The following is a 60,636-nucleotide window of genomic DNA, read 5'->3' on the forward strand; positions in this document are numbered from 1 at the left end:
TAAGGAAATAGGACGATAGTTATTTAGATCGGTAGAATCCTTTCCGGGCTTTAGGATGGGGACAATAATAGCGTTTTGCCATGAGGCAGGAAAATTCCCGGAAATCCAAATGGTATTAAAAATTCCAAGAAGCACCCTCAAGGAAGATTCTGGAAGGTGTCGTAAAAGCTGATAGTGGATATCATCTGGCCCTGGAGCTGAGTCATGGGCCTTGAAAGGGATGCGGATAGTTCATGTAGAGAAAATGTAGCATTGCAGGATTCTTCATTTGAGGATGTAAAATCAAGAGGACTTGCTTCGGTCCGTTCCTTGTTACGCTTGAACTGAGGCAAGTAATTATCTGAAGACGAATGGTGCGCAAAAGAAGCGCCCAACCTATCGGCTATGTCAAGTTTTTCTGTCAAAGAATTATTCCCGTCTTTAAGATGATTGACAGTGACATTGGATCCCTTGCCTTTGATGCGTTGGATCATATTCCAGACTTTTGACATAGGGGTACGATGATTAATGTTAGAAACATAACGTTTCCAAGAGTCACGTTTGGACTGTTTGATAGTCCTATGGGCTTTAGCTCGAGTACGCCTAACATCGTCTAAATTACCGGGAGATGGTCTACATCGGTACACGCGCTCAGCACGTTTCCTGAAACGCCTAGCTCGTTTACAGTCCTCCGTGAGCCACGGTTTCTTAATACGGGGAACAGCACAAGATTTCGGGATACATTTGGAGGCTACATCGATTAGCTGATCCGAGAATAACTGGATAGGATCAACTGCATCAAGAAAAAGGTCGCTAGTAAGTGTTTCACCACACAGAACAGCAAAGCGGGGCCAGTCTGCTTTATCATAATTAAAGCGTGGAAGGGAGGAAGATACCGGCTCCTCAAGGGTAAGTATGGTGGGGAAGTGGTCGCTTCCGCACAGATCATCATGGACGCTCCAGCTGAATTCCCATCTTAGCCCTCCATCAGCCAGAGCTAAATCAAGGACCAAATAAATGCCCTTTGCAGGATGAAGGTAAATATGTGTGCCATCATTTAAGACGCATAGAGAGTTATTAGATATAAAATCCTCCAATACAGAGCCCTTCTGGTTACGTTTAGAGTCACCCCAGAGAACACTATGGGCATTAAAGTCACCCAAAAGAAGACACGGTTTAGGTAATTGATCATATAAATTTTGCAGCTCTTGTTGGTGAAGAGTAGAAGAAGGTGGTATATAAATAGAACAGATTGTTAATACTATACCCAGTGTGATACGCACCGCCACCGCCTGCAAATCGGTGTTCAGTGCCATTCTACTGTGTATTACACAATACCTAATCAAAAGAGAAGAACCCCCTGATGCCTTCTCATTCGTAGACGTGGCAACAGCGTGATGAGATACATAACCTCGACATTGATAACTAGGATCAGTCATCAGAGTTTCCTGCAAGCTAAAAGCTATAGGATTGAGGTCTTGAGCTAACATCTGGAGCTCTGCGAGGTTACACCTCAATCCTCTACAGTTCCACTGTAAGATCTTTCTAGTAGCCATTATTAATATTTATTTATTCTTTTTCTTTTTTCTGGACTTCTTATACATCGCTGCTCTACGCTCAGCAAAATCCTCCTGTGACAACGTTATCAACTTCCTCTGCTTTTTAACCTTGTCAACTTTAGAGTCTCGTCGCAATGTGCGATAATACGACCCCAGGGATGTTGAGACAGGTACCAAGACCTCACCCTTGCCATTGGTATAGGCAGGCAAGTCTTCGGGTGCATCCATTTCCGAAAGAGATTCCTCCATATTGGATTCTCCACCAGCCCTAGACATATCAGATTGCTGAGAGCTTCCCTGAGGATCAAGGCAATCTGCTATATCTCTAGTGTCTAACTGTGACATTGTAGACGGGTCAGGGCTGAACGTACTACCCCATAAGGACGGGCTCTTACCAAGTGCACCTTTGGAGGTCGTCACCCACTGGATTGCGTCTCCTTAATGCAGGATGGCGTAGTATTCGAAATTTCTGACGATCTAGGGCGTGAGGAGGAATTCGAGATTTGATTCATACCGACAACCCACTCCGGGCTATTTGACGTCTGAGATGCCTCGCAAAGGCTCTGGGGTCCACCTACTACTGGCGATTCGCTTAACTTCCTGACCTTATTTGTAGCATCAATGCGCTTATTTCGAATCTTTTTGCTGGAGGACATGGAGTTAGTGACAACTTGCCACTCTCCAGCTTCCTCGTTGTCAGCAGCAGAGTTATCCAAAGTCCCTTTATTTTGTTGACGGGAAGGAACAGACTCGCCAGAAACCCCAATTTCCATATCATTCCCATGTCCCTCACTATAATTACCATCATCATCTCCTCGACCTTCATTCTCATCTTTATTGTCACCTTCAACTTCAATAAACATTACTATCTTTATCATCATCATCATTATCATTGCAATCGTTATCGTCATTATCGCCATTGTCATTTTCATCGCTCAGCGGGCAGTCCTTTTGAAAGTGGCCTGCCTGTTTACACTTGAGGCATTTATCCTTTAAAGGACAGTCGGCCTTGAAATGTTCTGCGCTATCACAGATGTGACAGGCAAGGACCTGACCTCTGTACCACAAAGGAATTTTAAAATTCCACACCGAAATTGATTGTGGAATGATCTTGGTCACACCACTCATGTAAATACGGCGCATACCATTCTCAGTGACCTATCAAAAAGTAATGTTCCCGGCTGACGTGATGGACCGTGCCATACCGGGACATCAAACCTCGAATAGTGTCATCGAGCACCTCGATCGGACATCGAGATCTAACCAGGAGCCTTTGCTCCTCCACATCATATATGGACAATCTACCCCGTTGAATGATAAGCCGCTAGTCAACAGCTGTTCTTTCCACAGTTTGCGTAGCCACTGTAACATTCCAGACATCTCTAGAGACATTGATTAGTCCCTTTAGGACATTAGGCCCACTTCCCACTAACTCCTTTAGCCGATTGTATACTTCAACCGGTTGTACACCTCCCTGTATTACAAGCTTAAGGCTTAAGGGTCTATTTACTCGCCTGCCCACAACATTGTGGGCCAGGGCGAGAACTACTACCTAAAGAGAGGACCCACAACTATGCGTTGGAACAGTTTGGATGCTGAGTGCAAAATAGATACGATATTACAAAGTAGAAATGCACTAAACTATGTACAAGGCTATTTACAGAGAGGCTAGTGAATACGTCCTGCCTCTAAGAGCGACAGAAACGTAATATCGCTCCACCTTCAGACTGGGTGACCACTAAACAAAAGCTGAGAGCACAAAGGCTAGTTCCACGGCCAGCCAGGGACTAACTCTATTTACCGTGAGGGTCTAATGACTACGCTTATAACTGAATATGGCAAGGGCGGGCGAGTAGAAAAAATTTTTGCCATTTTGCAAGATTTGAGTCAAGGGCTCCTCCTGATGTCAGATATCAACAAATTTGTTTTTGACCATATCTTGGTCAACACAGCTCAGCAATAAAACGCTCCAAATAATCGTTATCAAAGAGTGAATATATACAACATATGTTTAAACCACAAGAAATTAATAATTTAATTATGTTCTAAAGACAATGGTGTGGACTAAAACATGTACATGTATAGAGGGTTTGCGTGACCTACTTCTGGTAGCCATATTGGAGTACTGTGGCTGTAGCAGCCCACGTTAACAGGACTCCAGTATGGCTACCTGGCTATTGTTCTGCCAAAATGATGATGTCACATGTAACCCTCCATATCAGTTTGTATTTCTCATATAGCTTATACATGGCATGTAGGCCCATATGAGAAAATATATAAATTATCATGTAAAACAACACTCGTTTTGATGCAGGGTACCACACCCATGCCTTCGAGGAAAAAAATTGTACTTTATATCATTGAACAGCTAAAGATCCGTAAACGACATAAATTGTAAACTTTGGATAATTAATTTGAGACTTTTAATCGTCAGAAATGTCCAAAATGTGTGTAGGGTTCCCTAGAGGGGTGCACAAGGCTTGTTTTGTGTCATTGTCTGTGTGATTAGGTACTAAATCTAGGAAGTTCTGCACACCCATGCCAATATCTGGCAAGGTAATGCCAGGTAATTAGAATGGATTTAATTAGTGTATAGTCTTGATATCTGTATAAGGCCTACTCTATGTGTTACTGAGGAGTATTTTGATGGGTTGGTTGCTGTGCTGTGTAAAATGGGGACAGTGATATGGTCAAATACAGACATACACATTTTCTGACAAATGCCACATCAGGACACCCTTAATAATTCTACCTTTGTATACATGTACATGTAGCCAGTAAAATTATCAACATGATTATGTTACTATAATGTCATAAATTACTCTAAATGCCACTTTGTATGATGTCATATATATATATATGTATATATATATTTCATGATTGTACCTCACCGTAGCCCATCTAGATAAACTCAAGTGTGCTACTTTAGAATTCTGACAATCATCATCAGTGTGTTAATACTGGCCAGTCTTCATGGCAAGGCGTTTTTTTTTTAATCTTGTGAGGTGGCTTCACTAGCACCAAATGTTTGAAATATGTTTGAATATAAACCTGCAGATATTTGACATGAAGAAACCCCATACATCGTTACACTGGTGAAGTAATTCCACTAAATAACTATCTACTTACATTTTTAAAAAATTTTGTGAAACCTTTCAGAAATTTTTATAACTTAGATGTAACGGCCTGGTGTAGTCATCTAAATGCATATAGCCCTGTAGCTGCTGTAAAGGCATGGGAGAAGGTTGGGTGAGTGTTGTGATGTATTGTGGAAGGAGAATTTAAATGCACCACAAAGGCACTGGCTAGATCATTTGTGGAAGGAGAATTTAAATACACCACAAAGGCACTGGCTAGATCATTTGTGGAAGGAGAATTTAAATACACCACAAAGGCACTGGCTAGATCATTTGTGGAAGGAGAATTTAAATACACCACAAAGGCACTGGCTAGATCATTTGTGGAAGGAGAATTTAAATACACCACAAAGGCACTGGCTAGATCGTTTTTAGGTTCATATTATGTTTTTATGAATTTATATTCAGTATTAAATGTTTGCACACTTCCTATAAAAGCTGTGTTATGCCAGCATGAGAATTTCAACTTGTACTTGTATATCATTTCATGAGAAGGCATGCTTTAGGTGTGTTGTAGTGTACCAGGTGCTGAATTACCATTGCCTTTTTAGGTCAGTCTTACCCAAGGGTCAGTATTTTACCCTACATTTAACTACAAGCGGGGATGAGAAGATGAAATTTTAGTAGGACAAGACGTACAATGCAAACTAGAGCAGGTAGATACATGTCAGTACAATGTTACACTGCTCTTAAGCTTCAGATAGAACCTAGCATATTTTATCTACAAGTTTTCTATTTAACTTGCTCTAATTTCCTTTTAGAGCCACAGCAGAGAGTACTCCAGCCAGCATGAAGTTTGTGCAGTTTGAACCACTGACTGGAAGCAGGAAGGGCAATGTGTGCCTTGGAGTTGAGTTGTCCAGGGGTTCCGATATCGCTGATTTATCGTCAGGGGACAAGACACTGCCAAACAACATGTGCGAGTTTTTGGAACAGGGAGAGACAACAGTGGAAAAGGCCAGAAGGTATACTGTATAGATCAACAGTGGTACAGAAGGTATACTGTATAGATCAACAGTGGGTCAGAAGGTATACTGTATAGATCAACAGTGGGCCAGAAGATATACTATATAGATCAACAGTGGGCCAGAAGGTATACTTTGTAGATCTGCACTAACCACCATAATTCTTCAACCTTTTCAACCACCTCTGCAACCAATATTTATAAACATTCGGAGAGAATTATCGAGTGTTGAGAAATAATCTGCACAGTTTTATGAAACTTGCATCTTTAGTGACACAAACAAAGTTTAGGGTCATTTTCATAATAATTGTATGTAGAAATTCCATTCAAAAAAGTGCTTTAGAGTTTGAAAAGGTTGAAGATTTACAGTAAGGGTTGGCACCATTCCCCTAGTCTAGGCGACATCAGAAAATGAAACCAAAACATTTACATATGATCAAATGATTTATTTCATTTGCGTTATATATCACATACCAGATCATTGTGCTAATTGGAGTGAAAGAGGTTCGTGATTGAAATCAGTGGCTTCACTAATTGATGGTTTCTAAAATATTAGTATATTGACCAACATTAAATTATTATCCAGCTTTATTTGACTCCTTAATGCAAAGATGTCTCCTAGAAGAATGAATCTTTCTGAAATATTGAAACATCAATTAAGGCATCTTAATTTATTCTGAGCTCGTGTACTTCATGAATTTTTTTTATCTTTCACACCTCCTGACTTTCCATTTTAGCCCACAAACAGAAATTATGACCAATCACCAAGTATTAGTGGAAGAACTTGTATATGTGAGGGGCTATATATCCGAAGATCCCCCAAAGCAACATCCCCTCCCCCCAGTACTCACCCCCTGTGATCCCCACCTATACACACACACACATACACAACCCTCCACATTTTTCTAGAGAGCAGCCATTTTTTCATAGAAATGTCACTGGACCCTGGTCTGTTCTTAGCTTATCTCCCACAACACCCTCCTCACCACCCCTCTCTCCCCGCTCTTCGAATAACCATCAGTTTGGAAATGGATCTTCTGCCTGTACATGCACCCTATCAAACTGTGTCACGCATTGTACTGTTGTGTATCAGTATCATATTGAAATCCAAACAGATTGTGCTTATGTAATGTGGCCATGATACAGGGACAAGAGTCATGAAGTAACTTGAGTGCGGTAGATAAAAATAATCTAGGCCCAATCATAATCAGAAAGGGCCCCAATCTTAAGATGTATTGGACTTTTGATGGGATTTTTCTTTCAAGGTTAACCTTTTTATAATCCCATCATTAGCCAGAATTGAAAAAAAAAATGTTCCCTACTCTCCTAACCATATTTCTTTCCGTTAGGACTGTGCTACCACAGTGCCACTCTCTCCCCCTTCCCCCAATTTATGATACAATTATTTTGAAAATGATGCTAAAAGTGATTTGTTTGTGTCATAAAAGATGCAGGCCTCATAAAACTGTGCAGATTATTTCTCTACATCTCACAATTGTCTCAGCTTTTCTTCAAAATATTGGTTGTAGAGGCAGTTGAAAAGGTTGATGAATTAGGGTGTGCAAAATTCTGTGAACATTAACAGCCTAATTGTGTATAGGTTGGGAGAAATGCTTTATTAATATCATTGTTAATCTTGTCATGTTAAAGGAGAAGAAAACCTAAAACAATCACACTATAGGCTGAAAAGAGCATATTTTTTCTATCTGATAGTGCCTGCTGCATAATTGCATAAAACGGCTGGCATAAATCGCTGAGTTCATCGCGTCCTCCATCTTTAACACCCTGTAATTTATGCTGAGGGTGTGTTACCTGTCGTGTTAACTTGGAACCTACGTCCAGCTTTCCGGTTTCGCGATCGTCAAGCAGAAAACTAACTGTACTGTTCGCTACCTTCTGGGAAGAAGCGTTGTTCCGGAAATGTGCGAACTGCACTTCGGCGGTTTCTGACGGCAATTCTCCTCCTTACACAAAAGACGTCAGGACTAGTTCTAAGGCAAAATGGGTCACCCATAGCGGATTTTGGCGCTGACTTTATGTATAATTTTTAAGTTGAGGTACACATTAGAATTTTTTATGGCATGCACCTGCGAGGAAATGCATACTGTTTTCAATGGTATTTGTTTGATATTTAAATTTTCTTCTCTTTTAGGTGATGATTCATTTTGCATGTTAAGTGGTAACTCATTTGGTATGTTATTAAAGTGATAACTCATTTGGCATGTTATTAAAATGGTAATTCATTTGGCAGACTACAGAACTTTGTGTTCTGCTGTTTAACAGTTTAATCAGCAGTGGTGACTGCCCGATCCTGAAAGCTGATAGCTTTCGACTTCTGGCTCCGATAACGCATCCAGACAAAGTACTGTGTGTAGGGATGAACTGTGTTGATCACTGTGAGGAGATTGGGGCAGTCCTTCCCACTGAACCGGTCATCTTTAACAAGTTCCCCAGCACTATCATAGGCCCTGGTGATGACCTGATACATCCTGATGTGACAAAGGTAACATTGAATTGTAAAGCCCATACTAGATAGGAAATCTGTATACCACATGTGGAAAAGTCCATCAGTAACCAGTCAAGGGTCGGTGGTTAAGGCTGGTCACTCCATTTTCTCCACCCATAAAGCTGCCTATCATCACAGTTAAGTGAAAAATTCTAGAATATGGGTTAAGCAACACTTAAATAAGTAAGTAATTTGTAGATATGAACACTTGAACTGAAGTTAGAGAATGCACATGCGTGATCGAGAATATTGACTGATAAGTTTCAAGTAATACACAAGTAGTGTAACGAAAGCTTCATTTCATTATTTCAGCATTTTATTATGGTAAATAAAATGCTGAAATATTGCGTCAATATGATTTTTTTTTTGGATTGGTGTTTTACGCCGTACTCAAGAATATTTCACTTATACGACGGCGGCCAGCATTATGGCGGGCGGAAACCGGGCAGAGCCCGGGAGAAACCCACGACCATCCGCAGGTTGCTGATAGACCTTCTCACATTCGGCCGGAGAGGAAGCCAGCATGAGCTAGACTTGAACTCACAGCGACTGCATTGGTGAGAGACTCCTGGGTCATTACGCTGCGCGAGCGTTCTAACCAACTGAGCGTCAATATGAAGCACACTACTTATGTAACACGTACAGGTGCAGGTAACATTTCCTCACTGTAGTTTTGACATGAACTGTGTAACACATACAGGTGCAGGTAACATTTCCTCACTGTAGTTTTGACATGAACTGTGTAACACGTACAGGTGCAGGTAACATTTCCTCACTGTAGTTTTGACATGTTATGAACTGTGTAACACATACAGGTGCAGGTAATATTTCCTCACTGTAGTTTTGACATGTTATGAACTGTGTAACACATACAGGTGCAGGTAGCATTTCCTCACTGTAGTTTTGACATGTTATGAACTGTGTAACACGTACATGTGCAGGTAATATTTCCTCACTGTAGTTTTGACATGAACTGTGTAACACATACAGGTGCAGGTAACATTTCCTCACTGTAGTTTTGACATGAACTGTGTAACACATACAGGTGCAGGTAACATTTCCTCACTGTAGTTTTTGACATGTTATGAACTGTGTAACACATACAGGTGCAGGTAACATTTCCTCACTGTAGTTTTGACATGAACTGTGTAACACATACAGGTGCAGGTAACATTTCCTCATTGTAGTTTTTGACATGTTATGAACTGTGTAACACATACAGGTGCAGGTAACATTTCCTCACTGTAGTTTTTGACATGTTATGAACTGTGTAACACATACAGGTGCAGGTAACATTTCCTCACTGTAGTTTTGACATGAACTGTGTAACACATACAGGTGCAGGTAACATTTCCTCACTGTAGTTTTTGACATGTTATGAACTGTGTAACACATACAGGTGCAGGTAACATTTCCTCACTGTAGTTTTTGACATGTTATGAACTGTGTAACACATACAGGTGCAGGTAACATTTCCTCACTGTAGTTTTGACATGTTATGAACTTTGTAACACATACAGGTGCAGGTAACATTTCCTCACTGTAGTTTTTGACATGTTATGAACTGTGTAACACATACAGGTGCAGGTAACATTTCCTCACTGTAGTTTTGACATGTTATGAACTGTGTAACACATACAGGTGCAGGTAACATTTCCTCACTGTAGTTTTGACATGTTATGAACTGTGTAACACATACAGGTGCAGGTAACATTTCCTCACTGTAGTTTTGACATGTTATGAACTGTGTAACACGTACAGGTGCAGGTAACATTTCCTCACTGTAGTTTTGACATGTTATGAACTGTGTAACACGTACAGGTGCAGGTAACATTTCCTCACTGTAGTTTTGACATGTTATGAACTGTGTAACACGTACAGGTGCAGGTAACATTTCCTCACTGTAGTTTTGACATGTTATGAACTGTGTAACACGTACAGGTGCAGGTAACATTTCCTCACTGTAGTTTTGACATGTTATGAACTGTGTAACACGTACAGGTGCAGGTAACATTTCCTCACTGTAGTTTTGACATGTTATGAACTGTGTAACACATACAGGTGCAGGTAACATTTCCTCACTGTAGTTTTGACATGTTATGAACTGTGTAACACATACAGGTGCAGGTAACATTTCCTCACTGTAGTTTTGACATGTTATGAACTGTGTAACACATACAGGTGCAGGTAACATTTCCTCACTGTAGTTTTGACATGTTATGAACTGTGTAACACATACAGGTGCAGGTAACATTTCCTCACTGTAGTTTTGACATGTTATGAACTGTGTAACACGTACAGGTGCAGGTAACATTTCCTCACTGTAGTTTTGACATGAACTGTGTAACAGATACAGGTGCAGGTAACATTTCCTCACTGTAGTTTTGACATGTTATGAACTGTGTAACACATACAGGTGCAGGTAACATTTCCTCACTGTAGTTTTGACATGTTATGAACTGTGTAACACATACAGGTGCAGGTAACATTTCCTCACTGTAGTTATGACATGTTATGAACTGTGTAACACATACAGGTGCAGGTAACATTTCCTCACTGTAGTTTTGACATGTTATGAACTGTGTAACACATACAGGTGCAGGTAACATTTCCTCACTGTAGTTTTGACATGTTATGAACTGTGTAACACATACAGGTGCAGGTAACATTTCCTCACTGTAGTTTTGACATGTTATGAACTGTGTAACACATACAGGTGCAGGTAACATTTCCTCACTGTAGTTATGACATGTTATGAACTGTGTAACACATACAGGTGCAGGTAACATTTCCTCACTGTAGTTTTGACATGTTATGAACTGTGTAACACATACAGGTGCAGGTAACATTTCCTCACTGTAGTTTTGACATGTTATGAACTGTGTAACACATACAGGTGCAGGTAACATTTCCTCACTGTAGTTTTGACATGTTATGAACTGTGTAACACATACAGGTGCAGGTAACATTTCCTCACTGTAGTTTTGACATGTTATGAACTGTGTAACACATACAGGTGCAGGTAACATTTCCTCACTGTAGTTTTGACATGTTATGAACTGTGTAACACATACAGGTGCAGGTAACATTTCCTCACTGTAGTTTTGACATGTTATGAACTGTGTAACACATACAGGTGCAGGTAACATTTCCTCACTGTAGTTTTGACATGTTATGAACTGTGTAACACATACAGGTGCAGGTAACATTTCCTCACTGTAGTTTTGACATGTTATGAACTGTGTAACACATACAGGTGCAGGTAACATTTCCTCACTGTAGTTTTTGACATGTTATGAACTGTGTAACACATACAGGTGCAGGTAACATTTCCTCACTGTAGTTTTTGACATGTTATGAACTGTGTAACACATACAGGTGCAGGTAACATTTCCTCACTGTAGTTTTGACATGTTATGAACTGTGTAACACATACAGGTGCAGGTAATATTTCCTCACTGTAGTTTTGACATGTTATGAACTGTGTAACACATACAGGTGCAGGTAACATTTCCTCACTGTAGTTTTGACATGTTATGAACTGTGTAACACGTACATGTGCAGGTAATATTTCCTCACTGTAGTTTTGACATGAACTGTGTAACACATACAGGTGCAGGTAACATTTCCTCACTGTAGTTTTGACATGAACTGTGTAACACATACAGGTGCAGGTAACATTTCCTCACTGTAGTTTTTGACATGTTATGAACTGTGTAACACGTACAGGTGCAGGTAACATTTCCTCACTGTAGTTTTGACATGAACTGTGTAACACATACAGGTGCAGGTAACATTTCCTCATTGTAGTTTTTGACATGTTATGAACTGTGTAACACATACAGGTGCAGGTAACATTTCCTCACTGTAGTTTTTGACATGTTATGAACTGTGTAACACATACAGGTGCAGGTAACATTTCCTCACTGTAGTTTTGACATGAACTGTGTAACACATACAGGTGCAGGTAACATTTCCTCACTGTAGTTTTTGACATGTTATGAACTGTGTAACACATACAGGTGCAGGTAACATTTCCTCACTGTAGTTTTTGACATGTTATGAACTGTGTAACACATACAGGTGCAGGTAACATTTCCTCACTGTAGTTTTGACATGTTATGAACTGTGTAACACGCACAGGTGCAGGTAACATTTCCTCACTGTAGTTTTGACATGTTATGAACTGTGTAACACGTACAGGTGCAGGTAACATTTCCTCACTGTAGTTTTGACATGTTATGAACTGTGTAACACGTACAGGTGCAGGTAACATTTCCTCACTGTAGTTTTGACATGTTATGAACTTTGTAACACATACAGGTGCAGGTAACATTTCCTCACTGTAGTTTTTGACATGTTATGAACTGTGTAACACATACAGGTGCAGGTAACATTTCCTCACTGTAGTTTTGACATGTTATGAACTGTGTAACACATACAGGTGCAGGTAACATTTCCTCACTGTAGTTTTGACATGTTATGAGCTGTGTAACACGTACAGGTGCAGGTAACATTTCCTCACTGTAGTTTTGACATGTTATGAACTGTGTAACACGTACAGGTGCAGGTAACATTTCCTCACTGTAGTTATGACATGTTATGAACTGTGTAACACGTACAGGTGCAGGTAACATTTCCTCACTGTAGTTTTGACATGTTATGAACTGTGTAACACATACAGGTGCAGGTAACATTTCCTCACTGTAGTTTTGACATGTTATGAACTGTGTAACACGTACAGGTGCAGGTAACATTTCCTCACTGTAGTTTTGACATGTTATGAACTGTGTAACACATACAGGTGCAGGTAACATTTCCTCACTGTAGTTTTGACATTTTATAAAGTGTGTAACACATACAGGTGCAGGTAACATTTCCTCACTGTAGTTTTAAAATGTTATGAACTGTGCAACACGTACAGGTGCAGGTAACATTTCCTCACTGTAGCTATGACATGTCACCATTTAAATGTACATATTAATATTAATAGCTAATTAAATGGTAGTTTTATCCTGCCCATACTGATTTAATTTTTACTGACAGCCTTTATATCTGTTTTACCAGGTCTTGGCAATACAAAGTTGCTAATGTTACCTTCTGTTACATTCATTGCCTATATAATTTAATAGGCATAATGACACAAAATTAAAAACTATGAAATTTAAATGAGTTTCACCACATACTTCTTTTGTGACCTCACTTTAAAGTTGAATTGGAGGCCTCCGTGGCCAAGGTGTGGTTAGCATGCCAGTGGAGCACCATGACCCGGAAGCCTCCCACCAGTCTGGTCCCTGTGAGTTCATCCATCCCATGCTGGCTTCTTCACCAACACCACTGGGAATTTCTGCCAGCAACCTGCACATGTTTGTGGGTTTCTCCTGGGCTCTGCCCAGTTTCCTCTCACCACAGTGCTTGCTGCTGTCATATAATTGAGCAGCTTTTTACTGCCCCTTCTATCATTTATATGTAATTATTTTTACAGGAACTGGACTGGGAAGTGGAACTTACAATAGTGATTGGAAAGAAAGGAAAAAATATCTTAGTAAGTGTATAGCTTTTTATGAACTGTACATGTGACACTTTTAACTGACATATGGTCTCAACATTTAAACAGAAGGTGATTAATACTTGTGTCTTTATTAATGTAGCTTACTTGACTACTTTTTTACATACGTATAAAAGAGGAAAAATATGTGTGATTTATTACAGTATGTAAGTAGGGAGTAATTCATCAGTTCTCCAGGAGGTAAGTCACGTGATATATTTATTTGACCGGTGTTTTACGATGTACTCAAGAATATTTCACATGTACGACAGCAGTGGTCAGTCAGGCGAGGTACATGTATGGGGTTCATCCCCGTCTTGGACAGAGAATTTGTTCATTTGCCCTGCTCTCACTGTTCCGATGTAGAGCCTCGATGACAGGAAGGGGTCAACAATTCTCGCATGACCATTTGTGCTGTCCAAATGTTCTTTCAACAGCACTTTGTCTTCCTCTTAAGTGGTATGCAAATCTGTATGTCACAGGTGGAGAAGTTTGTCAGTAACTTGTCAACTGTCAGGGGTTTACACCAGGCACTCATGTTTTCTCCTGCGGTAAAAGTGACCACCTTCATACTTGTGAAAAATGGTCCTACGAGGGACCTGCAGGGTTTCTTTACATTTGCACTTTATAGAGATCAGATTTGTTAATCACCGCAGAATGAGGCCATCCTTTCAAAATTCCATGTTAAGTGCAATGCCATAGCTCATATTGGTTTCAGGAATCAGATGCGATGAGTCACATATTTGGTTACACAGTCACTCATGTTGGTTTCAGGAATCAGATTCGATGAGTCTTGTATTTGATTACACAGTCGCTCATATTGGTTTCAGGAATCAGATGCGATGAGACACATATTTGGTTACACAGTCACTCATGTTGGTTTCAGGAATCAGATTCGATGAGTCTTGTATTTGATTACACAGTGGCTCATGTTGGTTTTAGGAATCAAATGCGATGAGTCACATATTTGGTTACACAGTCGCTCATGTTGGTTTCAGGAATCAGATGCGATAAGTCACATACTAGTATTTGGTTACACATTCGCTCATGTTGGTTTCAGGAATCAGATGCAATAAGTCACATACTAGTATTTGGTTACACATTCACTCATATTGGTTTCAGGAATCAGATGCCATGAGTCACATATTTGGTTACACAGTCACTCATGTTGGTTTCAAGAACCAAATGCGATGAGTCATGTATTTTATTACACAGTAGCTTATGTTCGTTTCAGGAATAAGATGCGTTAAATCACATATTTGGTTACACAGTCACTCATGTTGGTTTCAGGAATCAGATGGGATGAGTCATGTATTTGATTACACAGTCGCTCATGTTGGTTTCAGGAATCAGAGGCGATGAGTCACATATTTGGTTACACAGTCGCTCATGATGTGAGTGCGAGAGACTGGCAGGTCAGAAATGGTGGTCATGGATACATTTTGCCCTCTGGGTCCAGCCATTGTCATGAAAGAGGATTTATCTGGTGAGATAGCATGTGGTGAGATTGGACATGGACAGCAGCATGTATGGGCATGGACAGCAGCATGTGTGGGCATGGACATCAGCATGTGTGGGCATGGACAGTAGCATGTGTTGGCATGGACAGCGGCATGTGTGGGCATTGACAGCGGCATATATGGGCATGGATAGCAGCATGTGTGGGCATGGACAGCAGCATGTGTGGGCATGGGCAGCGGCATGCGTGGGCATGGACAGCGGCATGTGTACGCATGGACATCAGCATGTGTGGGCATGGACATCGGCATGTGTGCGGATGGACATCAGCATGTGTGGGCATGGACAGCGGCATGTGTGAGCATGGACAGCGGCATGTGTGAGCATGGACATCGGCATGTGTGGGCATGGACATCGGTATGTGTGTGCACATGGACAGTGGCATGTGTGGGCATGGACAGCAGCATGTGTGGGCATAGACAGCAGCATGTGTGGGCATGCACGTCAGAATGTATGGACATAAACAACAAACTTGTCATGTACATACATAGTTACAGCATTTCTGACCTAGTTTGCCCATGTAGAAACGTCTAGCCAGCCTTCGACGCAACAGCTGCATTACAATATCACACAGACCTCAAACTCGTCTGTCACTTTGTATCATCATAGGGAGAGCAGATAGTTTGCAAAATGGGAGTCCACGAAAAGCTCATTAAATGTTGTTCATATTGTAATAAATTAGTAATAAATTAGATGTGTGAGAAAGTGATTGCAACTTGTCCCCAGCTTTGTGGGTTAATTTTCAACCAGTTCCTATGGGACATAGGCTGATGCCCATCGGCATATACATACCTATCAACATGTAGTTGAAATTAACCAGATCTTGTGAGGATGGGATCATGTACTACATGCATCTGCCCAAACACGAGTGTGAAAGTTATTTACGGAATATAGACCCTTTCAATGTTCCAATCCTACGCATTCTACACGCACATAAAAAGTCCACCAGACTGTGGTCATCTCCTCTCCATGTCCGTATTATGCTGTATCTCTTGGATACATGACTTTATTCAGATTTGAGCTGAATATAGAAATGTTTAGCAAATTGGTTCTTGAAGTTTGGGGTCCTGGTTGGGATAATATTGACATTTGATGTGAAGATCTGATTGGTCAAGGAAAACAATTTCAGAAATTTTAAATGGAACTTTTTCAACAAGATTTTATTTCTCAGTTCTTTGAGTTGACCATTCCTCGGTAAAGGAAGTATTTTTTATGAAATGTTTAATACTACTGATAGACCTACTGATAGTGTACTTCTAACACACTCCTTATTTTTGTTCCGATACAGGACAACAGTATTTGTAGTTTCTTGATTGCCTTTGCTTCAGATCCACATAACTTGGGAGTACGGTCACGTGTTAATGGTACAATAAAACAGGAGAGCTGTACCAGGAACCTTGTGGTCAAATCTGAGAGGCTTGTCAGCCACATTTCCAGGTAATGCTCAACTGCTTAAACCTCTCTTGTGTTTGGAGGTAAGGTACAGAGCTTGCAAGTTGTAAAGAGTGAAATCCAGCGTCCCGTAAATAAGCCATGTGCAGTTTAGACTGGTTAAAGTCATACGTACAGCTGTCAATAACAGCTTCTGGTAGTTGCAATATTGTCCTATGCGATCTTACATTGTAACAGACATGTAGCAAGTTACCAGCAGTTATTATTATAATAGTAAGTGACCCTTAGTTTTCATTTGTCAAAACAAAGTCATGCCATATTCTGGAGAAGATGATGTATGACAATAATTCGCTCAAGCAAAGTAATATTCCCCTGTTACCAGGCAATATCCAGTGGTCTTATATGTTTATTTTACTGCAGTTATTTTGATTTGTGTACTCTCTGACATCTGTTTTTATAAAATAAACAAGCAGGTGATAATTTGCTCCACTATCAAGTACATGTCCAGAGACATAAAGTATCAACCTTTTTTCAGAACTAAAAAAAACCCCCAAAAAACAAAAAAAACATGGTGCTGTGCGCTCATTGAACATAACTTTTCTCAGGCTCACTTTTGGTAAAATCCCAACCAATACCGTGCACAATGTGAATGATCTAATGGTAATATAACAGATTGTTTCACAGGTAAAACACAAAGTAACTGTTTGTACCTGTATTGTTGGAGGTTTATGTTGGCTTACCCACACACTAGAGTCCTATTGGGTATCATACATGACATGATCACTTTCAATAGTTGATGGACTCCCTGCTGATATTTTATTCTCATCTTTCAGGTTTGTTACCTTGTTACCTGGGGACATCATTTTAACAGGAACTCCGGGTGGTGTAGGCTTTACCAGAAAGCCCCCTGAATTCCTGAAGGTAAGTGTTAATTTATTTTAATTATTTGATTGGTGTTTTATGTCGTACTTAAGAATATTTCACTTATACGACGGCGGCCAGCATTATGGTGAGTGGAAACCGGGGGTGAATGTAAAGCCGCATGAAATACAGTGTACGAGACTTTTTGTCCTCCACCTGCCATTAGGAGGAGAGAATCATGGCATAACCATTTTGTATGTTTGTATCCATGTGATAATGGATAACAGTGATAATGATGCAGCCCCACTCACATTTGTGTAGTTTTGTGGCTGTCATGGTTACTGGATCATAGTTAGATGGTAACTGTTGTGAATATGCTATCTTAGCTTTTGGTGGATACATTGGGACAGAGGTAATGTGTTGCAACTTTCAATGGTTGCCGTGGTGAGTACTGTAGATTGCCAATGTTCACCTTCAGAAACAGTCGTTGTTCAAAAGTACATTGAAAGTAGTCAGGCTTATAGAAAGGTAACATTTTTTTCTGCTCTAATGTGAGCATAAATAAGATTTCAGTCTTCAGGTTATGGGGGATAAAAATGACTTTCAAGGGAAGGCTTATTAGATCTAAGCAGTTAACCGCACAGGTAAGAAGCTAGGCCTAAACAGAGATTGTGAACTCTGTCAAAACAACCATACCCTTTGTCTATTGTGACCTACATTTGCATCCCCTGTCGCTTGTAAAAAGGTTGAGTGCTGACAGGAAATATGCATTCTAATTACTGTGATCCAAAAGTGCAAAATGGTTATGTTCAGTTTTTTTTTAAATTTCTGTGCTAATTAGCTTCATCATGAAACGTTTACAAGCATTATTGAACCATCATGTTAAGTCTGTACATTTTATTAACTTTTTCCCACCTTGTTATACATACTAACCAGTGGACTTTAATGCTAGACTAAAGTGAACGTCAAGGTAAACTCTGAATTCACTTTTGAGCACATCTGCCCGGAAGTAGACCTTGGATGAAGAAATCTAAAGGCAAAGTTTAGAACGAGTCAAATTTTCTGTACCGATACATTCAGAATGAATGGTCGCTTATTGAGCATCTACTGTAGTGCTTTAGAGAGCTTAACATTCTTCATGTAATATTACTACGTTTGCCTCAAAGATATGAAGGGTCCTTGTTGTATCGGCGAGAAGTGTTGAAGATAAAGATTTAAACAAAACCGTTTACGTATGTAACTATGGTCCTGGTGCCAAAACTAAATTTTCAGTTCAGCGGACCATTATTATAAAAGTCCAAAGATTGTCTGTGACAGCCTGACGGATGGCGTGTTATCCCATACTGCCACCACATTCACCAAGTGCTGGGTGGCCACTATTGGAAGTTCTGTGAACATTTAGAGCATACATACAAAATTGTTCCAAATGATATTTCTTTTTCTTTTTTTCAGAGAGGTGACACTGTGGAAGTTGAAATAGACGAGATTGGTACATTGGTGAACAAGGTTGTTTAGCCATATGGTTAAATATGAGAGAAGAAAATTTAAAGTTACAATTATGGAGGAAAGAAGCTGCCATATTAGACCTGGTTGTAACCCCGGCATTCCACACTGTGGTTTTCTATATAATCACATCAAACCAATTCATTGGGACTGGATACATGTATAAATGCCAAATTGTGAAGTATGCTGTAATGGACATTTCTGATGTGTCACTCAAGAACATTTGACGAATCGACATAGGAAATGCTGTTGCAGATGCGTCCACTGGATTTGTCATATTGATAACATATTTTTGACCTTTTCATCACGCTGTACTGAGAATGGATTAAGCATTGTCTAGAGAGATATGATAAGACATCAGGTGTGAGGGATCCATCGACCGATTGTAGTGACAGCTAAACAGAATGTATGTTATCTAGAAGTCAGTGAGAACAACATTCATACTGTACAGTGAATGTACATGTTTATGCTATGTGTTTAAGTTAATAAATTCTCTTTCATATGAATGGCAAACAGAAGTGTTCTATTCATCATCACCATCATGAAGGTGGCCTGGAATAAATATGCCTTTGTACATGTTAATTTTTTTTTATGCCACACCAGCCATAAATATGAAGAAATTGTCCGGCTGTAAGCTGTTTTTATGTAATCTTACTTATTTACGTAGGCTACTTATTATCATGCCTGTTTGTATTCTAGGACATGAGCCTACTATAGCCTACTTTAGCAACCATACAACAGGTTGAAGTATTGCCTGTGGTGACAGTGGTGGCAAACATACTCCCCTCAATACTAAATGAATTTGTAGTGGACTATGTGGAATTGTATCTTGTGAACATTTATATTTTCTTTTTTTTTTTTTTTTTTTTTTTGATTGGTGTTTTACGCCGTACTCAAGAATATTTCACTTATACAACGGCGGCCAGCATTATGGTGGGTGGAAACCGGGCAGAGCCCGGAGGAAACCCACGACCATCCGCAGGTTGCTGACAGACCTTCTCACGTACGGCCGGAGAGGAAGCCAGCATGAGCTGGACTTGAACTCACAGCGACCGCATTGGTGAGAGACTCCTGGGTCATTACGCTGCGCTAGCGCTTTAACCGACTGAGCCACGGAGGCCCCTTTATATTTTCAGTTTCATCCATACCTCTGCAAGTATATCTATATGTCTTATTGTTTAATGCTTTACTCATGAATTTTTCATTTTTATGATAGCCGTCAGTTTTATGGATTAAGGAAGCTAGAACCACGGTAATTTCCCACCCTCTGTAAGATACTGACTATCGTTCACATGTCTGACCAACCACTTGAGTGGAAAGCAAGTGGTCATCAGTCATCAAATATATGGACTGTCCAAACGTATCACTACGTGGAATTGTCATTAAGGCCACTCCAACAGTGACAGAGGAGAAATCTGAAATTCCCTGAAATCAGGATTGAAACTGCACCTCAAGTGTCTTAGTGATTGAAGGCAAGTGTCACCACTTGACCTTAATGACCAATGTAAATGTTACATAAGTCATGTTGTCGTTGGCTGTACCACAACGGGTAGACATACTGTATACACAGTATTCATTTTCTCCCACCATGGTCAAGCCTGACAAACTATGAGAGAAATGTTTTCAATATGAGTGTCCAGCATAATCCAACCTTTGGCATGTTACTCGCAAACTTTCCCTGGTGTGACAGATATGCACACCATGTTAATGAAAGACATGAGGTGTATAACGAAATGTTAAACTGCGCAAACAGTCACACAATTCACCATTCACCCCTTATTGTCACCAAGGCAACACCGTCATACAAGCACCATTTACCCCTTATTGTCATCAAGGCACCAGTCATACGAGCACCATTCACCCCTTATTGTAACCAAGGCACCACTGTCATACAAGCGCCATTTACCACTTAATGTCACCGAGGCAACACCGTCATACAAGCACCATTCAAGCCTTATTGTCATCAAGGCACCACAGTCATACGAGCACCATTTACCCCTTATTGTCACCAAGGCACAACAGTCATACAAGCACCATTCACCCCTTTTTGTTACCAAGGCACCACAGTCATACAAGCAACATTCACCCCTTATTGTCACCAATGCACCACAATAAATACAAGCACCATTCACCCCTTGTTGTCATCAAGGCACCACAGTCATACAATTCACCATTCACCCCTTATTGTAACCAAGGCACCACTGTCATACAAGCACCATTTACCACTTAATGTCACCGAGGCAACACCGTCATACAAGCACCATTCAAGCCTTATTGTCATCAAGGCACCACAGTCGTACAGACACCATTTACCCCTTATTGTCACCAAGGCACAACAGTCATACAAGCACCATTCACCCCTTTTTGTTACCAAGGCACCACAGTCATACAAGCAACATTCACCCCTTATTGTCACCAAGGCACCACAATAAATACAAGCACCATTCACCCCTTGTTTTCACCAAGGCACCACAGTCATACAAGCACCATTCACCCCTTGTTGTTACCAAGGCACCACAATCATACAAGCACCATTCACCCCTTGTTGTCACCAAGGCACCACAGTCACACAAGCACCATTCACCCCTTGTTGTCACCAATGCACCACAGTCACACGAGCACCATTCACCCATTAGTGTCATCAAGGCACCACAGTTGTAGGAACACCATTCACCCCTTACTGTTACCAAGGCACCACCGTCATATGAGCACCATTCATCCCTTATTGTCATCAAGGCACCACAGCCATACGAGCACCATTCACCCCTTATTGTCATCAAGGCACCACAAACAGTCACACAAGCACCATTCACCCCTTATTGTCATCAAGGCACCACACTCATACAGACACCATTCTCCCCTTATTGTCACCCAGCACCACAAACAGTCACACAAGCACCATTCACCCCTTATTGTCATTAAGGCACCACAGTCATACGAGCACCATTCACCCCTTATTGTCATCAAGACACCACAAACAACGGAAACAATCTTGTAAGTAAAGTAACCTAGCTCTTAGTAATACGCAGCATCACATTAAAAGTGAGAGTAAGTGCTGACAGCTTCTTCGTGTAACATTTTGGCAGTAATAATAATGGCAGTTCAAAGTGACAAATCCTGTTGAACTGGGAAGTATCATCATTTATGATCTAATTTAATAGTGGAATTTTTTTCCACCTCCTTTCTCACATAGGTGTCGTTATACATCAATAATCCGAGTGAAACGTAATTTGCTTCTAATGGTGCAAAAACATCGTACATGTCAGCTCTATACAAAATTCAGATATGTGAAGGTAGTGAATGAGCTGCTAACTCTTAACATTTAAAATGTTTTTAAACTGTAACTATATATGGGACCTTCTGATTTAAAAAAAAAAAAAACATATATTTAATGATTATCCAAAAACAACAGACAGTATCACTCTGCCACTAGTTATTGTTTATCCCTGACTGGATGCTAATTTTAAAGAAAACATGAAAATGATGGAAATATAAGAAATATGGAAATATAAGACTTGTTCATCTGAACACCATGTCATTTTTAGATATCACCTTGTAAATAATAGGTAAAACATTATCAAGGTAACTCCTATTATACAAGTATAAAAATCCACATGATAAAATCCAAGCCCTACATTGCATTTCTGTAGCTCCTTTTCAACAAAGGGGATGTATTGCTCAGGCTATACTCACTCACCAAATTATGTATTCAATATCTGCTACAATTTTAGCTAAAAACATACAGTTCATCGAGAACCCGGTTCAGTTTTTTACATCTTACGTGTACACAACCCTCACATGTAATGCTACACACAATACACTTAAACAACTATGGCAACAACAATATATATGCAGTATCCTCTGCCATAGTTGCCACACTGTGAAATGACTCGTGAATTATTGAGTCAAAAACATGTACACATAACCAATTTGATGACAAAGTAAATGTACAGCCATTTAACAAAAATGTTATCAACAAGACATAGTATGCATCAGGGAAGACTACTGTGTTGTCATAAACATATAAAAAATATGGCAAGAATGACCAGTAACCTAATGCTTCTTTCTTGATAGGTGAGGATTAGAACAATTTAACTTAGAATCTCAACACGTAAGTTACCTCACAAAACTTTAAAGCATTCATTTCCCAGACTCTTACAACTTATAGAAAACTGATTTGTTTGTTTATTTGATCGGTGTTTTACGCCTCACTCAAGAATCAAGAAATTGATACATGTACAGTATTGATTGTACAAGTTGACAGTGAGCAGTAATCTCACACCCACACAGTCTATGTACACACTCGACAGCAGTGAAGTAGGCCATGTAGGAGTTAACAGTGAGCAGTAATCTCACACCCACACAGTCTGTGTACACACTCGACAGCAGTGAAGTAGGCCATGTAGGAGTTAACAGTGAGCAGTAATCTCACACCCACACAGTCTGTGTACACACACGACAGCAGTGAAGTAGGCCATGTAGGAGATGACAGTAAGCAGTAATCTCACACCCACACAGTCTGTGTACACACTCGACAGCAGTGAAGCAGGCCATGTAGGAGATGACAGTAAGCAGTAATCTCACACCCACAGTCTGTGTACACACACATGGCATGGCATCTGCAAAGTAGTGGTATGTACCACCAGTAAGCAGTAGTTAGTGCAAATGAAATACACAGTTAAAATGATAAAATGGATGCTGACATATATATATGTAGTCATACCCTGTGGTTGGTAGATATATCATGTAGAAAAATGGTTACCTCTTACTACATGGTGGTGGGGTGTTTTCAGGTGAGTCATTTATGCTTACAGTCGTTGAACCTAATCACCATATCAGGTTAAAAGCCTGTTTATATTTTCATTCACTCTTAAAGAACAAACACTGCTATACCCTTTCCAAAGCAAATTGCGGCTTCAGTCCAAACTGTTAACTGTTTTCTTGAAATGAATGACTAATATACTTCCAGTTTGCCCACGCAATTTCAATGCAAAGGCAGAAATAAACAAAAGACCACAGATTAGCTACTTTACACTGGAATTGTTCCTCACTATAAAAACAGATCAGTTTAACTGTGCTAGTTGCTTTTCGTTATTTACAGCATATGTGTTGATGACACTAAAGCCTAGTTATTCATCTATTCTTCACACTAAACTTACACGTAAAACACTTCTTCTCTTTGTACTATAATGAACGTGTGTATATGCCACACAGGACAGCATTATTTAACTCAAACAAAACATTTTTGATTGTTACTTCTATTTCTTGCCAGGGGAACTCGATAAGTCCAATACCAGGTATGGAATTCCACAGATTACTTATAGCTGCAGTTATGATACAAAACTGCTGTAAGTTAAAAATGACATCAGTTGACCTGTCTTCACAAGCATGTGCATATAATGAAACTTCATATACAAAGATCAGTAAGAGTAAGAACAGTCTAAGGCTAAAATAACTTCACAGGAGGTATATGGCACTGTATACAGGCCAAATCCTACACAGTTCTGGGCACCATAAAGTGGAGAAAATTAGATGATATATATACACAGTAAAACCATATTATTTACAATGACAAGTACATGTAACAAATGTGTCCAGCAATCCAGTCTGGGTAGGAAAATGAACAATTAAATATTGCACCTTAAAACTGAGGCTGTACACAACCATCAACACATTTTCACATACATGCAAGGCCATGTAGACTTTTATAAACTCATGACTCTCAACTTGATTTTCATCAGTCATACATTGAGATGTTGAATTGTCAACTACAGTTTCTCTTAAAATTATGCATACTGGGTATGTACAACTAAATAACCATAACATCCAGAACAAAGGAACTTTTCTGGGATTCTCATTAAATTTCTGACTTTTGATGAGCCCTAAAATAAACTACAAGTGTTTAATAAAAATTAAAAAAAAAAAAAACACACACGCAGATTTTTCAAAGGCACTGAATTTCCCAATTGTTTTAAGAACTTAAATAAATAACTGTGTAAGCTCTGTAAATGTACGTTGCGTATAGGAAGACCTTCAGGAGCAATCTATATTTTACTAACAAAATTATCAAATACTAAATTACATCAATAAATATCTGCATCCCAATGTTTTATACTAACTGAACACATATTCTTAGCAGACAACTGACAAGAGCTGCACATATTGCTTTATTAATACATGTAAATGTTAACAATTCTGATACATGTAAATGTTGACAATCTGAATACATGTAAATGTTGACAATCTGATACATGTAAATGTTAACAATCTGATACATGTAAATGTTGACAATCTCATACATGTAAATGTTGACAATCTCATACATGTAAATGTTAACAATCTGATACATGTAAAATGTTGACAATCTCATACATGTAAATGTTAACAATCTGTTGCATGCACAATCTGATCACTTACTGCAGTACTTTAACCGCTGAGTAGAGCTGTCTTCAGTGTTATTAAGTTGTTTACTTGCATTTATGTTAATACCTGATGTGTGTTTTGGGTCATACTAATATTCTGGTTTATTGGTGTCAGAGCAAACACAGGACACTCCCACACCTTACCAGATACTAATTAAAACAAAGTTTCTGGATTTCCAGCCCTTGGTGAACCAGCTGGGGTGGAATTGAACTTTTACTGAACCTCCACAGAAGCCAGTAATTCTCTCAACCAGCAAGAGAACCTCCTCATTAATATTTGGTGTCGCGTTACATCAATCTCAAGCACTGTAACCATAACCAGACACATACTCCAAACCAGGCTGTGATTGGTCAATCTCCGTCATGAAGTAGGTCATGGAAGGGACACGACTCATGGCCGCTCTCTTGCTGGGGCACAGATTAAGACGACGTACATAGAGAATGATGGCCATAAAGACAACACAAAAGCAGAACACAATCACGTATTCGGGTAAAACACAGATGACCTCTTCACTGGGACAGCCTCTACTGATGCCTCGTGTTTCTCTATTTCCCTGTAACACAACAATTTTACTGACAATTGAATCTTCAAGGTCCACATTTTGAAATTTAACCAAAATAACAATTCAGGAGGTAACACAAGTTAAAAATACATTAACAATGCTATTTCACATCTTGCATCACTTTCAGGTCAAAGCACACTTGTTAACTTTGAGGCCACTCTAAAGCATCTGCTTTCACTTTGGCATGGTAAGAATGAAGCAATAGCTTTCCAAATGTTCAAAGAGAAAATGGGAACACTAAGTGAGAACTAGATCCATAGATCTGTAAATGTAACCTGTATGTCTATTTTGATGAGGTTTGATGTTGCTCTTACCATTATTTGATGACAGTTTTTTGACGTCTCCCTCCAGCTATACTTAGTCCCCATGCTGAGTATACTATACCTTGCTACAAACCATACACAAACCAATACTTGATCCCCTCAGTGTCAAGTAAAATTGAATAGACGCCTCTCACTCATGAGAATAAAGATGTACTGGGTGTAATTCTATTTTTTTTACATTAGAGCTCCAAGTCTTATGTCTGACTTAAGTCAGGATTGAACCCACATCTCCCATGGATAGAAACTAAAGCATACCTGAGTGGTATAATCTTGTCCTGTGGATCAGAGCTCCAAGTCTTATGTCTGACTTAAGTCAGGATTGAACCCACATCTCCCATGGATAGAAACTAACGCATACCGGAGTGGTATAATCTTGTCCTGTGGATCAGAGCTCCAAGTCTTATGTCTGACTTAAGTCAGGATTGAACCCACATCTCCCATGGATAGAAACTAACGCATACCGGAGTGGTATAATCTTGTCCTGTGGATCAGAGCTCCTAGTCTTATGTCTGACTTAAGTCAGGATTGAACCCACATCTCCCATGGATAGAAACTAAAGCATACCTGAGTGGTATAATCTTGTCCTGTGGATCAGAGCTCCAAGTCTTATGTCTGACTTAAGTCAGGATTGAACCCACATCTCCCATGGATAGAAACTAACGCATACCGGAGTGGTATAATCTTGTCCTGTGGATCAGAGCTCCAAGTCTTATGTCTGACTTAAGTCAGGATTGAACCCACATCTCCCATGGATAGAAACTAACGCATACCGGAGTGGTATAATCTTGTCCTGTGGATCAGAGCTCCTAGTCTTATGTCTGACTTAAGTCAGGATTGAACCCACATCTCCCACGGTGAAAACTAACACATACCTGAGTGGTACAATCTTGTCCTGTGGATCAGAGCTCCAAGTTTTATGCCTGACCTAAGTTAGGATTGAACCAACATCTCCCATGGATAGAAACTAACACCTACCTGAGTGGTATAAATCTTGTTCTGTAGATCAGAGCTCCAAGCGTCCACTGGACATCTTTGCCATTTACCAGTTGAGCAGAGCGGAAATTTGTGTATGTCGTTGGAAATTTGAAACCATCATGCAGTACTGCATGTATCCAAGCAGATTTAAAACATTGCAGTCTGTAAGAAAAGTAGGCTTCAAACTGAAGATCAACAATATTGATATAAGTAAATCACTAAAATGGGCTGGAGAAAATGAACTGTCATTCTTCAGCATTCATGCATGTTTGCAAGGTGTTTATTCAAGCAAATTCTGAAGGCATTATTCTGTGTTCACTGATAATACTGTACTTTTGAGAGGCCCTGAAACTGGTCAATCCAACCAATGTAATTTTGTCTCCAAAATCAAATTAAAAATGTGCATAAATTGTACTGAAGGCTACTCTTTCACATGCGAAAAAGTTCAGAAAAAGTTCATGTGGGTACATACGTGGGCTTCATCCTCAACACAAAGTCTTTGATATACATGTAAACTTTGATATTATAATCAGCTATCAATGTCTAAGTAAAGCCTTCAATTGTCACATTTAAAACCATCCAAGACAAGATGATAGAGAAGTCATCCTTGCATGTCATGACAGATCAGTATATCATTTATACCTGAAGCGTTGCTGATCAGCTTTTGGGTACAGTTTCCTCTCATACCAGTCCATCAAGGTGGACCACTCTGTATTGCAGTAGTTCTGGAATAGAAATGTATGCCTGTGGTCATACCGGTTATTAATAATTATTCATGTTCACGAGGAGTCATTAGGTGCGCGAACATATATACTGTGTATTTTTGTGACAGGGTGCGTCCATGCCACCAAAGTGCTAACGCCACTGAAGTATCACGCTGAAGACACCGGGCCTGACACCCATCCAGTCACATTATACCGATACCTGGCCAATCAGTCCTATTCCCTTGTTCTAACTTCCCCCCCACCCCCATTGATGAGTGCCAAGCAAGGCAGCAACAAGTACCATTTTTTAAGTCTTCGGTATGACCTACATTTACAAACAATTATCTAAAAATATGATTTAAAGTTCTACCAGATGCTACATGTATATACATAGAGATGAAAATAAATTGCACAAGTATTTGATCACATTTTCTTTCATTTACCTGAAGGGCCACCTGCTATGACAGAGGACAAGCAAAGGGCAACTGCTGTTCGGAGACATTTTGTTCATAATTTCAACCTGTTTCTTTCTTTAATTGTGTATTTTATGCTCTTTTCAAGAAAATTTTCAAGTCTTACGAAGAATGTCAGGATGAAGGGCGTAGGAACCCTGGCAGTGGCCACTACCCTTCACCTAGTACACAGTAGCTGACAAACCACCTTAGATAGAGCCACAGCTAAACCTGTGTGTACCCAACAGTCAAATAAAAAGTAAAAACATTAATAACTAACATTATTAAGATTACCTTAGCTGCTCCCACAAACTTGTCACTGTTGTATGGACCCGCCATGCGGAACACATCCTCTGTGGTGTACCAAAATTCGGAAAACCCAAAAAACTCGCTGTTGTGGAAGTTAATGTCGGGCTGAAAGACTCCATTCATGGAGCACATGAACTTCTGACAAGGGACGGTCAAGTTCAGCAATGGCATGACGGCAGCACGGCAGGCGAGGAAATCCCCAGTGCCCTTAAAGTACAAGGTCACATCATCCACAGGATCATCTGACTGCTGAATCATGTTGACAGGAAGACAGGGGTCAAGCAGGGGGAGCTCTTTACTTCTACCTATAGATCTACACAGAAAAACAACAATACACAGTTAAAAAAATACATTACACTTGCACAAAATCCAATGGTCTGAGTTGAACTTTTTAGTCAGTCTAATTTAGCAATCATATGTTAAGAGCTACGTTAACAAAGTTACTGTTTGTTTGCTTTAATAGGGTTACATGATGCTTTCAAGACAACTGATGTCATATCTTTGACTGTCATCCTTTACAGCAGAGCAAAACCAATACAACATATGCACGTCGCAGCCTCATTGCACATCAAGCTTAATGTAAAAAAATTCATATTTTATACTTTTTAACGGCCACTCTCTTTTTAAGCATATTTTCCATCAATGGTCAGAAATTTTTGGAAATGATGTGAATTATGAACTTATAGGTTTCACGTGATCAGCTTAAAGACACCAAAAAAGCAGTAGTCCTTATGAAAACTGTAGTTTACAGCCATTTTGTTAGTAAACATCCAAAATTTCAGTAGGAAATGAAAACTACTGAAAAATAAAAACTTCAATCTAACAGCAATACTTACCGCTCTGTGTAGGTGGTTTTAGCCTGTGACTCTCAGTGGGTGGTTTCAGCCTACAATCTCAGTGGATGGTTTCAGCCTACCAATCTCAGTGGATGGTTTCAGCCTACCAATCTCAGTGGATGGTTTCAGCCTATCAATCTCAGTGGATGGTTTCAGCCTACCAATCTCAGTGGATGGTTTCAGCCTAGCATTCAGTGGCTGGTTTCGGCCTACCAATCTCAGTGGATGGTTTCAGCCTATCACTCAGTGGCTGGTTTCAGCCTACCAATCTCAGTGGATGGTTTCAGCCTATCACTCAGTGGCTGGTTTCAGCCTACCAATCTCAGTGGATGGTTTCAGCCTACCAATCTCAGTGGATGGTTTCAGCCTACCAATCTCAGTGGATGGTTTCAGCCTACCAATCTCGATGGATGGTTTCAGCCTACCAATCTCAATGGATGGTTTCAGCCTAGCATTCAGTGGCTGGTTTTGGCCTACCAATCTCAGCGGATGGTTTCAGCCTACCACTCAGAGGTTGGTTTCAGCCTACCAATCTCAGTGGATGGTTTCAGCCTACCAATCTCAGTGGATGGTTTCAGCCTACCAATCTCAGTGGATGGTTTCAACCTACCAATCTCAGCAGATGGTTTCAGCCTACCAATCTCAGTGGATGGTTTCAGCCTATCAATCACAGTGGATGGTTTCAGCCTACCAATCTCAGTGGATGGTTTCAGTCTAGCACTCAGTGGCTGGTTTCAGCCTAGCACTCAGTGGTTGGTTTCAGCCTACCAATCTCAGTGGATGGTTTCAGCATACCAGAGAGGTACTGCTGATTTGATGGCACGTCAAACTGGTCCTGCCCCTTTTATCAATGAACCCTAGTGACACTGGTAGTCCCTCCAGGTGACCACAGACCACTGAACACACTGATTTCCATAAATATTCCAGATCATTGTTCATTTAACAGGTAATTTGATTTTAATTTAAATTAACCTAATGTTACACTGTCATTGTCTGAAGTCATGCCACTTACGTGGAGTTATGGGACTTGGATAGGTGTGGTTTAATCAGCATCATCTCATATCTCTCTCTGGCCTCATTAGCACCATAACCCAGGAATGTAGTGACGTAAACTCGGTAGGTGTGATCAAGATCAGATTGCCGACAACCAAGATTAAATTCCGCCAACAGATTTTTGGAGATTTCTTTCTCCTGTAACGTCAAAAACTAAATGCAAAACCTTTGACAACTATACATTTATGCTGATAGACAATGACAGGCCAAAGAAGAGGGAGTAGTCAATTGCTGGCATTATGGACAGGAATTGATACATCTGATACAATTGTTATATATTATATAACATATAACACAATGATCTTATCCTTAAGCTCAGCTTTGGAAAGACATCAATGATGCAAAAGGGAAACACTTCTAAAACTGCAAGACATGTATTTTATCCATGTTAGTCTAGCTATAAATGTCAGAAACAATAACGACAAAACACAAAAGAAAATCAAAGAGTAACCAAGTCATTCAGATAAGTTAGACGAATCCTATGGATGTGTTCAACATGTGAAATCATTTATACTGGAGGTGCAGGGAGTATCATGGAAGGTTTGTATAAATGCTGTGCATGTCTGTTTTCTCTCCACATCCTACAGCGAAACACCATTACTATTTAATATTCTTCAGGATGGATGAGAAATGAACATGCATTCATTTATGTGAGTTGTGTTTATTTATTTGATTGTTGTTTAATACCATATTCATGAGATTTTCTCTCATATGATGGTGGTCACTTTTATGGTTGGAGAAAACTGGAGCTCCAGGGGTATACTACCGATGTTTGGCAAATCTCCTCTCAGCTAGTAAGGATCCATGCATTAAAAGAAAATTAAAAGTCCAACCAACAAGACAAGGCAAGCAACACAACAGGAAATTTGAACTATAGTGTTAGTTAATAGTTGGTGAGTTATTGTGGTATTATGATAACAGTCGCAAAATTACCAACCTTTAATAACTAAAGCAACAATGCCAAAGAAAATGGCAAGCAATTCTTCAGACATTAAATACTTCGCTTCATAGTAAATCTTGATCACCTCACCGTTACTCACAGTGATGACTTACCATCAAGCATAAACATAAATTAAAATCACCTGTCACACCTTCACTCCACATGATGATTTAGTAAAAAACTGGAAACAAAAATCACCTGTCAAACCTTCACATCAGATGGCGGTTTACTACAAAAACCTAAACATGAAATCATCTCCGCCACACCTTTAGTCTAGAAGATGATTTTACTACAAACCTAACCCTAAATTCGCCTCTCACATCTTTACTCCAGATGATGATTTAACTACAAACCTAACCCTAAAATCATCTGTCACACCTTTACTCCAGATGATGATTTTACCATAAACCTAACCTTAAAATCATGTCACATCTTTACTCCACATGATGATTTTACCACAAACCTAACCCTAAAATCATCTCTGTCACATCTTTACTCCAGATGATGATTTTACCACAATCCTAACCCTAAAATCATCTGTCACACCTTTACTCCAAATGATGATTTTACCACAAACCTAACCCTAAAATCATGTCTGTCACACCGTTGCTCCAGATGATGATTTTATCGCAAACCTAACCCTAAAATCATCTGTCATACCTTTACTCCAAATGATGATTTTACCACAAACCTAACTCTAAAATCATTTCTGTCACACCATTGCTCCAGATGATGATTTTACTGCAAACCTAACCCTAAAATCATCTGTCACACCTTTACTCCAGATGATGATTTTACCACAAACCTAACCCTAAAATTATGTCACATCTTTACTCCAGATGATGATTTTACCACAAACCTAACCCTAAATTCATCTGTCACACCTTTACTCCAGATGATGATTTCACCATAAACCTAACCCTAAAATCATCTGTCACATCTTTACTCCAGATGATGATTTTACCACACACCTAACCCTAAAATCATCTGTCACATCTTTACTCCAGATGATGATTTTACCACAAACCTACCCCTAAAATCACCTGTCACATCTTTACTCCAGATGATGATTTTACTACAAACCTAACCCTAAAATTATCTGTCACATCTTTACTCCAGATGATGATTTTACCACAAACCTAACCCTAAAATCATCTGTCACATCTTTACTCCAGATGATGATTTTACCACAAACCTAACCCTAAAATCAACATTGTCATCTTAACTCCATGTGCTCATTTACCAACAAACTTTATCCCATATTATACATTATGCCCATGAAGAATTGCTTGTCATTTAATATCAATAACTACTGGGGTAAGAGGAGAGAGAGTGCAGATAATAACCTTTGTTGTTTCGTATCTTACAGTGTTGGGCACTTCAAAGGCAATCTGTACAGATGCTCCTCCCATGTCAATCATGCCAACTGTACGCCTACGGATGTGTGGGGACGGTCGGCCGTTGGACCCCACGCCAGGGACATGAACAGCCACCAGGGGGTGCTCTGAAACAACACAAAGTCTGACTAAAAAAAATGACTAGGTCTCAAGTATGTGTGAATGTTACTTGTGAAGATATCTTGGATAAAATGTACGTTCATGTATATTACCATCTTTCCAGTAGGAAAACAATTTGTTCACTTAATCGGAATCGTTTTTAACACCGAATTCAGGAATGGATGGAGGTAACCAAAATACGCAACATATACCACCAACTACTGGCAAGTTATTGACAAGCTTTTCCACACATGACATACAGATATGCACGCCATATGCATCAAGACAAGTGGTTTTCACCAAATGTTAGTTTGTATAAACAAAATCTGCTTTACACAAAACCCAAGCATAGATCAAGATGCTGACTATGCCCACTCTTCACTACTAAACCTATCTCAACAAGATTTTTGGAGGCTCAAGACGCAGAGGCAGAATGAACATCAGGCTAGGTGTTGATGATCGAAATACACAACATCATTACAAAATCTGAAGTGACAGAGTTCTTCCAGTGCAGTGTTGACCTGAAAAACCAATACATCACAAAAAGTGTTAGAGCTCTCCAAATTTAGAAGTGATGTAATTCATTTTGGTAGAACAAGATTTACAACTTTAGGAGAAGCATTTCAGTAGATATAGCAACAACACCAAAAAGTTTATATAAGGGCAGACAGATGGATAACACAAATTCATAATATGACCCATAATACCAGAACATGGTGTGAAGCTCTGAACATGGGGATCAACCAATATAATAAGGGCATGTCAAAACATGTCTAATCTTAATTATTTTTTCTTGCCAATGGCCATACCTTCTTCACCATGGACAAATTTGTTCAGAACAAAGTTGATGGCCACCCAGGAGTACACGCCTTCCTGTTTGCCTGTGATCACCTCAAAGTGATTTTCAGCCACGAGGAAGCTGTACTCTCTAGGGATGTCCTGGCGAAGCTCCTCCAAGATGCCATTCTGTTCACTGCACACAGAAAGTACATTTAGTAACATTCAATATCAACTAGAAAACAAGATACTTTTAAGCCGTTGTTGGCACAATTCTATAATGAATATACATTCACTGAATGCTGTGTAGTGAAGGATGAGATCAATGACTGTCAATGACATCAAAGATGTACTCCTGAATATTCATCAACTTGTTTAAATCTATAAAGAGTGTACAATATATATTAACAAACAGAACTGAGCCTGGAAAAAACACTTCAACATGCCTAGTACTTGAAAGAAGTTTTGATGTTAAGCCTACTTGAGCTTGCTTGAGGTAAAAAAAATTGAGATCGCTTTGCCTTTAAAGATGTCTCAAAGGTAAAGTGAGGAACTTATACTAGTTACCTTAACGAAAGGAGTCTCATTCCGGCTGTTGCTAGGATATATAAAGGTGTTTCTTTATGTTTGCTCTCCGGAACAAACTGAGATGCATAATCTAAGAGGGGTTTCATGTAAATACTGGCCTCGCTTGGTCGGTCAGCATATTCTGACAAACCTGGTGGCAGACATAAATGTATTTATACATACATGTACAATAGTAATGCTAAATGGGTTAATGTAACATTGGCATGGTGTTTATAGAGTATTACGGTTTACCTCACATTTGTTGTTGCATGTCATTTATTTCATGAGTGGCAATCAAATGATTGGTCTTCAGGGCCTGATTCCTTACAAAGACCAATTGTCAATCATCTCAGATCCTACCTCATCATTTCTACCTGATATGCTAATATTGTTTTGATTTATTTGATTGGTGTTTTACGCCATCCTCAAGATTATTTTACTTATACGACAGTGGCCAGCATTATTGTGGGAGGAAACCGGGCAGAGCCCGGGGAAACCCACGACCGTTTGCAGGTTGCTGAAAAACCTTCCCACGTACGCCAATAATGTTTTGTTTGTACATTTATTAGCTTAGAGTTCAGTCATGATAGTTTCAACATTATGTCAGTTCTATGATGGTGATGTATTTAAGGTACTGAAATGTTATAACAATGCTATAATACTCCCTTAAAACTGCCTGGCATGTCCCAGCTAGCAAATTAAACTCGAATGGTCAAACAAAAACATGTACCGTAAAATTATGTAAAAACAATTTATTACCTGGTTGGATTTTTTTATTTATCAATTTTCCATCTTCATCTCTCATTGGCTGTATATCAAGTAAATCTTTTGGATTTCCAGAATGAGTTGGCCAAAAGTAAATGTACACTCTACTTCCACTGGAGCCACAGTCTATGACAATGCCATAATGAAGGCTAGGGTCCTTCACATCTGTGGGCTCATCAATCGTAGCAGGTTTCCTGCGGTACTTTGGGTTCCAGTGAGTGAGATCATTCTCTTTGTTTCTCCATGAATGAATGGTTTCCATAACTGCCATGGACAGTGCTACACAGAATAAGACTGCGGCAGTGGTGAATATTAAACATCGCAGAGATGTTTGAGCCCACCATAATTTGATAGAGCAGAAATATGGACAGAGGCAACGGATTCTGAAATAAAGGAGACGAACACTTTTAAGAAGTTGATGTCAAATCTAAATGCACTTCTAAAAGCTTACAGCTTGACACCAAAAGAATAACTAAAACCAATGCACCCAAGTACTTAGCATCTGTACTGTAGAAGTTTTCTGGCAGTCATATTTACAAATGGAGAAATGAGATATACATTACATTGATGATCCCTTAGTTATACCATATTTCACAGTTTTGTACCGGCCCCAAAGGTTCAGTTAGTACAGCGAACACTTCGGGGTCAATCCTGAGTTAGGTCACACCTAAGATTTTAAAAGAGGAAGTTGTAGTTTCTTCACTTGGTGTTCAGCATAAAGGAGAAGTGCAATGACTGTTTGACCCATATCAGTATAATGGCTTGGGTGGGCGGCTTACTTGCCTTAGGTAAAGCAGCGCTAGATAAAGGGCACTGGAGATCTGTCCTGCAATAAGGATGCACATTACATGTACTCTCAGGACTGTTTTGTCATCATATGACTGAAAAATAATTAAGTACAAAAACCCCAAGCACTAACTTACTCACTGTTTTGTAAGTTAATTGTATTGTAGGAAAGCCTGATTTCTTCTGAGGCAAAATTAGGAAAAGAAGCAACCATGACTTAATTTGATCTGATAAGAAAGCAGCTTCCAAGAGAGAAAAACGAAATACCAATAATCAAGAGCCTATATCTATAACCGGAATGGGGATGTCAACGTAAGTCGGGCATTACGAACAAGTTACCAATAAGTAAAGTTTTCTCCAAAATACTTGTCTGCTGTACCTTGCCATTGTGACCTTGTGGTGACTCCTTCTCTTCTAATGAGAATGGCACAATTCTATCAAGGAGAGGTGAAAAACAACCATCGGTGGTTTTTCTCCAGGTTGGCTAACTGTCAAACATAAGCCGGCGTTGTTGTTGTTGTTTTCGTCACAAAGTCTGCCATACTGTCCAACACTTCCAACATATATACGTTTCTACAAAGATTTCAGGAATAAGGTGAAGTCCTCTATGAACCACCACAGGCCACATCTGTCAACCAAGCTGATCATTTTCTCTCACAAAACTTAGGTCAAAAAAGTTATACACTCGTGGAAATTGTGGCTGACGTTTATGTACGTGGCCATTGGGGCTATAACAAAACTGGGACTTGGCCACAAAAAGTAGACTGTATTTTGTAAATGTATTTTATATTGCAATTTATTAAAAAAAAATTAAATTTTATTGTAATTTATTTATCCTAATATGTAATTTATAACACACAATGTTAAATGACAGTAAATAGTTTTTATTTTGTGTAGATATTGATTACACCTCTCTTTCCGTATTTGTGAATTCAGCTTTCGATGTCTTCAAATTCCATAACCGCAACAACACAACACACGTTAAAGGATGGCAGCTGAGGATGTCCGTGTTCGAGTCTGCTTACAGGAAATCGTGAAATTGCAGCTAGAAATAACAGCATTCATTCAAGTAAATAGTAAAGCCCTTATTTGATTTTGAAATCGTGAAACACATTCTAATGCGACACTTTCGTTTTTGTTAAAGTCGCGAAATATGGACCTAAAATAATCATAATACCGAATCATGCAAATGCATGATTCGCTCAACAGTTTTAAATTTCAACTACGGTACAATGTCTTTCTCGTTTGGGAATGAATTAGCAGCAGTCGGAGTCCCAGTATATGTTACCTCTTTTAGTTCCATCCTGTATTCAATATTGTGTAAGACGTCGAGTTTAATTAGTAGGCCTATGTCTCTGTGGGAATTTCCCTAACACCCATTGCTAGATGATGTTGGTTGGTGATTTACCCTCTATAAAGTTTTTCATCTCTGCATTGTATGAACATTGGTGTGAGAATGTTTTGATTGTGGTAACCAGTGTGGTAGCTAGTGTGGTATAGATTCCACACACAATATATGTAAGGTACACCCTTGCAGTGAATTGTTTGTTTTTTTTTGTTTTTGTTTTTTTTGATTGGTCTTTTACGCCATACTCAAGAATATTTCACTTATACGACGGCGGCCAGCATTATGGTGGGTGGAAACCGGGCAGAGCCCGGGGGAAACCCACGACCATCCACTGGTTGCTGACAGACCTTCTCACGTACGGCCGGAGAGGAAGCCAGCATGAGCTGGACTTGAACTCACAGCGACCGCATTGGTGAGAGACTCCTGGGTCATTACGCTGCGCTAGCGCTTTAACTGACTGAGCCACGGAGGCCCCGAATTGTTTGTTGTTCGTTCCGTCAACATTAGTTGTGCTTAGGCAGCATGCTTAATGTTAATCATGTCTGGACTTTCGTGGAGTCAGTGTATGTAAATTGCTATGCATAGCTTTGAGCATCCGGGCTCCTTGGAAGGCTGTGAGGATGTGATAAGTACGTACCACAGGGCAATGAAACACATCACATTTGAAGGTTAGGCATATTTATGTTTCCGAAAATCATTATTCATGCTAAAATTTTATTCAAGGCCTATCTAGCTTGGGCTAAATTTGGTTTGTTTTCACCTTCAGTGCTCTAGTCAGGGGACTGAGGATTAGCTCAGAGCAGCTGTGACATAACTTCAAAACTATGAATACTGTTTATGTAGATGAAATGTGTTTGTTGTAATTTTAGTTCCTCTGCACAAAATATCATGGTTTTGTTTTTATCAGCAAGAGGCAAAATTGGGAAGTGACTCAGAATACAGGATATATCTGAGCTTGTAAACTATTAAAGATGGTGAATATATTGGCAAATTCTAGGGCACGGTTGTTGTCATATCCATGCCTTTTAAAATTCTAATGCTTTAATGCATCCAAATTAGTTGGCTTTTTCAGTTCTATATTCATCCTTAATATTTAGTGAGGACTATATTGTCACAGAGCAATTCTCTAGTGAATGTAGGAAACCTTCATTAGAGTCATTGGCATTCATCATTATTTAATAAATCTGCAGGTAACATGACTAAGTCTTGGATATTAATGCCAGGTCACATCTGGTTTTTCTGTAAACACCCCATTGACATTTGGTTGGTGGTTTACCCTGTGAGATAAAATTCTTACACCAGATCCTTCCAATTTCCGTCCATCATAAAACTTACCACCATCATATACATGATAAATTCTTGTTTCTGGCATTAACTAAAAATCAAGTAAATAAATTATGGGTATTTCTGTGGTGACCTCTGGCACTGTGAGTATGACCAAATCACTTAGGAATCATAGAGGACATCGTTTACAACTTTCATAACGGAATGCAAAACTTATTCAGGGCTCTAACTTGGTTAATCTTGCATGACCGTCATTGAACTGTGATTTTTGGCTTGGGCTGTGAATCTCAAAACAGATTTGTTAACTGGATAAATCTCATGATAAACCTGGGTTTGTGTGAGTGTAGTGAGCCTAGAGTAACCTTTTGTGACAGAAAGTTAAAAAGTGATGTTTTATAGACCATCTGTAACAAATAATCTTGTTGATTTCTTTATTCAGGACATTCGTGAATGTGACGGGCCCCTGGACAGATTGATGACAATCAATTCAGAGGTCCGAGAAAATCTTGGAAATTTGAAATCCAAGCTACAGGTATGTATAATTCTCAAAGTAAAACAAATATAGCATTTCCTGATGTATTGTGTTGCATTTATATTTACTTTGACGTGAAGATACTTGTCTGTAAAGAAGATTGTTGTGGCCCCATGTAGTGTCACTTGTAATTATTTGGGTTCAAATGCAAGTCTTCTTCTCGTGTTCATTTTATCCAGTCTTTGTCTTATTGGATACGTACCATTCCTCAGATCTCAAGTCCTTATTTACTATGTACACATATATATTATATTAAACTCATCCCTGATATTATTGTTCTTTTCCTGGGCATATCTTTTAGCACGATATAGTGGTGATGAAACCCTCATAAGGAATAAGCTGTTAAAGCTTACAATATGCTAATCTTGTGAAACCTTTTAAACATAAAGAATACATCAAGCATTGTTTGCTGTTGTATATTTTAATATATGATACTGAAGTACATGTAAATGTTCTTGCTACATATTATGTGTGAATGCCTTGGGGAAGAACAGTTACATTGTAAACTGACTGACATTCTTTCAAGAAATACATATATTATGTATACATGTATATAATCAAACAAAGAGCATATATACATGCAGAGGAGATGGGCATTGTAAAATTTATAGATTGCGCACTCCATTTTTTCAGGATTTGGAGAGGATGGGCAATGAGCAGGATAAAGAATCTGACAAACAGACGATTTTAAGAGATGTACAAAATCACAGGAAGAGCATGGCTAGGTATGGAAATTTTAAATCTGACCCTGACTGATCAAATAATCATTTACATATATATTATACTTGTGCCATACTATCCATCTTTAAATCCCAAACCGTGTAGCAGTCTGAAATATTTGTACATTCAGTAAGAACATGTATAAGTGCAGTGAATGGCAGTCAGAAGCATCTTGGATTCATATTTTGTACAAGGTGCTAGTGCACTCTGGAAATGTAAATCCAAGTTTCTGTCTGACTCAGTAACATGTCAGAAATGTCAGAGTTGATGAGTGTGACACCAAAGACTACGTAGATCTTAAAAACCCGTGATCAGATTCCCTAGGACTTGCCTTGTTTCAGCACTATTGTTTCCTTGCGACAAGCCAATCTGATGGCAAACCTAGCTATTGACAAAAAAGAAAAGGAAGATTTGCTCAAGGGGAGCACAGATGTCCGAAAAAGGTGAGATTTGAACTACTTTTGATCATTTCTAGTTTGATATAAAATATGAGCTGAAGAACAAATTTGCTGTGAAGTTTGTTTTTGTGTGCTTAAGATTTCCTTCCTCCTTCCCAGTTTAGCTTCTAGAAATACAGTTCTGTATTCTTCCATTGATTAACCTGAAACTCGATCTTGGAGTAAACTGTCCTCAACAAGCCAAAGCTGTACATTACTTCCTGTAACACTGAAGGAGTTATGAATTTATCTCCTAGTTATTTGTGAATAGTAAAGACCATAATGGCACAATTAACTGGAATGTACATCAACACCAATATCTACACTAACTACCATGTACCCAACATCATCTGCATAAAGATAAACTTTTTATCTTTTTTAACTTTAAGTACTCTTTTAATAATTAACAGAAACAACTAATAAAATGTGTCTGATTTCAAAAGGGTAACTGAGTTCAATGGACATATAAAAATGCAGCCATGTGATTTGAAATTATGATGTGAACCAGCATATGCTGTGTGAGTCAGTGTACCAGTTACATTTCTGCTATTTCTGGTCTTACGGTCTGTATTACTGTGGACAACATGGAGTCAGCATTACTCCAAAAATCAAAATAACCCTGTTTTACGGGGACACATTTTTTACACTCTGATGACAGCACAGCCAAATCCAGCAAGTTTCAGGTTGGTAACTGTAATAATAAATGGTAGCCCCAGTCAACCCAAAACTCTGGCATTTTGTCAGAGGTACCTTACCTGACTATTCAAAATGAGCGATTACGGGTTAACACCACTTTGGTAATATCAAAGCTCTTTCTTCTGGCTTTTTAATGCATTTAAGATTCAGAGTGAAAAATACACCTGCCTTTTCTTTTCAGGAATATTAACAATAAAGAGTCCTTGGTAAGCTCAGCTAATAGCATCACCGAGAGCTTGATGAGTCTGAGTAAGATGATGTCTGGTCAGGTGGTACAGAGTCAAGACACAATCTCCAGCCTAGGTATGTCCTGTTGGTGTCTGTTTTTTGGGCATCACTGAGAGCTTGATGAGTCTGAGTATTATGATGTCTGGTCAGGTGTGCACAGTCAAGACACAATCTCCAGCCTAGGTATGTCCTGTTGGTGTCTGTTTTTTGGGCATCACTCAGAGCTTGATGAGTCTGAGTAATATGATGTCTGGTCAGGTGTGCACAGTCAAGACACAATCTCCAGCCTGCGTATGTCTTGGTGGTGTCTGTGTGGTGGGTATCACTGAGAGCTTGATGAATCTGTGTAATATGATGTCTGGTCAGGTGTGCACAGTCAAGACACAATCTCCAGCCTAGGTATGTCCTGTTGGTGTCTGTGTGGTGGGTATCACTGAGAGCTTGATGAATCTGTGTAATATGATGTCTGGTCAGGTATGCACAGTCAAGACACAATCTCCAGCCTAGGTATGTCCTGTTGGTGTCTGTTTGGTGGGTAGCACTGAGAGCTTGATGAGTCTGAGTAATATGATGTCTGGTCAGGTGTGCACAGTCAAGACACAATCTCCAGCCTAGGTATGTCCTGTTGGTGTCTGTGTGGTGGGTATCACTGAGAGCTTGATGAATCTGTGTAATATGATGTCTGGTCAGGTGTGCACAGTCAAGACACAATCTCCAGCCTAGGTATGTCCTGTTGGTGTCTGTGTGGTGGGTATCACTGAGAGCTTGATGAATCTGTGTAATATGATGTCTGGTCAGGTATGCACAGTCAAGACACAATCTCCAGCCTAGGTATGTCCTGTTGGTGTCTGTTTGGTGGGTAGCACTGAGAGCTTGATGAGTCTGAGTAATATGATGTCTGGTCAGGTGGTACAGAGCCAAGACACAATCTCCAGCCTAGGTATGTCCTGTTGGTGTCTGTGTGGTAGGTATGGGGGTTGGGGTTAAGGTGATGTCTGGTCATGTGATACAAGACATTGATAAGAATACACTTTGCCCGTCACATATTACAGACAAACTTGTAGGTTAAACATACATACATACCTGAACTGAATGCCTGTCATATGACCTTTAATGTTTATAAATATACGTGGCTTATGGATATTTATAAACCTATAAACACTCCTTCCCACTGGCCTAATGAACACTGAAATACTCAGTTTCATTTCTAGCTGTTTCACTCATTCAGATTTTTTATGGCTGATCTCTGATTTTAAAGAACTATACCGAACCTCGGTATGCCCAGTTATTGTACTGTGTGGGAGGGTGTGTATTAAACTGTGAGAAGCTGTTGTTCCCGATAGTCATGGTTAGTAATGTTAGGCATGGAATCTAAGCAATATTATTTTTCATGTCAGAATCTTCATCAAACACCATAACTGGAACAAGAGAGGAATTCCGAAGCATGTCTGGACACATCCAAAACTCCAGAAAACTGCTCACGAAGTACAACAGACGAGAAGTCACAGACAAGCTGCTAATCTTCCTGGCCTTAGTGTTTTTCTTCTCAACTGTTCTCTACATTGTGAAGAAGAGAATATGGTCATGACAAATTATAAACTTCTCCACTGTCTTCATCTGTAAATATGCGTACATTAAAATGCCTATATACAAATTAAAATAATTCCTGTGCAATAAAAATCATCTAAACAACATCTGTTATTTGTCTTCTGTAGATATTTACTGTGACCTGGCGGATCAAGGAGCATGGACTCCTTACAGGTTTATACCAGCATAATTGGTCAACTTGATTCGCTGGACAGTTCTAACACACATTTTGTTGATTTTTTTTTTTTTTTTTAACTTCTATGATGGCAATCCAGTTCATAAGTAGAAGAAACCATCATTCTTCTCCAGGTACTTCGACAATCCTCCCAACTTAAAGCCAAAGCTGAAGTAGGAAGAGCTAGATTTGAACCCCCAACCACATTGGTCAGTGCTTTACCTATCTGAGCCAGAGGAGGCCCATTCCCACTATTAAAGCAGTCAGGTTTATCAGACTTATTTAGTGGAGAAAAGCAACGTGTGTTAAATTTCCACCTGCTATCTAACCAAATGTAAAGCTGCAGCAGTAAGAGCTGGATTGACCACACAACCCCAATGACTGCAGCAGAGTCAGACATGTCTGCATTCATATTATATTTAACTATACCAACATTTATATTCAAAAAATGTGAGATAGATACGCTTAACAGAAGGGAAATATTTTAGGCTATAGTTAAAGAGGGTATATTTGGAACACTCATCAGTTGTTCTCCCACACATGCATTTTTTGGCTCTATGTCACACAGTATGACACCACAGAACATAATTCAGAGGATTAATTTTCAATTACTGATCCTAGCTAACTGCCATTACTGTATGAATTTGACTGAAGTTAAATTTCCTGGCCATGTGATGCACCACCACTCAGTTGTGTCACTAAAATTCACCAAGGAAATAACCTGTTTTGTTTCAATGATTTTATTGTACAAACATTAACAGTATTCACAAGTTCAACAAAATGAACAGAGTGCACAGGCCAAAGGTGATTGTAAAGTTAAATAACAAAGTAACAAAAACACATGTTTTCTTACAGTGTTGTCACAAACCCTGAAGCACTTGGAAACAATGTTAAGAAAGATCTTCTCATAAATCATATGAATACCTTTGATTTCAAATACTATACAATAAATTCATACAGGTAACATGAGGCAATTCATGGTTCCTAATCAAAGTAAAGCCTTTCATAAGTTATTCACGTGAGTGGACCATATCTTCATACAACTGTGTAAAGGTGCAAGAAATTGAAATAAAACAAAACTGAACAGAAATTTACAAAACTTTAAAGCTTATAATGACATTACAATTGAGACCATGCCATCCAAAATAAAAAATTTAACACTGTCTTCCATTGCCATAAATTTTACTCCATTAAATCACCTAAACCATATTAAAGTGAAACCAAATATAATATTTATCTCTTATTCAAAGTTAACAAGATATCCATGAAAATGACCTTCATAATTGTTTTGATTACTACCATACAAATGTGGTAGTGTACAAATTTATCTAAATGCGAGGGACCAATTCCACGAAACCAGTGTTTACTTGAATCAAGATTTGATTGTTGTTTAATGCCCTTAATCAACTATGAAATGTGAACTAAATGCTTATTTTGGGACCCTATGAGTGAGAACTGAAAGCATGTAACTGTTAACTTCAGGCAAACACCTACATTGTAAATGTATATCGCAATTTGAAATTCTGGGGCCACAAACCACCAGTAAGCATTATCTAATTAATTACTCTGTGCAACTGGTAGTAGCATCTGTACTAAAGTACACTGAAAAATGAATTTATGAAACATTCAATTGTGTACATATACATCTTGAAAACTCGTGTTTTAAATAACCAATTGTGAAATAGTACGCAATAATGAATATTCACACCCAAAGTTAGATTGAAAACTGTGTCTATGGATGGCTCATATTTACTGATGGGAATGGACGGCTGGCCTATTTCAGAAAAAACTTCATGAAGTACATTTCTTGAAACCTATTTTGTAAAAGAAGTTGTCTAGGTCATAGTGCCATAAAGCAACATGATTTATGAGAAGTTATAAAAAAACTTATCTCTCCACAGATTTGTTTGACACAGAAATATCCTACTTCACAAACTATGATTCAATACACTGTCTTAATAAAAGCAACGATTTGCCAGATTTGGTAACACTTCAGGCCATTCTTAAGATCAGTTTTATGAGGCAAAACCCATCTCCTGCAATAGTGAGAAAATTATTCTTTCCCCAAAATATTTCCAGCCAAAAGGAAAAGCTACACACAGAACTTTGTTGTGGCAAATTAATAAGTGGTAATTTGGGTTGTATCTGTTTAAATTTAAATTTAACCCAACATCTGTTACTGAAAACAAGTTTGTTTTTTTTTTAAATAAAATTATATCAGCATTAAATAATAACCATTATTATACCCATTGAAACAAACCATCTTTCAACACGACATAAGTACAAGAAAGTCGTAAAATTTCGTGTCGGTAACAATTCTCATTACATACATCTACTGGTGCAGTAATATACATGTTTTAACCCTAAGTGTACATATAATAATCTGTAGCTTTGGTGTTTTGGTGCCTACTCTCCTGTCTCTGTATCTTGTAGTAAGGTAGGGTTGTCAGCCGAGGCCACAATGATAGCCCCGGGAGGTGGTGCATCAGATATCACACTGACAGCCTCAGATCCATCTATAGTACCCGTTGGGTGAAGTTCTAAATGCTGGACTGCTAAATGCTGCACAAACAAACAGATAAAAGACATAGGTATACAAGTCTTGTAACAACAGATCAACCTACAGTACCCATGAGGTGAAGCCCAAATGCTACACTGACAAATTCTGCACACACACACACTGATATACAAGTCACTTACAAATGTGGATTTCTAAATCACGTATCTGACTTCTGACATAGGTTTGAAACCAGTTTCTTTCTAGCTGTATCATGGGATACTAGTATCCACCAAAAAATAGTGCTGTCAAATATATGAATCATCTGTTTAGCTTGATGCACAATAACAGCATTCAGCACAAGGATATCACGAGACTTGAAATTCTGGACCCATGAACTACATGTAGGCATTACTGGTATCTTGAAATTGTTAATTACTTCCTGGAACTGGCAGCAGAGCTTTTTTTCTACGTTCAGCAAGCAAACAATTTATAAAATATTAATTATGTACATTCTGAAACCCTCTCATCAGAGCAATTCATGCCAGAATAGTTCTGCTGTATATGTACATTTCAATACGAGTGTGCTTCATGTGGATGAAGATCACAACTATTATCTGCACAGGTGAGGCAAAAAACGGAGGTCACCATATGACTTCACGTACATTTCATAGCCTATAAGGGTCAGAAGTGACATTTCACCTTTCAAGTCACCAGGGCTGTTATCATTTTCCAGTTAACATCAATCTAATGGGTATTCCGTCTGCCCAAGAAAGCTGAACCCTACCTGTAAAGCCTCGAGCTGAGACGGGTCTGTCACAACATAGATCTGCCCACCTTCCCCCATACTGACACCAGCAAGCCCTGACTGTTGTAGTTGTTGTAGAGTCACATGTGTGGCTTGCTGAGTGGCCTGTAAAGCTGTAGACATGGTCTGGTCTTCTCCCACTGCTGTTGTTCCATTAGTGGTTACCATGGTGATCTAAATCAATAAAAAATAAAATTTCTCATCCCCTAAATGATTTATGAATGACTTTTCATGAGTCATTTCATCTTTTTACTGTATTACAAGACCTATCAATGTCTTGCGAGGTCAGCTGAGAAATTTTGCTAATAAATAAAAAATATTCCTTTACTGGCTTTAAATCCTTGTGGACATAACTGTCTTTATCCTTGATAACAGTATTAGTACCTGTACCGAAATGTCGCTCACTGAATGAACACAAGTTGTGATCCATATATTTATAATGTTATCCAAATCAACTTGTAAATGACACTGAAAGAAGTCGTTAAATCCTTGATCTGCAAATTCTTCCTGTCAAATTTTACAAGGTGTCTGGCTGCTCATGGTGATATATAACCTCTGGAGACCACATGTAGGTCATGTCACAAAAGCACGGGTTGTTTCACTTTTCTAAAGATTACATTTGATGTATGCAACTGTCATATATATCACAGACACCCCCACAGAACTGCTGACTGACCTGTTGGGAGGTGTTGATCACCATCGCACCTTCGTGGTCCCCAGACTGCCCTGGGGTACCTTCAGACAACCCTGAGGGGCTAGCCAGTGTGAACTCAATTCTCGCCCGCTTGTTAGGAATCTCTCCTATGTCCCCCACTGACAACACACACAAATTTTGAAATTAGTACCATAGCATACACAACTAAAATGCTCAAGATAGCTTGTATCCTCAACTGCCCATGTTACCATGTTAGACATAGTCATACACAAGATAACAAAACTGGACATCAAAAAGAAAAAACTTGCCGAATTAAACTCAAACTGGAATACTACGCAGTGAAGTGTCTTCCAAAAGTTGAGCTCTCACTATTTTACAGAAAACTTGACTGGTGAGTGGTGGTACATGTACATACACTTACATTCAGCGTGCTGAGCGAATAGTTCCGCCTCAGCCTCGGGACTAATCTCCTCGTTGTGGGCCGTGCGTTTGTGCATAGCTAATGTGGAGGTCTGCCGGTAGTTCTTACCACAGTGGTTACACTCGTATGGTTTGGAGTGAGTGTGGACCACGTGATGTTTGTAAAGGCTGGAGTACTCCGTGAAGCGCTTACCACAATTCTGCACTGTACACACATACGGTTTTTCACCTGGTATGAACAAAATAAAATAAGGAATGATCTACATCTCAATCAGGAAATCTAGTGATTTTAAGAAGTAATAGAGTATTTTGTAGACAGAGTATTTTTGAACACTATGGACTCCACCTGATTTTGATTGTAGTTTGACAACATATTCAAGAATTTTTCCCCTTCAGGATGGTGGTCACCTTTGCAGGTGGAGGGGGCCCCTAAATACAAGTGACAGGTTTGATGGCTTAATACCTTTTCGGCAGTATTACAGCAATGTCATGCTGAGGCTTTTTAAAGAATGAGGATTGGCAGCAGAGCAATACAACTATAAGCAGCTACTGACACAAAGCTACTGAGGACTGGCAGCAGAGCAATACAATTACAAGCAGCTACTGACATAATGAACATTATCATCCCTCAGGAGTAGATTCTCAGCTGATTGGTCAATTACTCTCTGATCCGGACAGGTGTCAGGTATCCTACCCACCTAATGCAGCAAAACCTCATTTCCACAAACCTAACGTGGTAGTTACCATGCCTATGCACAAAACTTGACCTATGCTTTGTAGCACACATCTGATGACAAGAACTCAGTGCAAAGGACTGTCATCATTAACATTCTATCTATGTGTGGGTGACATCTGGAAAGTAAACACTGAGTGAAGTATCACTGCCTCTTGCCTCGGATCGAGCTTACTTTGCCAGTTCTGCCTGGTCGGCTTGTCACATCGGGATCCACATCTGGCTTACAGCTTTCACCTTCCCAAATCCACGAATCAACTTTTCGCAGTAGTAACTACTATTCAACTTTAATGACAAGTTTTCTGCCCCAAATTCCTTCAATAACTGACACATGTCCATCCCCCTTAACTTATTTACTTGATTGGTGTTTACACCGTAAACCGGGAAACCAGGCACAGCTTGAGGGAAACCCACAACCATCCATAGGTTGCTGGCAGACCTTCCAACATACTGCCAGAGAGGAAGCCAGCATGAGTTTGACTTTACCTTACAGCAACCACATTGCTGAGAGGCTCCCGAGTCATTGCATCATGTTGGTGTGCTAATCCCCTCGGCCCTGCAGCCTCCCGTACCGCTTGAAAGTGTTACAGCTATAAATAGACGTCATTAGTATCGGATCTGTGACATAGCAAGGCTAACAACCGTTCGTTTTATTCATAAATTCCCCAAAATTTTAAAGCTCTTCAGGATAATAAATGCCTGTGGACTCCACTGCTATCAATTTTCACACTCACAGTGTTCTGACTGCAACAAGCAGCCACACCCGGTGCTAACATTGAGCACCCATTATCAGACACAAAACCTTGATGCGCCCGGTACTCCAAAATCAAGACAGCTCATAAACATTGCTGAAAAGTGGCCTGTGCAGATGTCCGCGACACAGCCTTTGACACATTTTTTGGTCAGGCAAGCACTAATTGTTTCAGATTCAAGGTACGCAGTATACACCGGGGAACCAGACTAATTTCTCAGTACTGATAAGCGTGGATCCTGAGAAGTTGTGACTCAGTATGAAATGACCCAAGATAGTTGAAAAATACACTTTCCAACCGTATTTTTCCAAACTGAACAGTAGCTATGATGACATGTGTGACCAATCTGTTGACAGCGGCAAAAACAAACTGAAGAAGCGAACCAGGAAAACAGTCCTTTTCTAGTAGCAAAGCGATCCAAACAGAAACAAGCCCTGTTTCAGTTAAAAAAACATTATCAGGTAGCAGTTATCAGGTATTACTATAAAATGCTTTGCAAACTTCAATGAAGGCAGTGTCAAAGAAAATTTACAGCTTCAAAAGCAACTACAACACTGAATTTACATTAGAGTTTACACTGTACAGTAGACTCGGAGAGTATTTTACATCCTACATTTCTACTGATATATTCAACAGATTTTGTTCCAACTGTCTTATTATCTTTCTTGGTTCAGATACTCTCTCAGAGATGAGAAATTTTTGAAAAATTTCCTTGATGTGAAATATGACACTCCTTACCCGCACACATCCCTCCTCACTCTCTCGCTCATTACTCCACTCAACATGGGCAGGGCCCTGCACTCACATAGTAAATACTTTGCATCCTCCTTCAACCAGCCATGATAAATAAAAGTGTACCTGTATGTAATCATAACTGGTTCTAAACTTCACCTGGATGGGTGTGTATGTGGTTCTCAACCTCATCCATATGCATAAATTGTTCTGAATCTCACTTGTAGGTATGTGCAAGTGGTTCTGAACCTCACCTGAGTGCATGTGTATGTGGTTCTGAACCTCACCTTTGTGCATGAGTATGTGGTTCTGAACCTCATCTGTGTGCATGAGTAAGTGGTTCTGAACCTCACCTGTGTGCATGAGTATGTGGTTTTGAACCACACCTGTGTGTATGCATATAAGCTTCTGGGCCGTATCTGTGTGCATGAGCAAGTAGTTCTGAACCTTACGCGTGTGCATGAGTATGTGGTTCTGATCCTCACCTGTGTGCATGAGTAAGTGGTTCTGAACCTCACCTGAGTGCATGAGTATGTGGTTCTGAACCTCAGCTGTGTGCATGAGTATGTGGTTCCGAACCTCATCTGTGTATACATGTATTTATATGTGGTTCTGAACCTCACCTGTGTGTATGAGTATGTGGTTCTGTACCTCACCTGTGTGTATAAGTATGTGGTTCTGAACCTCACCTGTATGTATCCGTATGTGGTTCTTATAGTTGGTGGCACTAGCAAATGCTCGGCCACACCCTCTTTCATTACAGATGTAAGGTCGTTCTCCTGTGTGGGTCCGGATATGAACTTTACGAATGTTAGAAGTTGTGAAAGAACGCTCACAACCCTCAAAAGGACATTTAAATGGCCTCTCTCCTGCAGAAAACCAGGCAGTAATTTAAAAAAAAGAGTTTTTAACTGCTGTGTACACTAAATATAAATTTTATATAGTTAACAGAAAGGTATGTAAATTTAGTTTGCTACTGAGTTAATAACACACATGTACATATGCAAGAGTTTACATTGTTTATAATTAGAGTGCAGACAGAAACTATCAGATATGCCTTTCAGCGGAACTTGTAGGGATATTCTTTTACGTGCAAAGTCTGTGAATTCCATTGTACATTACCTGTGTGTGTTCTGACATGTTTTTGTAGATCCCCAGATGTTTTGAAGGCTTTGTTGCACATCTCATCTGTACATTTGTAAGGTTTCTCCCCTGTGTGCACCCTCGTATGACTCTTCAGCCCATAGCCAGTAGCAAATGCTTTACCACAGTTTCCATGTTCACATTTGAACGGGCGGTCACCCGTGTGGGAACGTTCATGTACCTGTTCAATACAGATAGAACTGAGAACAGGGGGTTCGCAGAGGAGGGGAGGGAGCTATTCTTTATTTCTGATTGCTATTATTGTTCAGTGTGAATGGTATGTGCTTTAAAACAATGAAGCCCGTATTACAAAGAATAACATTTTCACCTTCACTGCATCAGATTCGAAAATTTTGAATATTCCAAATAAAACTTTGAGCAAACTGATTCTATCTAGCTGCATTTTAATAAAATGTGGCATTATAAGGGAGGTAACTTATGAAATAGATATTCAAGATCATCTTTTTATAGTTATGTCCCCTGTTCTGTAATGGTTAAATATGAACCACACAATGTGGAAAGTTGACGAGATCATGCAGCAGTTAAGGAATGCTATTTGCAACAAGCAATCTAACCTTTAAATGGTGGGTTGTTGTATAAAATCTACCACAGCCCTCAAATCCACACTTGATTGCTTTATCTGTCATCACAAGAGCCTTTTCTGGGGAAAAACTTGCTGGAGTAGCTGTGATAATTGCCTGAAATGGAAGTCATTTTCAATCAATACAACTTTAACGATGACAGTAATTCAGTAAATTTGGTATTAAGAATTGTTCTTTGTAATTTTACATTCATCAAACCCAGGAGCCTCTCCCTAATGCAGTCGCTGTGAGTTAAAGTCCAGCTCATGAAGGCTTCCTCTCTGGCCGCATGTGGTAAGGTCTGGCTGCAACCTGCAGATGCTTGTGGGTTTTCCCCAGCCTCTGCCCGGTTTCCTCCCACACATAAAGTGAAATATTCTAGAGAAGGGCGTAGAACACCACTCAAATAAACAAACACATTCATCAACTTTTCAGTCCTATTTCAAGATTGTCACTTGTGACAAGATGACTTTAGTCCATCACTTAATTCTGCTAACGGAGTGAACATCAAGACTTTGGCCAGGGCACTCACACATATACAAGTACTCACATACCAAACTGTCCCTTGTTCAAAAACTAAGTCATTTTTATTAAAAAGAGAAAGAATAAAGTGCCTTAGCTGAGCAGCAAAGAAAACAATTTACATCAGCTGGAAGCTAACTCTACAGAGACTTGTCTTTCTTGCTTTAACCTAGATCTGGCCCATTAAATGATGAGGTCTGCAGTCAAGATCAATGTTAATCCCTGAAGGCTGTAACCATCGTATCAGCATGTGTAAGTTTCATGTGTAACAGTTTCTTACCAGCCTCGGTGATTCTTCAAAAGATTGCTGAGTTGAAGCTCCCTCTTGTTGTTCTACCTTTGCTGGCATCTGCAAAATAATATGACCTAGTTTTACCTGAAGGACACATGAAAAGGATCTCTAAAAGGGAGATTACTGTTTCAGGGAAATGAAGAAAGTTAGGCATACTTTTGGTCAGTGGTCCACACAAATGGGTAGAGCATAAAGAGGCCATATCCCCTCCATCAACTTTATTGGCGAGAAGGTAACAGCCTTTGCCCAACTCTTTGCACACTAGGAGGCCAAGATCTGCAGTCCATTCTTCGAATCAGTCGCAAACAACAGACAGTGAAGAGAGACCGTCACTATGGTATACTCGCTTGATGGTGTTGCGACAGCTTTGTAAAACAGGCACGTGAACAGGATGATGACCACCACTCACACCCGCTCACCCCCAACCACACCGCCACAAACACGCAATTTTACCTGAGTGGCTAACTGCTCTAGTGGAATGTTTGTGGAGTCCAGAGTAGCTGCTTCAGCAAAAAGCCCTTCTGCTACAGACTGGGACAGGTATGCTGTTGTCCCATCTTCTAACTGGATTGCCTGCAGGCCTTCTGATGAAAATAGCCAATAGAGACATTCAGGGACAAATCACAACATGCAAATCTACTTACAAAATCTTTGTTGTAAATGTGAACACTGCTTTTAGTTAAAAATTTATGTCTTCTGATGTTATTCCACATATGTCATTTAGTCAATCTAGTTATAATTTTGTTACTATTTGCATTTTTATACATTTTGGAATATACATTAGCCATTTAATGACATTATCAATCTCAAAATAAATACACTAATCTATGAGTTCTGGCTCCATTCTATGTTAAACATGCCATAAGGGACTTGTTTTTAGTGCAACATTTGCTCCAATGAACGTACACATAACAGCAGAGATGGCCAAAAAACCACCTCACACCGTGACCTGTGAGGTTTGAACGATCATGGCTTGACGCCACTCTGACAATATTGCAGACACATCCTGGTGAGTATGTAGGTAAGAATCCATCACAGACAGGGCTTTAACCACACACAACAGTAGGAAATATAAAAGCATGAAATTTATCCCAGACCAGTGACAGTAGTACTGGAGATTTACCTTTTGGTGTATTATGTATAAATGCTGTGGTTCCATCTTCCAGCTGCACAGCCTGTCCATCTTCAAATTTTGTACCCGTTATTTCAGCCTGAACTGGAGCTAAATGAGGGACCAAGTAAAATCATCGAAGAACATCACATCAATCTTTCATAAAGCCAAGAAAGAAAATCATCATTTCCATTTACTGCTTGCAAAACACTTGAAAATTTTCTATAATACACGCATTATTTTTCTTTGCTGAGGCTATTTTCCTGTAACATAATTTCCGTTATAAACACTGTGGCATTGTAAATTATGATCTTAATTAACCATGACCTTTCTTTATCTCAGAAGAATTATTGAGAAAGTACATGTAAGTGAACTGCATAATAGCACAAAAACTTAAACTTTCATTGACTTGACAACAATGAAGCATATGCCAGATTCCCTTAATTCACCACAATGAACTAACCCTTACGATGGAGCTGTCACAACGGACACAAAATACAGTTCCAGTCGCCAAAATGTTGTCACAGATTAGATGTATTTACCTTGGATTTCCTTTACTTGGTTTGTAACTTGAACAACTGCAGTGGATCCATCTGCTAATGTGACTGCCTGTCCCTCTAAAAACTTCTTAGCACCTTTGGAGTGGATAATGAAATGAAATGAAATGAAATTCTTATACCTCATGTAAGTTTCCCTTCCCCATATGTGATAAGAAAACGTCATGTGGGATACATCAATTTGTGACGTTGCATGCAAGAGTCTTGTGTAAGACAAATGCAATCATGAATGTGTGGTGTTGCTGTAAATGACATCTTATGCGAGACAAACGCAATGATCAATTTGTGGTGTTGCTGTAAATGACATCTTATGCGAGACAAACGCAATGATCAATTTGTGATGTAGCTCCAAATGACATCTACTGCGGGACAAATGCAATCTCCAATGCATGATGTTGCTCCTAACGATGGTTTGTGTCAGATGAATGCAATCATCAATTTGTGGTGTTGCTCCTAATAACGTTTTATCTAAGACAAATGCCAATTTAACATGTTAAGCAATGATACATCACACTTATTCTTAACTTGGGTCATGTGCCTTCATAATCCATTATCCATTTTGTGTCTTGTCTGCTTCAGTTAGTTTGATATGTACATTCTGTCTGGTGTATAAAACACAGCGCAGAAATCGACACGCTGTCACACCCAATAAAATAAAACAAGAGTTAGATGTTTCACAGTAGAACACCATGACTTGCTAATGAAAAAAACCATTCCTACCTAAAGTAACTAATGCCAAAGCTGGATAGTTTACTGTTCATACCTGTCTTCCAGGACAAACTCCTAACATAGTACTCAAATATTACAAGGGAAAAACAGAAAATCTGGATTGGGCAGTTGTCATCATCGCATGGGTAAAGGTAGTCTAATCTTGCCTATCAGAACAGACACCACCCACGATAGTCCATAGATATTAAGCATACACTTTTACAGGTGTAGTTTCATGCGCAACAGTTTACCTTTTTTATGCTGTATATAGGCAGTGGTGCCGTCAGCTAGTGTTACAGCTTGCATCAAATCCTGGCTGTCAGGGCTAAGCATGGCACCCTCAGGGATGTCTATACTCTGAGCCCTGTTAGACTCATCCTGCAGAGAAACATCAGGCACTAGATTACAATGTAGTACAGGAAAACAAACACAACCAGTACTGAATGACAACCTAATTTTATTGATAGAAAGCTATTAAAACATAAGTCAAAAACACATAATTCAACCTTAGTATTTTAAAAGAGTGGAGGAAACTGACCTAAATAGAGGGAGTAAATTTGTATTGACATGTTTGGCATTTCTATATACCAACTTTTAATCTTGAATTCTTGTTAGAGAAACTGAAAACACAATGTCGTGTCACTTGTACACCATGCTCTTATGGCACTCAACGGTGACACCAGCAGAAACAGTTGCATTCTCGGGTTATAATTACTCCAGTGATTCGCTTAAATTGAGAACATGGCAGCCTTCGATTTTCTCAATGCGTGCAAATTTGCTTACTTTGAACTGCGAATACAAAAATACAAAACATCACAAAAATAAACAGGCGTGCTTTTCGGACAGCATTGTAATTGGAGGAAACTGGGAAAAGCACGAGGGAAATCCATGACCATCCGCAGGTTGCTGGAAAATCTTCCCACATACGGCCAGAGAGGAAGCCAGCATGAGCTGAACTCATAAATTTCCAATAATTTCTATATCAATCTACACGTACCAACACAACAGCCTCCAAATCGGATATTAAACGACCCACCTGTTCTTGCTGTGATTGTAGCAACATCCCTATTGCCTCTTGTGCATTAGAATCGGTTATTGACACAGAATGAATATCTGACCCTGATAGGCTGACTTGTGCCTCTGTGCCAGGGTCACTGGGGTCAACAGATTCCACCAGACCTTCAACAGTATGAAGGCCTCCCTCTGCTACGTCATCCTGGTTACCATCTACCTGTAAGGTCACACCCACTTCTGATGCCAAGGATACGGCTACATCAGTTGTCAGGTCTCCAATTTCGTCCATGGCAAAGTCATCAACACTTCAACACTGTTTGACAGAAATTGACAGAAAAATTGATTCAGCATAAATTTGTCCACACATTCCCTTCAGAGGTCAATCAATACCCGAGTCAGATAATGTACAACTGTGTTTGATCTAAAGGTCTGCCAGTAACCTGTGAATGGCTGTGGGTTTCTCAAGACCAGTTTTCTTCCACCATAATACTGGCCGCCATTGCATAAGTGAAATATACAGCTATAGGCATGATCATCTATCAAATAAATAAAATTTTGTCCATGAGTTACTCTTTGTCAGCAAGTTACTTATTTGCCTGACTTATGAAAAGTTCTATTGTTTTTTTTAGGTAAGGTGTTTTGAGATTTGCTTTGATTTATTTATCTATTTGATTGGTGTTTCATGCCATACTCAAGAATATTTCAATTATACTATGGCGACCAGGGTTAAGGAGGGAGGGAACCATGCTGAGCCCAGGAGAAACGCACGATCATCTGTAGGTTGCTGGGAGACATAACCAAGGACAGGTTAGCTTTGAAGGAAGGGTGTTCTCCTACTAAAGTATCCCAGTTTCAGAGCCAAAGTACTACTATCTTATTTTGCTCTAAAAATGTACTTATGTGGCCAAATTTTTGGGTAAAACACAGTAAATCATATGGTACACTGAGATGCTAACTGCTTAGTAAATGTCCACAAGTTCTGGAGAAGTAGCATTCAGAGGATTCAAACAACAATGTGAAGTAGGTCAGGCACTGGGCATTTTCCCCAATGTTCAACCCTGAACCAACAAGAAAACCTCAAAATGCAGATGGTACATTTTAAAGATTCAATCCACAACGAATAATGTATAAGGCCTATGAGAGATAAGAACCAAGGTTCTAACCCCAATTTCCGGGTATCTCCTAATCCCACATTAGTATTTTATAATAATCACTGTAAATAAGTTCAATCATCCAGTACATTAGGCTAATGACACTTAATTGCTTGTTTCCTTGTCAGAATATTTTGGAGCGAGTGCTTGGGGTTGAATGTCATACTTAACGATTTTTCCGTCATAGGATGACAAAGGAGTCCTTAAAGTGCATGTACGTGTAATGTGCCTCCTTGTTGCAGGATGGATTTCCAACGTTTTTTTTTTTATCTAGTGCTGCTTTGCTGAGACAACTTACCTAAGGCAAGTAATCCGACCCGCCCGAGCCATTATACTGATATGAATCAACCAGCTGTTACACTATCCCCTTAATGATGAACACCAAACTAGGAAGTTACTTCCTCTTTTAAGGTCTTAAGTGTGATGCAACCCAGGACATGCTCTGGATCTACCTCATCAGGGGTGGACGCTCTGCCGAGCTATCAGGGCCAGTAGAAGATTTGAGAAAATTTGTTGGGGCTGCAGAACAATTTTCATCTTTCACTATTATTTTTTCGGCCACAAGTATCTTTTATGATAATCTCATCGTTAGTGACCCGTAAAATGTGGAGGCTACCATGATTAGCCTTAAATCCATGCTACACTCGGCATGTACTATATATTATGCCCACATTCTTCTTTAGTACACCCCGTTTTTTCATGCCATGAATACTTTATTTGAATGACAGCAGCCAGCATAATGGTGTGAGCAACCCGGACTAAGTCCGGCGGAAACCCACGACCACTCCCACGTTGTTGACAGACTTCTTCATATTCTGATCTTTGTTGACAAGATAATGACATGAAAATGAAAAAAAAAAAAAACAACAAGGGTATGCATGACAAAAATCAGATTTAAGTTTAGTGGTATCTGGAAGTTATCTTGCCGTGTTATATTATCAGCTTCTGCAGTCGCACACAACGTACACGCTACAGTGCATGTCGTTGTCAAAAATGATTCGAGGGGACCTGCTATCGTGACAGACAAGCCGTGTAATTTCGGCTCCATCTTGATTTTAGGTCTGTTCAGGCCATCAACGCTCTTGTTCCTCTTTGTTTTGTACATCACATACAACTATGATGTTTTCAACTCGTATTTGTGCTTCTTAGTGGCCCTCTTAATACAGTCTAATACTCTTTAAGTGCGTCTGCTCTAAAATTCCGCCGATTTACAGGGAACACTGGGAAAACTTACCCAAAAATCCTCACTCTGCTAGACCGCCATGCACTGCTTCTAGTAATTTAACCCGTACCGTGCACAGTAATATTACCATTCGTAATGCGTGGTTATCATTCGAAAATTGCATTTCTGAATCACAAAAATATAAAAGTGGGTAACATTTTTCATATTGAGGACACGCGGAGAACTTGTGATTTTCATACATGGAGTGAATTAGATAAAAATTTGATGCATTTCTGCGCACATGATCTGTGTATGCTGATTTCAGGGCCTCAGCGATACTTTGCCATCTATCGGCAACATATTTAGACAATTAAGGGGAGGTAATTCCCGCACGAACGGGGAAAAAAATACTGTGATTTGGCAGTGTTTTTGGCATGTTAATTTAAGAAAAGATGATTTGAAACTGCATATTTTGGGTATATTTGCTACTGTTAAAAAGTGAAATTTTGAGTGACAACATTAATAATTTGCTAGCTTTTATCGGTTAAAATTTAACAATGTTAATCCACATAGAAAAGAACAGGAATTTTGTAACCGACACTCTTTAAGCCTTGTACAAAGACAACTGCGCATATATATTACCGTACCGCACCAAGTTACACCTGTTATTGCTTGTCACATCAGTGGCTTGTTATATAAATAATGTAATCACACACGTGCAGCTAGGAAACACTCTATGAAAAGCTATGTGTTTAATAGCATCGATATCTTTGAAGACTTATTTGTGTATGATCGTGAATGAGAGTAGGCTACATGTTCATTTTGTTTACTTCCGTTCATCGAGATAGAATTCTACCTTTTATGTCATGAATTCAAACTGTGACAATGATTGTTTGTACAAAATTACTGGATCGACCAACCTGATTATAATATTTTCAATGTAGGGAGTTCAGCAAAGAAAATAAATCGATCAATATTTGTTTTTGCTTTGTCGTCAGTCAATTCTGGGTTTATAGTGATATTTGATAATGCCATTTAACTTGAAACCTGAAGAAAATGCGAAATCAAGAGTGTCGTTTCGTGTGTTCTCAAAAATCTTTACATGTCACAGACTGGGCAAATATCTAGAGTCTATAGTTCCATTTAACATGAATCTGAAGAAAATGCGAAACCAAATGTGTCGTTTCGTGTGTTCTCAAAAATCTCTAAATGTCATTGACTGGTCACAAGTCTAGTGAATAACGCATTTCTTAATCGTGACGAAAGGAAAATAACCCATGGGCAAGGTACGAGTGCACACATTTCTTTAATTTTGTTCCCTGTTATCCCCATATTGGATTCATCTTGCCCTTCAAACACCGTTATTTACATTTTTACTGTCAAGGAGAAATTGTGTACTGAATTTCAACCCTATTTTTATATTTTGAGTAAAATTTACTGGTTTGGAAATCCCACAATCCCGGTAAAGCGGAAGTAGTTATAGGGAAGGGTTTGTCGATTTTATCGCAATTTTTTTTTGTAAAAGGAGTGCTTGAAAATTGGTACGTATGGAGCCTTATTCGTAGCTAGTCTTAACTGTTTTATTATGTACCTGAAATGGTGTGTTCTGTCCTTCTAATAAGATCGTTTATAAACATTTTAAGGTATTTGGAAGGGTTAAAACCTTCGTTGAAGGTAGTCGTTTCCGGAGGGGTCGAGTGAAATTGTTTTGCATTTATATTTTCTTAACACTCTGATATTTCCCGATGATTGTGTAACTCTTCCTAGTAAAGCCAGGGTTGTGAGTGGCACCATGTAGAGTTTTATGTTATATTTGGACCGATCTGACTATTTGCGAATGAGAGTAGGATTTAGAACAAAGGCGCTGTGAGTCTCCTGGAAACAATAGTCTGCACTCATGGTGGTTTGACTCCTGTGTAAGATCAACATATTACGAGATTATTTCAGCATTTTTACAAATGATACAAGCTGGGTTTAAGTACATTTCAATGATAGTTTCATTGAAGTACGAGTATGTTAAGGATGTATCCGGCGAATGAACATACGCTAAATACAATTTAATTAAACGTTGAAGTCTATTTTCAACAATTTCTGACATTTACCTGCCTCAATGTTTAATCGTTGAATTCAAGAACACGGCAGATCTACGGAAGTGAGCCTGTAAAACTGCTGCACTGTTAATTTCTGGTGTGCATTAAAGAGAATGTGACCTTTCTTACCACTCCTGAAAGTGTTAATCCATTTTTGAGTTGAAGTGTTGATGAAATCCACAAAGATTTCCTTCTTGCTTGTCAAAATAACTTTGTGCTGGCATGGCAGGTCAGGTGTACTTAAATATCTGATCTGTGCACCAAAAGATACAGAAACGAATCTAGAGACAAGACCATGCAACTAGTGTTAAATGACAACTTTAGCGATGATTTCATTAGTCATCTTGGATGTAGAATAGAAAGAACAGTTTGCCCAGTCATTTGAGCGAGAAAAATGAATTCTAAAGGCTTGTGGCTGTCATGTGGGCACCGACTTCGTTACCCATGTTGTCTGCTGGTGGGATAAAATATTACCTGGATTTTGGATGCACCCGATGCATCGCGCTTGCACACTGCAATTTTGAAGAGAAATAAGTCAACACATTGTCAGGTTTTCTCCATATAACTAGTCTGAAATTGATCGAAACTTAGTAGTGGTCAAAAAGACCCATCTCTTCTCAGCCCACACCAGGAAGTGTCTTGTGCAGCCGTTTTGGAGTGGATTTAATGGACAACCTCGTTCCGCAAATTTGCCCTGCAGGGTTGACTTGACGTGTTTTTGAATTCAGTGATTACACGTTGAGGGAGGTAAATGCCAGAAATTGTT

General features: G+C 39.3%; 4 protein-coding genes across 8 annotated transcripts; 2 read left to right on the forward strand and 2 right to left on the reverse strand.

Annotated features, from left to right (window-relative positions):
- The first annotated feature begins 5,464 nt into the window (after positions 1 to 5,464).
- On the forward strand, positions 5,465 to 19,815 carry LOC135467931 (fumarylacetoacetate hydrolase domain-containing protein 2-like). The gene is given in 8 exon segments (XM_064745861.1): positions 5,465 to 5,640; positions 7,923 to 8,142; positions 13,631 to 13,690; positions 15,040 to 15,122; positions 15,124 to 15,179; positions 16,540 to 16,648; positions 17,437 to 17,524; positions 18,917 to 19,815. Coding segments are annotated over 8 exon segments (855 nt in total). The 3' UTR covers positions 18,980 to 19,815.
- A 5,909-nt stretch (positions 19,816 to 25,724) lies between these two features.
- On the reverse strand, positions 25,725 to 36,645 carry LOC135466737 (ectonucleoside triphosphate diphosphohydrolase 4-like). Of its 2 annotated transcripts, none has more exons than XM_064744395.1 (10): positions 36,315 to 36,645; positions 35,144 to 35,532; positions 34,385 to 34,535; positions 33,850 to 34,013; positions 32,912 to 33,048; positions 30,564 to 30,742; positions 28,701 to 29,028; positions 27,893 to 27,975; positions 27,251 to 27,412; positions 25,725 to 25,943 (listed from the first exon to the last, which is right to left on the reverse strand). In XM_064744395.1, exons 1-10 carry the CDS (start codon positions 36,320 to 36,322, stop codon positions 25,868 to 25,870), a joined length of 1,677 nt encoding a protein of 558 aa, XP_064600465.1. In that variant the 5' UTR covers positions 36,323 to 36,645; the 3' UTR covers positions 25,725 to 25,867. The 2 variants fall into 2 exon arrangements, with proteins under 2 accessions (XP_064600465.1, XP_064600464.1); XM_064744394.1 differs by having other exon boundaries at positions 32,891 to 33,048.
- A 241-nt stretch (positions 36,646 to 36,886) lies between these two features.
- LOC135468790 (vesicle transport protein SEC20-like) lies at positions 36,887 to 42,856 on the forward strand. Its single transcript, XM_064747213.1, has 6 exons — positions 36,887 to 37,004; positions 39,007 to 39,099; positions 39,733 to 39,824; positions 40,161 to 40,262; positions 41,134 to 41,255; positions 42,578 to 42,856. Exons 1-6 carry the CDS (start codon positions 36,924 to 36,926, stop codon positions 42,766 to 42,768), a joined length of 681 nt encoding a protein of 226 aa, XP_064603283.1. The 5' UTR covers positions 36,887 to 36,923; the 3' UTR covers positions 42,769 to 42,856.
- An 850-nt stretch (positions 42,857 to 43,706) lies between these two features.
- LOC135469200 (zinc finger protein 143-like) lies at positions 43,707 to 57,978 on the reverse strand. 4 transcript variants are annotated; one of them, XM_064747750.1, is made up of 14 exons: positions 57,853 to 57,978; positions 55,490 to 55,780; positions 54,705 to 54,831; positions 53,731 to 53,823; positions 53,201 to 53,299; positions 52,531 to 52,661; positions 52,066 to 52,134; positions 51,258 to 51,380; positions 50,662 to 50,863; positions 50,229 to 50,408; positions 47,324 to 47,551; positions 46,924 to 47,060; positions 46,227 to 46,421; positions 43,707 to 45,504 (listed from the first exon to the last, which is right to left on the reverse strand). In XM_064747750.1, exons 2-14 carry the CDS (start codon positions 55,754 to 55,756, stop codon positions 45,349 to 45,351), a joined length of 2,007 nt encoding a protein of 668 aa, XP_064603820.1. In that variant the 5' UTR covers positions 55,757 to 55,780; positions 57,853 to 57,978; the 3' UTR covers positions 43,707 to 45,348. The 4 variants fall into 4 exon arrangements, with proteins under 4 accessions (XP_064603820.1, XP_064603821.1, XP_064603819.1 ...); XM_064747751.1 differs by lacking the exon at positions 57,853 to 57,978 and adding an exon at positions 57,585 to 57,813; XM_064747749.1 differs by lacking the exon at positions 57,853 to 57,978 and adding an exon at positions 57,545 to 57,813.
- Positions 57,979 to 60,636: the final 2,658 nt, after the last annotated feature.

Source organism: Liolophura sinensis, chromosome 6, assembly GCF_032854445.1.
Source record: "Liolophura sinensis isolate JHLJ2023 chromosome 6, CUHK_Ljap_v2, whole genome shotgun sequence".
In the NCBI taxonomy this organism is placed as follows: Eukaryota; Metazoa; Mollusca; class Polyplacophora; order Chitonida; family Chitonidae; genus Liolophura; species Liolophura sinensis.

Excerpts from the sequence above, each read along its gene's own strand:
- LOC135466737 (XM_064744394.1), bottom strand. Across the intron at positions 33,049-33,849 it reads ATTTGTCCATGGTGAAGAAG|AGCACCCCCTGGTGGCTGTT; the intron begins GTATGGCCATTG and ends GTGTTGTTTCAG. Across the intron at positions 29,029-30,563 it reads TCCAAGTCCCATAACTCCAC|ATCTATAGGTAGAAGTAAAG; the intron begins GTAAGTGGCATG and ends TTTTCTGTGTAG.
- LOC135468790 (XM_064747213.1), top strand. The coding sequence starts at position 36,924 with ATGGCAGCTGAGGATGTCCGTGTTCGAGTCTGCTTACAGGAAATCGTG. Across the intron at positions 37,005-39,006 it reads AAATAACAGCATTCATTCAA|GACATTCGTGAATGTGACGG; the intron begins GTAAATAGTAAA and ends TTCTTTATTCAG. Across the intron at positions 39,825-40,160 it reads CACAGGAAGAGCATGGCTAG|CACTATTGTTTCCTTGCGAC; the intron begins GTATGGAAATTT and ends GCCTTGTTTCAG.
- LOC135469200 (XM_064747750.1), bottom strand. The coding sequence starts at position 55,756 with ATGGACGAAATTGGAGACCTGACAACTGATGTAGCCGTATCCTTGGCA. Across the intron at positions 54,832-55,489 it reads TACAATCACAGCAAGAACAG|GATGAGTCTAACAGGGCTCA; the intron begins GTGGGTCGTTTA and ends GTTTCTCTGCAG. Across the intron at positions 45,505-46,226 it reads CTCAGCTCGAGGCTTTACAG|CATTTAGCAGTCCAGCATTT; the intron begins GTAGGGTTCAGC and ends TTGTTTGTGCAG.